General features: G+C 32.9%; 1 protein-coding gene across 1 annotated transcript in view; it reads right to left on the reverse strand.

Moving 5' to 3' along the window:
- Window positions 1-70,715: 70,715 nt before the first annotated feature.
- The window catches only part of vvl (ventral veins lacking), a 5,404-nt gene continuing 4,030 nt past the window's right edge, over window positions 70,716-72,089 (reverse strand). The window contains exon 1 of the mRNA XM_075303564.1: window positions 70,716-72,089. This exon is cut by the window's right edge and continues 4,030 nt beyond it. The gene's annotated coding sequence lies outside the window, so the exon portion shown is untranslated.

Raw genomic sequence — 72,089 nt, forward strand, 5'->3', positions numbered from 1 at the left:
AACAACAAAAATATAAAAGACCACCATCTCCTATAACAACAATACTAAAGCGGTCAAATTGTTGGTCTATGAACATTACAGTCATCAGCTGCAGGGGCAGCTATCATCTCAACCATACCATCCCAGTAACATAGCCCTTTTGTTGTTAGTCGATCTCTTTGTCTCTCTAAGCCAAGCAATTCTATCCTATCCCTGAACAAACCATCCCCGCCAATATATCTTTCAGTCCATTTAGTCATAGCCATCGATTGAAATGGAACCTCATATGAGTGAGTCTGGATAAGGTGTATTAAGATGAAGGTGTAGTTGTTGTTGTTGTTGTTCGATGATTAGATTGGTGTGTTTCTAAGCAAGTTGTTTTGTGATTGAGTTTATTTTTGTATATCCAGAGTTTTATACGAGGCTCAATCCAAAGGAATGAGGAATAATTTAAAAAATTGTCCTCAAAAATTAAATTTGCAATTCCTAATCAAGACCAGCCTCAACGGATAACAATTTGATTGATTCTAAAGCAAAGAAGAGGAAAAATTCATGAAATACACTTTTAACATGCAATTATATTTTAAACTTTTAGTTTGACGGTCTTAACACAATTTTGAATTTATCACAATAATGCATGAACAAATTTTAGGTCACACAATTTGCACAATGTTAAGAACACATTTCTCTATAAAATAGCGAAATATGAATGAAAAGTAAGATAAAATTTGTTGCTTTAAACAATTGCTTAAAATTTGTGTTCCAAACATATAATGTTTATAGCCAAACATATGAAAAACAGTCTTTTTCAACCGTGTAGCAGGTTTCTCGGGGTGCAAAGCCATTTAAATTTTTGAGTCGAAAATTTTTCAAGAATAAGAAAAAAATAATTAAAAACTTGCATTTAGATAATATTTTTTATAGAAAAATCTTTAGTTTTTATTACAAAATAATTACACTGAAAAAAATATTGCCGTGAGGTCAAAGATTTCGTGTCTTTAAAAAACGAATGCAAATTTTGCTTAGCAGAGAAGACGCATTTCTCTAATATAAAGTTTTTTTCCTTGTCCAAAAGTCGATAAACTTTCCAATGAAGTCGTATTGTCCTTATAATTAAGTGATTTGACTTAAAAATGGGTATCATAACATGAAAGAAAAAATTATAGGCTAAGGTCAACATGACTTTAATAATTCAGAAAAATTCTTTAAATTTAATGAAATTGTCTTTAAATTTGTTGTCTTTTTGCATCTTGGCTACAAAGCAAAAAATCATTCAAATATAGGACATGTTTTTCAAAACTTTATTTTAAAGAAGTTTTTTACTTCAAACATAGCATAATTTCTACTGGAAGTCGAGTCCTAATTTGGAAAATAAAGTTGCCGTTAACTCGTTTTTAAAGGACTTTTATAGCATATGAAGAAAAAAAAGCTGAGAAAGCGAAAAATTTAAATTTGCAAGCAAGTACACAAAACCCAAATTTAAAAGAGAATTTTGTCTTAAAAGTATCCTTACTTGTATTCTCCGCTTCTTTGGCTCGGAATCAATACCAAATTTTTTAAAGTAAAGACAAAATCTTTGGAACCGAATATGTTTTTTTTTTTCAGTGTACTTGTTTGTAATTAAAATGTATTATTACTTTTATACCCACCACCATAGAATGGTGACGGGGGTATAATAAGTTTGTCATTCCGTTTGTAATACATCGAAATATCGATTTCCGCCTATATAACGTATATATATTCTTGATCAGGGAGAAATTCTAAGACAATATAGCCATGTCCGTCTGTCCGTTTGTTTGTCTGTCTGTCTGGCTGTATGTCTGGCTGTCTGTTGTAATCACGCTACAGTCTTCAATAATAAGCAATCGTGCTGAAATTTCGCACAAACTCGTCTTTTGTCTGCAGGCAGGTCAAGTTCGAAGATGCGCTATATCGGTACAAGTTTTAATATAGCCCCCATATAAATCGACCTCCCGATTTGGGGTCTTGGGCTTATAAAGTCCTTAGTTTTTGTCCAATTTGCATGAAATTAGAAATCTAAAGGTATTTTATGACCACAAAGAGGTGTGCCAAAAATGGTGAGTATCGGTCCATGTTTTGGTATAGTCCCCATATAGACCGATCTCCCGATTATATTTCTAGGGCTTCTAGAATCGCCTGAAATTGGAAATCTAGAAGTATTTTAGCACAATAAAAAGGTGTGCCAAAAATGGTGACTATCGGTTGATGTTTAGGTATAGCCCCCATATAGACCGATTTCCCGATTTTACTTCTTGGGCTTCTAAAATCCGTAGTTTTTATCCAATTTGCCTGAAATTGGAAATCTAGAGGTATTTTAGAACAATAAGGAGGTGTGCCGAAAATGGTGAGCATCGGTCCATGTTTTGGTATAGCCCCCATATAGACCGATCTCCAGCTTTTACTTCTTGGGCGTCTAAAATTTGTAGTTTTTATCCAATTTGCCTGAAATTAGAAATCAAGAGGTATTTTAAAACCCTAAAGAGGTGTGCTGAAAATTATGAGTATCGGACCATGTTTTTATATAGCCATCATATAGACCGATCTCCAGATTTTATTCTTGGGCTTATAGAAACCGTAGTTTTTATCCAAAGAGGTATTTTAGGACCGTAAAAAGGTATGCCGAAAATGGTGAGTATAGGTCCATGTTTTGATATAGCCATCAGATAGACCAATCTCCAGATATTACTTTTTGGTAGTTTTTATCTAATATGCCTGAAATGTGAAATCTAGAGGTATTTTGGGACCTTAAATTTGCATGAAATTTTAAATCTAGAAGTATTTTAGGAACATATAGAGGTGTGCCGAAAATGGTGAATATCGGTCCATGTGCACTGATAATGAAAATTGCTTGAAACTGAATTATAGTTTCCAGATTTTACTTCTGGTAACCATTTAAATAATGGGGGAAAAATCTACAGATGTTAGATTTTAAATCAAGGCGTTATTTCATCGTTTTCTTGCACACTTGCACACGATGTTTATGATTCCTCTAAAACTCAAACAAATATGGTTCTTATAAATCCAGAATCTGATCTAGTCTTCATAGGTAAAATCTTTGAATTTATCTTCGGGAAGTGTACTGGTTGAACTGATCTGCTTGTCATCAAATCCCCCTGAAATTTTCACAGGAAACTATAATATTTGATTCATGGTGGTGGGTATTTAAGATTCGGCCCGGCCGAACTTACTGCTTTATATACCTGTTTTTTGTTTTTTTTTTTTAATTTTCCACAGCTCATTGAAATTTTCGTTATCCCAAATATGTCTCAAACATTTTATGAATTAAACGTGGGTATAAAGTTCAATGACCATACACATAAGATCACTATGAACTAAAGCAGAAGAAAATTTTCGTATGACTCCCAAAAAAAAGGAAAAAACTACTGAATGGTTAAAATGGTCATGATTTTTTATATTTACTTTCAATTAATTTTTTTCTCTGAGACAGGGTATAATTTCATGAATTGTAGTTAAAAAGTACACCAAGGCATTCAATCTTCCTGGATTTAACGACGCTTTGTTGAATTCTCAAAATGTGAGTACAATTTAGTTCATTTTACACACTTCGTAGTTCATTGTTCCTATAAAACAGTTTATTTTTTTTCTGTGTAGAAGTGGCAAGTGATTCCTAGTAGATAAATGTATTTATTTTTTATGTGATGTCTTTTCTACTTCCAAGAATTTGTACATATTGCTAACCTCATATTACCCTCCTCGTATCAATAAAATCAAAATATTTTACAACAATAACCGAACAACAGCAGACTTAAACAATACGTCCAATAAACTATTTTGACAAAATTTATAGTTCATCTCTACTTGCTTTGAGTTTCGCTATTTTGGAAAGTTACGATTTAGTTTCTATGGCCACATTTAATGTGAAACGACCAAGGGTTCAATCTTCTTTTGCCACCTCTTTAAGGCGAGTCTACTTCCTCACCCAAACGTAAATGCTCTTGAAATTTGTCTTTGACAACGATTTGAAAACACATCAATTTTTATAGAGACGACTTGGTCTCGTTGGTCGGTCAACTTTGCCGATTGTGTTGAAAAGAAGTTGATGTCGGTCATTTCTTTATGGTTTTGCCTAATACGATTTATTAACAAAAACATCAAGAGGGAAAAAAACATAAAAGAATTTCTGCTTAAAATGGTTTCATTTTAATGAACTCAACAAAGTGATTTTTTTTTGTGCGTTTGCTTCTATTTCTGAGCAGAATAGAATCAAATCGATGTGAGTAGAGTTGAATAGAAACGGCCGACCAGCAAAAAAAAACAACATCAAACTCAATTTGCATAAATTTGATTTTGTCAAAGAATTAAAAAGAGCATTTTATATGATAATTATACAAAATTTCTATGTATGTTTATACAAATGAAGCTAGCAAAAAAAAAAAAAAAAAAACATAACAGAAACATCTTTGATGATATACGAAAAACTGTCCATGTTTAGTATGTTTGTCGGATACAAATTATGTCTCTATATTATCTTTGCTATTATTGTCATTATTCGGCGACTTAATATGTTTCGTTTTTTTTTTCTTCTCTTTGCCAATTTGGTAAAGTCCATCACTATTAGTAAAGGGAATTTGGAAACTATTTTACAAAAATATAAAAGAAACCCCGATATGGTGTTCATAGGGTGAAAACCCTGCATTCATCAATGAGTTCGTTGATATTGTCTTTGTGTCATAAATTACATAGATTTATATGAAAATTCTACGAGTATAATAATATACAGTGGGCTATTTTATAAATATTTTTTTTTATTTTATTATATTATAGTGTTATAAACTATAACCCATAAAATTTACCGGGGTCATAATATGACAACCGCATTGAGAAAAACTATTGTCGTGAGTACAAAGATTTCTGGTCCTTAAAATTTGAATGCAAGTTTTGGTTTAGCATAGAAGACACATTTATCTTCTTGACCAAAGGAGTTTTGTGCTTCGATTTACAAGATTCGACTTAAAAATGAGAATCTTTACATAAAAGAAAATTCTTTAGAAATGAGATTAATTTGTCTTGCAAAATTGGAAATAAATTGTCAACATTATTGAAATCGCCCTTGTACAGCAAAAAAACATTTTTTTTTATTTCAATCACAAAATTAATTATTCCAATTTATTATACTCTCCACTATAGGATAGGTGGTATACTAACTTTAACATACCGCTTATAACACATCGATATATTGAACTTAGGCCCTTATAGTACAGATATATTAAAAGTTGTGGTAAATTTCTGAGTCGATCCATCCATTGGTCAGTTGAAATCATGCTAACTTCCGAACGGAATAAACTATCGGTTTAAAACTATTGCAAGTAGTTATTATTGATGCAGGTCGGGCCACAGATTCCCTACCTCCTGGAAGAGCAAATTTCCTCCGATCCGTTGGAATTTTTGTATACAGACTCCCCCAAATAAGCCAATCAAGAAGAATGAATGTGCCTTATATAAATATTCAATCTGCCTTATTATCCGACTTTTGTATATACCAACTAACTTAATTTCGACGACAATGTTAAGAAGTTTTAAGATTTCATGCCATCGGCAAATGTTACCACACTGAACAAAAAAGCATGCCCGGTTCCAAAGATTTTGTCTTTACTTTAACAATATTGGTATTGATTCCGAGCCAAAGAAGCGGAGAATTCAAGTAAGGAAATTTTTAAGACACAATTCTCTTTTAGAATTAGGTTTTGTGTACTTGACTCTAGGAAGCAAATTTTAATTTGTCGATTTTTCAGCTTTTTTCTTCATATGCTATCAAAGTCCTTTAAAAAGAAGTTAACGACAACTTTATTTTCCAAATTCATACACGACTTCCAGTAGAAATTATGTTATGTTTCAAGTAAAAAACGTCTTTAAAATAAAGTGTTGAAAAACATATCCTGTACTTGAACGATTTTTTGCTTTGTAGCCAAGATGCAAAAAGACAACGAATTTAAAGACAATTTTGTTAAATTTAAAGATATTTGCTGAATTATTAAAGTCAAGTTGACCTTAGCCCAAAAAAAAATTTCTTTCATGTTATGATACCCATTTTTAAGTCCAATCACTTAATTATAAGGATAATACGACTTCATTGAAAAATATATCGACTTTTGGACAAGGAAAAAAACTTTATATTAGAGAAATGCGTCATCTACGCTAAGCAAAATGAGCATTCGTATTTTGAAGACATGAAATCTTTGGCCTCACGACAATATTTTTTTTTTTTTTTCAGTGCACACTCCAAGTAATTCGATTGTGGATAAAAGTATTTCAGTCAACACTTTGTACTCAATCCATAGTGGAGTATACATAAGATTCGGCCTGGCCGAACTTTTGGTCGTATATTCTTGCAAATTCAATTAAAATTTTAATTAAAAAATGTTCATATTTTTTCTATAGCAATACTACAAAGCTAAAACGTAACATATTCAGAATGTCTCTTACGACTTTTTTATGCTTTTTTCATGAAACATGGTATAATCTGTACTTGAACCCGAGTTTAAAATTGGAATATTAATTTTTGAAGAACTTTTATATTACATCCATAAAACATACACAGAAAGGAATAAATAAAAATTGTGTCCTAGTGTATAGTATGCTAAACCTACTTTTAAAAGTGGAAGGTTAAAAACCAAAAGCAAAATCGGTTAATTTTTTTTAGTGTAGAGAGCAGTTTATCCGATATAACAAATTTTTTGGTGGCAAAGCAAAATCGGGTCAATTGTTTTTAGTATAAAGAGCATTTTATTCGATATACAATTTTGACTAGTTACTATGAGTTTATTAAAAAATCATTAAATATCAAAGTCCACCATTTGCGTTTCACTTTAGCTCTTCCCTACTTGCCTTTTTTTACCTTTATTTCCACAATTTAAAAATTTGCTACGTATTTTTCATGCGGTTCACTGTACATGTGAAAGCCTTCTCATTTGCCCCTTTAAACCTCCAATAAAAAAAAAACATGTGAATTTTAAACTAAATTTTTACCAAATACCGCATTCATTTGAATATTTAACAAATTAGACTCCTGAAATCCAAAACTAAATGAAATAGAAACAAAGTTCAATATTTTTTTGATAGAGAATACAAAAAAAAAAAGAAATAAAAAATAAATAAATTGATTTAAAGCTATTACTGATTATGGCCGATGCGATGGTGGTTGTGGTATTAGAACTGATTATGCAAAGATCATTTACATACGATTCGTTTTGTTTTTTGTTTGTCCACGTTCAGTGGCTTCCTGGTTATTCCAGGTCAAATCGGACTTTATGGAATAGCTAAGAATAAAGACTTTGTCATTTGTCAAGTATTTTTGGTTTCATAATCAGGGCTCGTGTTAGGCAGGTGACTATACCATTCACTAAGTCAATGAAATTGTTTTCCTGATTCTTGGATGTACAATTATTGGAAATTTTGTATAATTCGAAGAACAACAATTAACTCAGAAAGGTACTGGGAATTTTGCTAAACTTCATTAATAACTCGAATGTTGGGAATATATAAATCACTATGGGGTTTTATTATATCCATTACCAATGCCCACAAAATAAAATACATCCTCCCACTCCACCCTATATCACATTGTATAGTTCAACATATCTCTACTAATACAATGAATTCATGCTGTGCATTATGGCATTTTCATGTTGGCTAAAATACGTGTAATTTTTCGGATCGTAGGTTTTACAGTCTCAAGATTTCTTTGTTCTTTTTTTTTTCTCAATTGCATTTCAATGTGGCAAACCTAATCAGAAAATCAAACAAAGACTAATGATTTCGTTTAATAGAAATCCATCAAATCATAAAAGCCACAATTATCTACATTAAGCTGATCGAGTGAATGACTAGTTATGAATAGAATCTACACACAAAAAAATTTTTTTCTGATTCAATCACGAAATTAATTGATCCAATTAATTTTTTAATTGAAATGTCTTCAATCACAGAATTGATAGTATCAATTAAAAAATTAATTGACAGTCAATTAAAAAATTAATTGATCCAATTAAATATTTCATTGATACTATTAATTTGTGTGATTGATTTTTATTTCAATTAAAAAATTTGTTGAATCAATTAAATTTTTAATTGAATATTTTTTAAAACTCAATTAAGATTTTAATTGGAAAAATTTTCGTGAAATTTTTTTCTGTGTATTTACAGAATATGTTATTAAATGCCTTTTAACAATTACACCAGCATTAGAGGAAAATGCATTACCAACAACATCAGGCTGAATGGTATTTGAAAAAAAAAACATTTTTTTGCAATCATGCCATTGTTTTCGTGCGAGAAATATTTTCTATATGAAATAGTAGCTCGTTTCATTGTCTCCATCAACTATTAGCAATGTTGAAGAGAAAAATCTTCAAAATGTATCTTACAGCAGCCAGCATTGAATAATTGCATAGCTATACACAGAAAAAATTCTCCTAAATGGAGGGAAGATATAGAAAATTAAAAAAAATCAGGATTGAAATAACAAATCTCAAATTACAAATAAATCTTATTAAAACTAGGAGGTGTTTGCATAGAAATTTTGATTTGATTCATAGAATTTTGATTCGCGTGATCGTATACGAAGAACAAAATAACAAAAAATACCTTTTTTCCAAAAAGAAATTAGCAATTACTTTTCTTTCAAGTATACACGACCGTAAGGTCGGCCAGGCCGAAGCTTATGTAACCTCCACCATGGATTGCTTAGAAACTTCTACTGAAGACTGTCATCCACAATCGAATTAGTTGGGTTGCGGTAACACTTATCTTAAAACTTCCTAACACCGTAATATATACCACATAGTCCATACGTGATATATATTAAACTACAAAAGGCCGATTAAATACGTATATACTTAAGTTTAAAATTTCTATAGAAATAAATTTTTGACATTTTCTATAGAAGTAAAAATTGGAAAAAAATTTTCTATAGAAGTAAAATTTTGAAAAAAAATTCTACAGAAATAAAATTTGGAAAAAATTTTCTATAGAAATAAAAATTTGACAAAATTTTTTATAGAAATAAAATTTTGACAAAATTTTCAATAGAAATAACATTTTGACAATGTTTTCTGTAAAAATAAAATTTTGGTAGATTATTTTTGGCTCGAGTGGCAACCATGGTTATGAACCGATATGGACCAATTTTTGTGTGATTGGGGATCGGCTTATATATAACTATAGACCGATATGGACCAATTTTGGAATGGTTATTAGTGGTCTTATACTAACACCACGTTGTAAATTTCAACCGGATCGGATGAATTTTGCTCTTCTAAGAGGCTCCGGAGGACAAATCTGGGAATCGATTTATATGGGGGATATATATAATTATGGACCGATACGGACCAATTCTTGTGTGTTTGTTAGAGACCACATTCTAACACCATGTTCCAAATTTCAACCGGATCGGATGAATTTTGCTCCACCAAGAGGCTCTGGAGGTCAAACCTGGGGATCGGTTTATATGGAGGCTATATATAATTATGCACCGATGTGGACTTTTTTGCATGATCATTAGAGACCATATACTAACACCATGTACCAAATTTCAGCCTGATCGGATGAAATTTGCTTCTCTTAGAGGCTCCGCAAGCCAAATCGGGGGATCGGTTTATATGGGGGCTATATATAATTATTGACCGATGTGGACCAATTTTTGCATAGTTGTTAGAGACCATATACTAACACCATGTACCAAATTTCAGCCGGATCGGATGGAATTTTCTTCTCTTAGAGGCTCCGCAAGCCAAATCCGGGGATCGGTTTATATAGGGGAATTTCATAGCAGAATTTCACCACGACCCAGAATATATATATATACTTTATGGGGTCTTAGAGCAAAATTTCTATGTGTTACAAACGGAATGACAAAGTTAATATACCCCCATCCTATGGTGGAGGGTTTAAAAAAAAGCTGGTTGTTTAGACCCAATTTCTACTGAACTAAGAGTTAAAGAATTAAAGAAAGTCCAATACATCTAACACTAAAATATGAACAACGATACATTACTGAAGAATCAATGTCTTTGAAAAAAAACATTCTGCATCGAATAATTTGGCTAATACACTTTTTGATTAGTAGATAATAGTTTCTCAATTAAGTTGCAGTGCATTCTTGTATTTCCAACAGAGTACAGCCATAAGTCCAGTGGATACGAAGGGTTCTAAATTAGCCGATTAGCCTATAAATGACACTGTATTCTGTATTCCATGGCAATATATGTTCAATGAAATCTCTTAAGTTTCCTCAATGGGCACTGTTTTAATTCCTTTAATAAAGAATGACTTTATCAAGTCTTGTTTTGAAAAATATCAGGTATTTTATATTGCATTTTAAGCGGGACTATATTTCTAGTTATCCATTTTTTGTATTTTTTTGCAATTTTCAATTACATTATTTAACATTTAATTAACTCAACGTGCAATTATTTCAATTAAAAATTGCTTCCCATGAGCGTATGAGTAACCACAAACCAGCAAATAAGTGAGTATGCTGACGGATGGGCGTACCAAATAACAAACATTAGTTCGTTATATAGATGGACGGACGACGCAATGTAACAAATTACAAACAAAAAAACAACAAAAACTAAAATAAATAATAGTTATAAATTTCAAAATTGAATGCTTTTTAAACTTCTAATTTGTGAGTCGATCATAAACCAGAAACAGTGAATTCATTAAAACAACGGCATTTTTCCTTTAATAATACACTTGTAAAAATTCAGTCAATATAAAACAAAATATTATTTTTTTTTATGAATTAAAAAACTACAACAAAATGTTCCATCCCCATAATGTTCTATGAGACTAAAAGGAGATACTAAACTTATGAAATTTGAATTAATAAAAAAATCAAGTATATGAATCAATTTATACCCATAAGATGTGATATCACCATTGGTGAACTTCTTTCTTATCAATGACAAGGAAATAAATGTCACCAGCATTGCTGAGATGGGATAATCTACCGCTGATATTTCAGTCGAAATTGGAATTGAACCCATGACCCATGACAAATAGATTTTATAAAAGTTATAACTTTTTATTCCACAGAGAATAATTTAATTGCGTGGGTGTACTTAAAACTTTTTCCCTCACTGTAGGTAGATAGGTGTATCCTATAGGTATATCGCATAGATACAAGGGAGCCACCGTGGGGCAATGGTTAGGCATACCCGTTTTGCTTACAAAGTGTCGTGGGTTCAATCCCAGTATTGTTCTGACCGAAAAGTTAATCGGGGATACTTTACACCTTTCAGCAATGCACATGTCATTTTTGAATGCATCAGAGATCTCAAAGTGGTTGCTCCATACTGTAAAACGTCGTTAGGACTCGGCTATAAAAAGGAAGTCCCATGTCATTGATCTACAAGCGGTTCACCATTTGTTGAATAATCTAAGTTAGCATAAAATATCGAGATGCCACTATAACTAACCCAAAATAAAGTCCGAATTTTACAATGATTTTTGTGAGGCCTCAGACCAATATTTCAATGTGACAGACATAGTTAGTATATCTCCAATCCTATGGTGGAGGGTATAAACAAATGGGTTTCTAATACATAAATATACAACCCCAGACGTTATTTTCATTAAATTCCAGTCCAAGAAACAAAAAAACATATGATTTATGTAATGAAATCATTTCTAATTCTGCCAAAAACACAAGTTTTCGTAAAAAAACACAACATAAAAGCAAAAGCAATATATTATATATAATAATTTCTAAACTAATAGTATACCAAATGACATTAAGCCTTGCCCACATTAGACCCCACAATATGAGCGAATGATTGTTTTTTATTGAAATAAAATTTATTGAGCCGCTAAAATTTAAATTTCTGTTTGATTTTCGAGTTGAGTGTTTAGTGTTTGGTGTTGTTGTTGTGTCTCTAACTTCATTACCAGATAGATCCTCTTGTCATTATTTTATTGCCTCTACTAACTAGCGAACCAATCGATGATACAACAACTACCGTTCGTAACTAACATAAAGGTAACAATAACAACGACAACAACAAAACCAATCGAACTAACGAAACGAAAACGTCACCAAAGTTCATAATTAATTTCATCGTTTTATTATTGGGTTCGGGGGGATTTTAATGCGAAATATAAGAGCGTAGTTGTTTTTGTTGTCTTAACTTGAACATAATTAAAGAGACCCATAAATTTCCATATTTTAGCGAAGGTCGTCAACACTTGTGCAGTATTTAGCTCTCTCACTCTTCTCTCTCCACTAAGGCCCCATTATAGTTAGTGGGTGTGCATGTGTGTGAATATTTTGTCAACTTCATGTGTAGACATTAAGCATTCCCAAAGACCATTAGTTTCGTTTTTTTTTTTTTTTTTGAAGTTTAACAACACAATAAAAAAACAATCGAAACTCGATTAAATAGGGCTATAAACCAATTAGGAGATATTGTCATATTGAAACCCCTTCTGCGATTCCGAATTACAAATAAAATTTGGAATATTAACTCGTACCATTTAAAGTTAACTTTTGAGAGGAACCATTACGTTTTAGTATATCCTACGTTACTTAGTGCGCCCATATTCGCCGAAACATTGATTTCTAAATTCATAAAATATATAAAATATACCAAAGGAATCACCACTGACCACAAGTATTTATCTAATACAGACGATTAGAAGGCATATGCTTCAAGAACATTAATTTTCCTTTTTCGCAGGGAACATGTGACATGTTTGGCCTTTTTAGTTCAGCACTGCTGTAGTCGTTTTGTCATTCTTCAGATAGTGCATGTAAATCGCTGTTTATGAATTCCAGAAAATGTTGGCCGTAACCATTCTAAAACTAAATGAAATATGGCTCTGAGATCGGGTCGATATTTTTCAACATCTGTTTTCATAACCATCCATACCCACCAAAAAATAATGTTTCCAAAAAGTTTTTTGGATCCGAAATTTTGATCCCGAACTAGTGTAAATTTCAATTATCTCCAATGAATTTTACTTGTCATAGGGCGGAGGTACTACGTTTTCAGATCCTTTGTATTGCTTTAGAAGGTGTGCCTTAGATCTTTATTTGAATCAAGAAAATTAAAACACAAATGAAAACAAGTATATATAGCAGTAAGTTCGGCCGGGCCGAATCTTAAATACCCGCCACCATGAACCAAATATTAGGGTTTCCTTTGAAATTTCAGGAGGGCTTGAGGACTTGAGGACACTTCCCGAAAATAAATTTAAAAATTTCACCTATGAGGACTATATCAGATTCTGGATTTATAAGAACCATTTTTGTTTGAGTTTTAGAGGAATCATTAACATCTCTTGTAAGTGTGCAAGAAAATTATAAAATAACGTCTTGATTTGAAATCTTAAATCCGTAGAAGTAAAATCTGGAAATTTTACATTGAGTTTCAAGCAATTTTCATGATCAGTGCGCCTTCTATACCCTCAAGAAATGAAGTCGGTCTATATGGAGGCATTACCAAAAGGACCGATAAAAACTTAATCCGATACACGTTTTTATGAGCCTAAAATACCAGAATATTTACAATTTCAGGCAAATCGGATAAAAACTACGGTTTCTAGAAACCCAAGGAGTTAAATCGGGAGATAATTCTTATGGGGGCTATACTAAAATATGGACCGATACTCACCGTTTTCGGCACACCTTTTTATGACCCGAAAATACTTCTAGATTTCCAATTTCAGGCAAATAGAAAATAGAAAAAACTTCGGATTCTAGAAGCCCAAGAAGTAAAATCGGGAAATCGATCTATATGAGAGCAATACCAAAATATGGACCGATACTCACCATTTTCGGCACACCTCTTTATGGTCCTAAAATATCTCTAGATTTCCAATTTCAGACAAACTGGATAAAAACTATGGTTTCTATAACCCCAAGACCCCAAATCGGGAGGTCGTTTTATATGGGGACCATACCAAAACATAGACCGATACTCACAATTTTTGGCACACGTATTTGTGGTCCTACAATACCTCTAGATTTCCAATTTCGGGTAAATTGAATAAAAACTGGGGTTTCTATAAGCCAAAGAAGTAAAATCGGGAGATCGGTCTATATGGGGGCTATACCAAAATATGGACCGATACTCACCATTTTTGGCACACCTCTTTATAGTCATAGTCCGTATTTTGGCTATACCAAAATATGGACCGATACTCACCATTTTCGACACACCTCTTTGTGGTCTTAAAATACCTCTAGATTTCTAATTTCAGACAAATTGGATAAAAACTACGATTTCTATAAGCCCAAGACCCCAAATCGTGAAGTCGGTTTATATGGGAACTATATCAAAACCTAGACCGATATAGCCCATCTTCGAACTTGACCTGCCTGCAGACAAAAGACGAGTTTGTGCAAAATTTCAGCACGATTGGTCATTATTGAAGATTGTAGCGTGATTACAACAGACAGACAGACAGACAGACATCGTTATATCGTCTTTCTCCCTGATTAAGAATATATATACTTTATATAGTCGGAAATCGATATTTCGATGTGTTACAAACGGAATGACAAACTTATTATACCCCCGTCACCATTCTATGGTGGTGGGTATAAAAAAAATGGAGCTCTATCCTCCATAATCGAATTGCTTGGGTTGAAGTTATGGTTATTGCAAGCTATCTTAAACCCTCTTAACTTGTCCTCTAAATGTAAGTTAGGCCAGACGGAGTTAATGTTATATAAAACGGGGCCTGAATTGCAAGCGGTTCGGACGCTTCAAAAGTCAAATTTGGGGTCTGGGGCCATATATAATTATGAAGCGACATGAACCAATTTCGCATGATTGTTATAAAATATATATTGACATCAGGTATCAAATATCAACCGGATCAGATAAAATTTGCTCCTCGAAGAAATCTGGAGATCGGTTTATATAGGGCTATATATAATTACGAACCAATATTGAGTTTTTATGGTAGTTAGAGGGTACACACAAAGAAAATTAAGCCAACGAAAATTTTTCATTGATATAACGAAAAATGTTCATTAATGCAATGAAATAAATCGTTAATACTACGAAATGTTACCTTGACTAACAGAAAATTCGTTGTAATAACGAAAAATTTCATTGTATTAACAAATTTGTTTCATTGGCTCACTTTTAATGAAACATTTCGTTAATATAACGAAACTTTTTCTATCAGTGTATTACGTTATGACCGATATGGCCCATTTGCAATACAACTACTTGTTCCATGTTTAAAGTCGATAGCTTGTTTCGTTCGGAAGTTAGCGCAATTTCAACGACAACTTTTTTAACCTGTTTAGCTTTTAAGCTAGGATAATTAAAATTAGGATACAGATCTTATTTATAAATAATATTTATAGTGTTTTCGCGGTTTATTTATAAAGCTATTCACGTAAAACCAAATGCCAATTTAAAAATCCAAATTTTAACGGATACTTCAATAAAAATATTTTCTTAATTCCAAAATAACTTTAAACCAATGATGCTAAATCCTCAAACTAAATCTTAGCATATATTTGAAGCATTTTTATCTTAAATCAAAACATTCAATATTACAGTTAATTTGAGGACGATTTCTTTAAATCAAAAATGTGTTTTCTTACTTTATGGAAAATTTGCCTTAGTTCAACTACAAGCGACTTAAACCGAGGGACGCAAGGTAATAAATTTAAAAAACAAAACTTTGAAGCAAAGATTATAAATTTTATTTTAATTTAAATTTTATTATTTTAAAGAAATTTGTCCTTAATGGTGTGTATATTGTGATCCTAAAATTTAGATTGCGTAATCTTTAATATCAATAAAATATCGTAAAATTGTTTGCAGCGTATGTTTGGATTAATGACAAGGGACCTCGTTTTTATAGCAGAGTACTAACGGCGTTCTACAATGTCGTGAAACTACTTAGAGAAGCTTTGAAACACTCAGTTTTACTAAGAGGGCTGATAAACTTTTTGGTGTTTGGTTGAAACTGGGGTTGAACCCACGATTCTTTTGATGTTTTACTATTATATTCTGCGACATTTAATTGTCCGAAATTTACATGTTCACTTAAATAACGAATTAGCGTATTTTCTAAGATTCATCCAAATGAACTGTATCGGAATTGGGCTACATTGATAGAGAATCCCGAAAGCGCTTAAATGAATTGGAACAATTTTCAAGTCTTTTTGCTGGATAGTAAAAAATAGAATTTCTCCCCACACCATTCACACCTATGCCATTTCCACACAATTTGAAATGTGAAGTGTAACTAATTTCTGCCCTAAATAAGCCATAGCTTTAATCCAAGGTAAAGTGAAAAAGATTCTCACAAGGCGGTAACTAACATAGGTTTAAAATAGTTGACCTTTTTTCTAAGTGGAACTAATGTCATATTAATACCAATTGTCTTTCGTGATTGTATTGTATTGTATCGTCAATACAAAAACAAAATTTACATTACAAAACTTTCTTTGAAAACGATCAAAAATTCCCATCATTTAAGCATTTTAAATTTTGTCACCACTTTGCAATCAAGCAAATGCCTAAACCGACTGAGAATTTTTGAAGAGGCCAACAATATCAAAGTATAACTGAAACTTCAATCGTCATAAAACGTAGAAAACGTACTCCAATCAACAAGGAAAATCGAGCATAATATTGGGCCTCACCCATCCAACAAAAACACGAAGCCAAACTAATCTAGGCATTCATCTAGCGAACCAGCCAACCAACTACACCATCCATAGATCGATCTATAACACACCACTGACCAAATGAGTGACCGACCATGCGTTGTACAATTTGTACTTACGACCAATCCATTTCATTTCATGCAATCTAAAATTCAATCTAATCCGATCTGAATCCAAATCCACTTGTTGTTCAGGTCTGCCATAGAAACATTGCAGCACCTAACTTTCTCTTATGGGCAAAAGCAGAAAACAAAACACAAAGAGCAAAGCTAGAAGCTGATAAAAGAAGTACAAGCAACAATGTAGAAGAAAGACAAATACAACTTTATCATGGAAAACTGTAAACAGTGGCTGTAAAAAGTGGAAATCACTAGAAAAGTGTAAAGGAATCAAAGGAAACTCCCTGGAGGACATTTTGCTTCAAGGAGTGTGGAATATACCCGTAAAAATGTCCAATTACACGCATTTCTCTATGAAGATGTTTGAAATTTTTAGAATTTTAATTCTTCAAACCACTGTGCTTTCCCTTGGTAGATACCTAGCGTATTTCTCGATGTTTAGAAGACACAGTGCAACAACCTCTTACACGAATTTCTTTCTAAACTTGGCTTAAAGGTGGTGCTATGACGACTGGATAGCCAGGGCTAGTTTCTAATTATGGCCTTTGGGAAATGGCCATGTGAAATGCAAAGCCAACAAACAAAAGTGGTGGCAGTAGCAGCAGTATTTCCAGAAATAATGGAGTGTCAAGGGAAGAGATAGATAAGTAGCCAGCTAGCTGGATAAATGGTGCTCGCTAACTTCTCACTTGGTGTGGCAACCAAAGTGACGTCGGAGTTTGGTGGAACGCTAATGCGTCCGTCTTATTTGTTTTAGCTTAGCTTTGGGCCCTGAGCTTTATATGGCCGTTGCTTGGCTGATGTACAACTGATTGACTCGTTCGTTGGGGTCTTTGGGGCTGTTTTCGTTTTATTTCTTTGTGCTTTGGTATTTTGGCTAAATGGCTAAAGTTTGGCTGGGTTCGATGGCAAGAATGACCATTAATGTCTGTTTTTATGGCCAATTTATTGCGTTTTTATTGATTTGACTTTGACTATCGTTTGTTTAATGTTTTTGTCTTGTTTTCTTCTTCACCTTCTTTTTCAATTCAGCTTTGTCAAGTTCTTTGCCGTATTCGTTTGCTACTCAAGGTGTTTGATTTTGAAATCGAGTTTACGCACTCCCCAAAATCCCCTCGTATAGCCTTAGAGCTAAACTGATCCCTCAGATACACGGCAAAAAGATTATGTAAAAGAAAACGAAGAATTTGTGACTATGAGAAAACCTTCATAAAGTTTTCTGTCAGTAAAATAGCCTAAAAGGGTTGTCCGTTAAGTAAGTAACCTTAACGACGAATGCAAGACTAAAATTCTACTGCAGAAATGCCAGCAATAGTATTTTTCGCCTTCGAAGTGTCCTATATTTTTAGTATCACAGAAAAGATTGCATTTGTAAAAATCTTCAAGACCTTTCTTTTGCATAGTGCAAGGTCATAGATAAATAAATAGATAAATAAAACAAATTGAAAAATAAAACGGCGCCGTTTGTCCCATTTCATTATCGCTTCAGATTTAGGCATAGCTCTATATCCAAGTACATACCCACTTATTTTTATATGCAAGTCCATCAACTGATGTTAAGCGGTCGCCTATGATTCTTAGAAAACAAATCGCCTGAATTGATGTTGGATAGCGCAGTGGATTGAAATTAAAATAGCATATAAATCCACTCCCTCTCATTTTTCGCCCTTACTTTCTAATGAATTTAAATCCACAAAATGTTTTTACACAGCGATTTTTTTCAGTGTACCCAAAATTTGTACCTTTGCCAGACTTTGTTGATTCTTTAATTTTGTGGAAAACAAGGAATGCTGATTAATTTTTATAGCCAATATTAAAGATTTCATTTTGTGATCTGATCTGAAGTGACGGTGTACGATATGATGGGTGGGTTGAGGTTTTTGTTTTTGCGCTGTTTTCTTCTTTTCGCCTAGATTTTGGACATCATCATTAATGGGATTCGACAAGGAAGCGCTTAGTACAAGATCTGGGTAAATTAAGTTACGTTCGGAACATAAAAACTTGTGGGCTAATAGAGAGGCGAATATATTTTGAGATAAATAAAAAAAAATCCGATAGCAGATAAAATGTTATCATGCTAAATACAATTTGCAATTAAACGCCATTAGGAAACCGATAAAAAAAACACACACACGAATAGAAAATAAAAATTCAACCTCAAGTTTGGCAAATGGTCGTATGAGAAAAAAAATTGCTTCTTTGGTGTCTTTTCGTTAATGTTTAGTGATGTTTTCATCATTTTTGTCTTGGTCAATTTTGTTCAACAGCTTCAGCTTAAAGCCAAGCATTGTAAAGTGAATATGGGCAAAATGATTTCAACATTTTAATCTGTTAAGCACGTGTATTGTCAACGCCATTAGTAATGCCCAAAAGCTTTATTAACGAAAATATTATTAAGTATTGTGCCCTTAAATTGCAATTTCAAGAATATCTCCGTATTAATAATGAAAACAAAGTGATTCTGTGGACAGTTTTAAAAGAGCGTAATTTTCACAAAGTCCCTATATGCTAAATTTTTTAAAAAGTTCATCGTATCTTTTCACTATGTATGGCATTTGGTTATTTAATAATCAATTTAGAGGGTACACGGGTACACAGAATTTCTTAAAGCACAAAAATGATAGCTTCTATTAAAAAATTAATTGGTAATATTAATTAATGGGATTAATTTTTGTTTTAATTAAAAAATTTTTTGAACTAATTAAATTTTTAATTGAAAGTTTTTTATAACCTCCACCATAGGATGGGGGGTATTTTAACTTTGTCATTCCGTTTATAACACATCGAAATATTGCTCTAAGACCCCATAAAGTATATATATTCTGGCTCGTGATGCAATTCTGAGTCTTCCGTTCGTCTGTTGAAATCACGCTAACTTCCGAACGAAACAAGCTATCGACTTGAATCTTGGCACAAGTAATTGTTATTGATGTATGTCGGATGGTATTGCAAATTTCATCCGATCCGCTGGAAATTTGGTACGTGGTGTTAGTATGGGGTCTCTAACAACCATGCAAAAATTGGTCTATATCGGTCCATAAATAAATATAGCCCCCCTATAAACCGATCTCCAGATTTGACCTCCGGACCATTTTGGAGGAGGAAAATTCATACGATCCGGTTCAAATTTGGTATGTGGTGTTAGTATATGGTCTCTAACAACCATGCACAAATTGGTCTATATCGGTCAATAAAAATATATATATCCCCCATATAAACCAATCCCCAGATTTGACCTCGGGAACCTCTTGGAGGAGCAAAACACATCCGATCCGGTTGAAATTTGGCACGTGTTCTAAGTCTAAGGTCTCTAACAACCATGCAAAAATTTATCCATATCGGCGCATAATTATATAGAGTCTCCGCAGCTTCTTTTAAGAGCAAATTTCATCCGATCCGATTGAAATTTGGTACGTGGTGTAAGTATATAAAAAATTAGTCCATACCGGTCCATATTGGCCGCTAACAACCCTACCAAACGTCGTCCAAATCGGTCTGTAGATATATATATAGCTCCAGATAATCCGATCCTCAATCACACAAAAATTGGTCCATATCGGTTCATTAGTATATATAGCCCCCGTATAAAGCAATCCCAATATTTCAATTCTGGCTCTCTATACCCAAAAAAAAGTTTACTTGGATCCAAAGATTTTGACCTTCCTTTAAAGATGTTGGTATTGATGAGGGATGAGTTCGCACTTTTTGAGTATCTTTATGGTAAAGCTATAATTTTTGGTGAGCTGGTATGCTTGCCAAGAAGTACTTATTTTTCGACTGCTGGTATGCTTGCACCGAAGTACTTTCCTTCAATGAACAATTATTACTGCTGATATATGTACAAGGAAGTTGTTACCAATTTGGCATACTTGTACTCATACCTGGTAATAGGAGTTTTTGCTGGGGCCGTATATACTTCTTTAGAATTCAATTAAAATTTTAATTGGAAATTTTTTGGATAATTTTTTTTGTGTATAGGAAAAGCTTTGTAATGTTTACAAAAGTTATCATTAAAATTAAACCAACGTAAAATGTCGTTATTCAATCACAAAATCAATTGATCCAATTATCCTTTTAACTGAAATTGCTTCAATTAGAAATAAAAAAAAATATTATTGAATAACAAATTCATCGATTTCTTTGGCACTTTCAATGACATTTTTAATCGGGGTTTTAATTGGTCGCAAAATTCAATGAAAATAATATTTGAGGCAATTAACTATTTGTTGTATTATTTATGCACATATGTTACATACGAATTATACGATTATTATTAAAGATGGATTTTTCTTTGGATTTTAGACAAAATTTAATGAACCAATGAACAGTATATACACCTCTCAAAAGTGGACACACACGATCGCTTAAATGTTGTCTACATTTGAGAGTTGTTCGGGTTTCTGTTTGAGAACTTTCACCGTTCCGATTTAGAAAAAGTTTCTTACTTTAATTATTTTTTGCTCACTTGAATGACGTGAACTAAAACTGAGAAAAAAATTTATACAAGGGAAGTTCACGATTTTACTAAATTTGAAAGTAGTTCATATTTTTCTAAAATGGGTGCAATTTACTTAAGTTGATTGTGGACATAGCAGTCACCTATATTTCCTATATGCTACGTAGGAACTTAACTTCAGACAAATTTCAGTTAAAGTTAACCGGAGAGAAGATATTTGCAAATTACTTTCTCTTAACTCGCAGTTAAAGCCTTACGGAGCTACATGAAATGGCCGTAAGTTTTCTTAAAACTTTAAAAAAAAAACGAAGTACATATGTAATGTACACAATTTCGCACAGTTTAGTTCGTAATTTTCTAACATGAATATATTTTAATTTGTATTTTACTAGAATAAATCATCATTTCCTCCATGACGTTTTCACTTTTTTAGGTATGTGCCAATAGACTTTGAATTATTTTATTTAGTAGGGTAACTTTCGGACCTTCTTACTATTTTAGAGTATATTGTGTGACCTACAATTTAGGTTACATAAAGGGCATATTTGTTTTCTAGTTTAAGTGTACATGTTTCTAAATCGTTTTAGGCAACTGATTCACACTTTCTTGTTTACTTCATCTCTATTGGTATTGGATAATCACCCGTTGCTTTGGATCATTTTACCAATCTCCTCAAGAATTTATTTTCCTAAGTCCAACAACTCATCCTTGCCAAAGAATGTAAATGAAATTGGACAACTTCATTAGGGAATGAAGAACAAATAAAATTTCATTTTACTGCAAACCACAATGTCAGCAGCACAAAGTCCTACTTGGCCATAACCAGAGGGAATGCCAGAAAAAATGCATCGAAATGAAATGGAATTGAAAATTACAGACATGAATGCCACTGGCACTCACCAGAGTATGGTAGCCGTCCTCTGTCTCCCTTGTTGTGGGTACGTAGCTTTGGTAGCATTGCTATGCTTGCATGTCATGTCCATTGAGTGTCTGATGATGCTGTGCCTGGTCCATGGCCTATGGTCTATGGTATGGCATGATGGCATGTTTGCCATGATGATATGGACTGAAAACTCATTACCAAGTGCAACCACAAATCATGCATTTAACGCCTTCATAGTGTGGCATTAAAAACGCCTGCTGCTTAAAGTCCCAAATAAAACGCACATAATCATAAATACTTGAAAGGCTTCCCCACTTCTTCATTTCGTTTGTGTTGTAGTTGTCGTCATCGCCTGATCATCAGTGATCAGAGACAATCCAGCAGAAGCAGCACCACCAAAGCCCTTTACGAACTAAGTAATTGCCAGAGAATTATTTACTCCAATGCAATCATGGTATTACGTGAGCTTTTGAGGATCATCGGCAAAAAAAAAAAAATCCCAACTAAGAAGAAAATAATGGGAAAAGATCCTCAGAACTAAGGAGTAAGCATGGCCTCCCAGACGGACAAAATGGACCACTCACCTCTATAAAGATGTTAGTGAAATGATACTTAAATCTTAATCATCTTCATCAAGCAAGATCGGATATCAGCCCGGACTATTCTTGATTGTCATATGAACAGCAGTAATAAAAGTCCACTTGGTATGCCCAAGATTAAATGCGACAGAAAATATGCAGCACACCCAGATCTCTTACTCCTGGCATTCGATGTCATAACAAGTGATCAGCAGCAGCAGCGCCATCAAATACTACAACTTGACTCATACTCTCAATCAAGTGGGTGGTTTTGGGGTGAGGCATGGGAAGTAGTTGTTCAATGGAAAAATTTATATCGAAAATTCGGGCAATTACCAAAGAATTGTTAACTTAACATCGTTCGTCCAATGTCTTCGCTTTGTTTTGCTTCAGCATCCTGGTCATATGAATATAAAAAAATATCATAATGAACCAAAGGCATTGTACAACAAAACGAGGAAATAGTAACTGAACTTATGAAAGTGGTTATTTGAATTAACAAATCCATCGATCTTCCAGGGCATTGAGACGTTAAAATCATCTGAAGAGAAGGTTATCCTTGGCTAGTTACGATCATTGATGAGTATTTGAATTATATCACTTTAATCCTGCTTCCGTTGATGGACTTGACCGTAAAAAGGTGATCACTTCTTATAAAGTTAAACATTATACTGAGCAGCACTCATTGATAAGAGAGAAGTTAACCACCTATGATATGATCCAAGTCCAAGAGAACCTGAAATAACGGGAGGTGAGGTTTCATAATACTTTAGATTAGGTTAGGTGGCAGCCCGATGTATCTATTCAGTCCAATGTGATACCACATTGGTGAACTTCTCTCTTATCACTGAGTGCTGCCCGATTCCATGTTAAGCTCAATGAGAAGGGACTTCCTTTTTATAGCCGAGTCTGAACAGCGTACCACATTGCAGTGAAACCACTTAGAGAAGCTTTGAAACACTCAGAAATGCCACAAGCATTACAGAGGTGGGGTAAAACTGCGATCAATGTGAAATTGAGGAAGCTGCAGATGCCAACTAATGCGTTATCATTGTGAAAGATAATTTTTTCTTTGGCGACTGTCTCAGTCTTGACCAACTCTTGTTCGCATTAATGTATTCATATCCTGCGCCACACTGTGGAACAGGGTATTATAAGTTAGTGCATATGTTTGCACACCCAGAAGGAGACGAGATAGACACATGGTGTCTTTGGCAAAAATGCTCAGGGTGGGCTCCTGAGTCGATATAGCCATGTCCGTGAACACATTTTTGTAATTAAAGTCTAGGTCGCAGTTTTAGTCCAATCGTCTTCAAATTTGGCACAAGTTGTGTTTTGGCTCAGAATAGAACCCTATTGATTTTAATACATATACATCGAGTGATAAATCATAAATTAACTTTTGCTAACATTGTGTTCCACCCTAGTGCATTAGCCGACTTAAAGTTTGGATCTATAGATTTTGTAGAAGTCTATCGAATTCTGTCCAGATCGAGTGATATTTAAATGTATGTATTAGGGACAAACCTTTATATAGCCCCCAACACATTTGACGGATGTGATATGGATCTACAAAGTGGTGCAGGGTATGATATAGTCGGCCCCGCCCGACTTTAGACTTTCCTTACTTGTTTTAGGATACAAAATATCAGACGATATGTTCGAAGTTTTGTCCGCCTATCTGGTTATATAGCCGGGTGTATTTTTCCGTGGTCTTTGATGGTGAGGAAACCCCTCTGGGTCAAAAATCGATGGTCCGTTACAAGAATTTATACTATACACTTGTTGGTGAATATATCTTTGATTTGTTTTTGTTTTTTTTTCGATTGGCCTCTAACGATCGTGAAGGATCCTGCTGGTTTTGCTTTTGTTTGTACTTGTCAGAGCACTTTGGCAGGTTTAGTCAACTGTTTCTTGAAACAGTCGCCTAACAATTGCAAACGTACAATTTTTTTTTATTTTCATATTTTCTAATTTATAAAATCTCTCTGAAACAAATAGATCCCATTTCTCTGCAGCCGTTTGTATGAAAATCACTTCAATAACCAAAGGGAATTTTACAGATTTCCTATAAAGCAATTTGATTTTTATAACAACAAAAGCTGTGGAGCCTCAGCCAACAATAACCAAGACAACGCCTAATAATCCTTGTTAAACAATGCAAAGAAAAATGTCTGTCCTATGAAACAACCTTCCACTGTCTCAACACACCTCACAGATATTCCGCATGCTACCAACAAAAAAAGCGATCAATTAAATATTTTCCTCTTTCCAGAGAAATCTCAGTTTGCCAAGTGCAAGGGATCTTGACATGATTAAATTGACAAACTAAAGGACCCTGGTGTTAAATTTGCTTATCTCAATCACACTAAGAGCCCATTCAAATTAAAGGCCAGCGAAGTTTCTCATGTTGCTGTTGGCCATTTGATTTTATGTCCTACATGGAGTAATCGTAAAAATGTTATCGTAAACTATACGATCTCTCTATAACTTAATTATCGCCCAGAATGGAGACTTTGAATTGCTTTGAAATGTTACCAAATTGTCATTATCCGAAAGCTATTAAGGGAAACTATGCTTTCGTATTGCTTTCATCGATCGTTTTTGCGAGGGATGGAGCTTTTATGTCACACCTTCCATTTAGTGGATTTGAGTATCTTTTCTATGGCCATCCTAATGGATTTTGGGTGGAGTCCGTTAAATTTAATGATGTGTAATTGAAGTCTATTTACGTTGCTAGTTTACTTCACTATTCCAAGAATTTGTCTCGTTGACTTGTTCTTGGTTATTTGGAAGTTGGTATAGAGCGCATGCGTGACCGCCAAATTACCATTCAGCTTGCAAATGAAAACAAATAAATTACTTTGGGGTATAAATTAACTCAACTCAATTCAATTTCTTTTATTTTTTGTGTATTATGGTAAAGATGGAAGTGTTGAGAGCAAGGTGTTTAATTCCACAAGTCGTTTGTTTCTTTTTGGCAAGAAATAACATGAATAAATTTTCGATTTACTGGCCAAGGCATTATCAATAGGTCTTTAAAGTAAATTTATTAGGCTTTACTAATTGAAAATCTTTTCATTTCCGCACATAATTTACGACACATATTTTGTGGGTCCCATCTGAAATAAACATAATGTCCTCATCTATAAACCGATGCTATTCTATTTTGTTATAAAATATAAACCATTATAAGGTAGGCATGCTAACTATTACACTTAGAACCCACATTATAGGAAGGTGGTCCATTTATGTATTTAGCCTATATAAAAAAATACATACTTGGATCCAGCTCCAATTGAAATATACGTTTTCCCAAGCCCTACAAATTAGGCCGGCGTGGAGGTGATGACCTCCTCTATGTAACTGATATTTGTACACAGCGAGTGATTTATATTTAATTTGGAGAAGAGAAGAGGTTGGTGGAATCGAACACTATAGTTGGGGTATCAGTTCGTACCATAGTTCGATCAATGTGACAGTGACAAAGAGGGAGGTTAATCTAGGTTAGGTGGCAGCCCTCACTTAGACCATTCAGTCCATTGTGATACCACATTGGTGAACTTCTCTCTTATCACTGAGTGCTGCCCGATTCCATGTTAAGCTCAGTGACAAGGGACCTCCTTTTTATAGCCGAGTCCGAACGGCGTTCCCCATTGCAGTGAAACCACTTAGAGAAGCTCAGAAATGTCACCAGCATTACTGAGGTGGGATAATCCACCGCTGAAAAAAATTTTGGTGTTCGGTCGAAGCAGGAATCGAACCCACGACCTTGTGTATGCAAGGCGGGCATGCTAACCATTGCACCACGGTGACTCCCAATGAAGGTTAATCTAGGACGTAATGATGGTGAAAGTTTTCCGATTTTTCCTCATTAATTTAATATCCAATACACCTCATAATCTGGTGCAGCACAAGCCTGTGATCGTTTTACCATATGCCAGCAATTGTGGCCATCACCTTTCTCGATTGCTCTGCAAGTCGAAACCCTTCTTTCAGTGCAACTCAATCCGGAAAATAAAGGAAGCGCTAATTTTTCCATAAAAGCGCTATTTTTAAAAAGCCGAAAGGTTGACAATTCTCACTATTTAGTATTATCACAAAAAATTATCACAATGATTTGAAAAGGGACCTTTAGCGAAACACAATCTCATTCTTCAATCTCATCTTAACAAAAAGCTGTAAATGAAGTGCAACTTTGGTAAGATAAGCAAACAGAAATCTCAAAATAAAAAATCCAACACCAAACATTCAATAAAAAAAAAACGAAGATAAGGGAAGATGGAGATGAAATCCGTATGGGGATATTACTTCTTCACCTTGTACATTCAGTCGTTCCAATAACAATAAAACTTCAATAAATTTTATTTGTGTTGCCATAAATTCGCATAATGGGCCATAATCAATATTTACTCCTTTACAACTGAAACATGTTGGAGGTGCAAATACAACGCACATCCATCTATTCGTCCAGCAATTCCTTGCAAGTTAAAACAACATCTCCAAAGCATATTAAACACAACCTGCTCGCATTTGCTAAACAATTCGCAATCCTGAATAACGTAAGGCGAAAAAAAAAACAAAGACGAGAACACATGTTTTAATAACATGTGCAGTTTATTTTCTGAATTTTTGTTCCATTCGACTTTGGGGAAGATTTTAGAGGTAGGGTTCTTCTGACACTTCATTCACTCGTTCAACTCAAAATTAAGACAAGTGAGTACGGCGGCAAAACGGACAGCACCGACTTTATTATACCCTTTACTGTAATTCATGCCAAAATCGTTTTTGTCAATTAAAAGGGCTCAAATTTATATGAAATCGGTTAAACGAGTTACATTGCACTCTCGATCGATTTGGTTGATGTTTCGCAAGTTTAAAAGCCATCATGTGAAATATGAGAGCAATATTGCCGTATTTTGAAAAATCGACAGAAACATATATGCTGAAATTTAAAACACTTTAAGAGGTTCATAAAATATATAAATAATAATGGTTCGAAAATACGCCAGATGTAAGCAGATCGATAAAAAATATATAAGATTCTATGCCAAATTTGAAGACGATCAGTCTTAAACTTTAACATAAAAAAATACATGGAAAGACAGCTGACCAGAGGGATAAACTGACGGGCATCTTTCATAATACCATGTTTTGATAGAGTTCGCTGTTTTTTCTTCAGATTGATGTGAATTGCGTCCTGTCAAAAGTTGGAATTTATTGGACATTTCTATCAAAAGTTATGGTTAATATTGTACTTAGCCTGTGATTACAGTTAAAAAAAATGTCCAATCCAAAAAGGGCAAAAAGCTTTGTTCGGTCTAAAGCGGTCTAAGTTATTTTAAGCCATGTTCTATTATCACTATTTTGAGTTCGTAAATACTAAAACAAATTATAAAAAATATGATTTTAAGACCGAAAATAGGGGAATTTCTACCTTATACGGTTTTTGAGAAAAAAAAAAAAACTTTGAATTTGTTTCCTGTAAAATTCACTTTTTAAACTTAGCATACTTTGGAATGTAGACATCGATATGCCACATTTGAAGACGTTCGAGCTTAAATTGCGAGGTCTGCTTTGAACACAAAAATACATGGAAAGATAGACAGACAGCCAGTCCGAGGGACATCTCTCAGAAATTGATTATAAATATATGACTGCTATATCCAAGTCTAAATGACCTTCTCCAAAATCCATAGAGATTGCCTTTGGGCCAAAGTAAGATTCCTATGCGAAATTTGAAAAAAACAGGGTATAAATTGCGAGCTATTCTTCAAAGACAAAAATACATCTAAAGACACACTGCCGAGCGGAAGAACACACAGGCAGATAAACATCACTCAGAAATTGATTGAGACCACGATTGGTATACTTTCCGATGGATCTCAGACCATTCATTCTTTTCGTTACATTCAAATGCACAAACTTATTATACCCTATACCACAGTAGTGGTGAAGGCTATGAAAAGGCCAATCGCTGGAGCAACGAGAATGGAATGAAAACAAATCTTTCAATTGCAACAAAAAAATCCATCTTCTTCCATAATGTATTTGAATGGCTTCATAGTTAGTGGGGGATGTGTTGTGGACATAGGCCAAGCCAGTAGTTATGGCGTGAATCTTGAAGTACTTCAAACACGATTTTCGCAAATGTTGGCAATTATTTATCAAACACAACCAACAAACAAAAAAAACAAAACTAAGGTCCTAACTCAATGAGCCTGTGAAAGATGTGCCAATGGACAAATGCACAAATTGCTGAATGGTCATGGTATTGAAGAGATTCTGGTTGGACGATACCCTACATAAGTTTAAGTTTCAGATGGGAATGGAAATCTTTTTGTTTGTTTTACTCTTGTAGTTTAGTCAACGCATGATTTTAAGCTGAAATCAAAACAACAAAAATGATTGCAGAATAAACCAACAATAACTAATAGAAAATGCTGCCACAATTAAATTGGACACAAAATATTGGGGGGATTTAATGCAATATTTCAAAATCGTGACTACAGCAAAAAACCAAAGAAAATTGCAGATCTTGGCTTTATACAAATAAAAAATTTCAGCGGTGAATTATCCTCTTGCTCAGTAATGCTGATGACATTTCTGAGTGTTTCAAAGCTGCTCTAAGTGGTTTCACGGTAGTGCGTAAAGCCGTTCAGACTTGGCTATTAAAAGGAGGTCCCCCGTCAGTGATCACAATGGACTGAATAGCCTAAGTGACCCGGAAATATCTGACTGCCACGAAACTAACATAATCCCATACAAATAAATATGCAACCTTTATTTTATGACATTCATTAATATTAAGGATTTTTTGTATAAATAAAAAATTCTAATTAAAATATCTCATAATTTTTGCTACATTTATTTTCATCAAATTTAGGAAACGCATCTTTGAAATGTGCATTCATCAATTTAAGTCGTATAACTTTGAAATGGGGATAATTTCCTTGCTGTAAAGAAAAACACTTTTGATTAAACAAAAATCCTTAAATTGTTTAAGATATTGAGTCTTTGGATTAAAGATAAAAAGGCTTCAAATATAAGATTTTGCATCTTTATATTAGTTTTTTTATGAGCGTCAAAATCTTTGAATCCACACGGATGAAAAAGACTGTTTTTCATATGTTTGGCTATAAACATTATATGTTTGGAACACAAATTTTTAAACACAATATTTTTGAGTGCAAGCATATAATGTTCATAAACTAGCATAACATGTTTGGGACATATATGTTAATATGTTAGAACATATTATGTTTGGGACATAAAATGTTTGTAAATATAATATGCTTGGATGCAAACATATATTAATTTAGAAATAACCTATAAACATATATGTGTTTAGTAGCTTGGAGCGTTATTTAACAGGGAGCGATATTGAATTAAGTTGGTGGTTGTTGCTTGTTATTACAAAATTAACATTTTATTTTTCCTTGGGCAATTGATCAGCTACTTCTTTGATCCTTACAAACTGTGTGGTCCGCTGTTCGAGTCCCCGTCCGGCAAAAGGTAAAATTAAAATAAATAAAAAAATCATACAATTGAATAATTTCTTCTACAATGTTTGTATTACAGAAAAAGGTGCTAAGAACTAAAAAATCTCGTGGAAGTGAGAAAGATGTGGGGGAATATACAATTGGGCAGAAACAAAATTTTGAGCATTCAGGTCGAAAACCTATGTTGTTAGCACCTATATTACCTGTTTATTTTCATAATTCATTATGATTGTAAATATATAAATAAATAAATAAAATTTTGAGCACAATATTGTTTGGGAGAATTTTTCTTTAAGCATATAATATTTTTGGGTGCAAAATGCTTCCAAACATATTATATGTTCAGATAATAACATATTGTTTTTTGGAAGACAACATTATTGAATTTGGATGCAAAAATACAAAATGTTTGGAACTTAGACTACCCAAACATATATTGTTTAGACCAATATGCTTTCAAACATATTATATATTGGAAGAGATCAAACATATAAATGTTTGGGCAATAGCCAAAAATGTATATGCTTGAAGTAAAATGTGTTTGGGAGTATATGTTACAGAAGCGATTTTTTGTGAGCGTGCAAGTAGAGTTTTTTTCCCCAATTTTTGGCCTTCTTGTAGGGATCACTATCATCCAATAATTTACAAAAATTGTAGTTTACTTTTAGGAATCCATTTCATTCCCATTATCTATACAGACTCCTCATTATATCTACAAATTTAATTTAATTCACCTTTCTCAAAAACTTAGTGCTCTTTAGATTCGTCTTTGATCGCTACGGATTTTCTTCGCCTGTTGCTGATATTCCTGTTACTTGGATAGTAGATTTATTTACTTCTTTGATGTCATTTGTTTAATTTTTTTTGTACATTGAAGTTTTTGCCCTTACATACATCGTTCTATACGCCCCAATGGAATGTCAAAAATTATAGGAAAAAGAGAAGGGGCATACACTCATGGCGAAGTTAAGACAATTATTTGGTGAACAATTGAGCGGTAAATGCTGAGATTTATGAGTCATGTTTAGACATTTGATGTAAGCCAACTTTAACCAAAGTGTTGAGCCATAACTCTTTGAAACAAGCTCCAGTTTGTGATTTCCTAAAAAATTTGTTCTACAACACTTTGGCTATGAAGCGTTCAGTGTATCCTAGGCAAGGAGTAAATGTAAAAAACCCTTTACCACTGGTGTAGACTTCATACCTGGAGTTTGCCTAGAAATGTTGAATGCTTTTAAAAATATTTTCAAATTTCTTTATGGGAAATATTATTGGTATTTTCAAATCTAAGATGTGAATAAATTGGACAGCTTTTATAGTTTCTAAAGAGAAGGAATTTAAAATTTCTCTCATGGCCAGCCATATTTCATTATAGGATTATTTGTCCGCAAATTTAGTTGTTGGGATTGGCATTTCCTGCCGCAAGTAACGGTAGTAGTTAAACTATTTGCCTTAAAAATGTTAATTCTGTTTTAAATTTATTCTCATAGGAAAAATTAGCCTGCACAAATATGACGAAAAAACACAAATCAGTCCAGAGTTCCATATTTCTCTAAGCAGTAGCTGTCATAAATTTTTTCTTGAGTAGTTTTCTCTCCCACTTTTTTCACATTTGAAAGCCTTTGGATTTTCTGGCTTTTGGTTCGTTAGGCTTTCTGCCGAATTCTAAGAGTTTTTTTGTTCAATGGTCTCACAAAATATTCATCATCAAACTGTTTGCCTTGGTGACCCACTAAAGGCCATAATTCAAATGGAAATGACATGTAACTACACCAACATTCAGCGAAAGAGCCACAAAACGAACATTGTCGAGCATTGAAATGGTACTGGCTTAACATGGTCTGTAACTGTGACGACAATACATCCAATTGACACTGTGCGCATGCGTAGTACCTTTTTGCCACCATAGCATTGCTCAGCATTCACTGCACAAAGGCAAATAATGGCGAAATGTTCTACCATCCGACTAGAGAACAACGCCTTCTGTTGTTGAAATATAAAAATTTATTCTGTTACAAGAATTATGTATTTCGATTTGCAAATAAGTAAAACAAAATAAATTCTCCCATTTCCAATTGGTAGTAAAGACCGAATGCTGTGGTAGCTCTACAACTTCAGAGACTGAAGAAATCAAATGTTTTATTCAAATCTAAATAGCTTTGGTGACCTACAAAATGTTGTTCTTTTTTTGAAATTTTTTTTACCACTAGGGTACAAAAAATAATCCGTAAATAAAAACATGTATATAAATCGCTGTTCTTTTCTGGAGATTGAATGGTTTTAAGCGGCAAATACAGTCGAAGCTCGGTTTAACGAACGATATATTCTCAGGCCCTTTCGTTATTTAGAAAAATTCTTTAAATCGAACGGGAATATAAAATGTTAACATTTATTGAATATAGTAGTTCTCTTTACCAGATGAGTAAAAATTCATAACTATTTTGCAAAATTAAACTACAGAGGCACTGGGGGCCTATATACACCCATGTCAACATTTGTGTGTACAGGTAGTGTTCATAGTAACATCTTCCTAAAGCGTCCTACATACACCATTACTCTGCTGCTCCTGTCGGCATAGATGTACTCTCAACGCTAGATTACCGTTTCGACCGAGCGCCAAAAAAGTTTTTCAGCGGAAGATTATCCCTCTCACTAAATATAGAATCGGGTAGCACTCAATAATAAGAGAAAAATCCCCCACCTGTCCAACTGGCGATCCTACGAAAATTTGGTGCATAATGCCACTAACGGACCTATCACAGGACTAGTACCAGTGACCCAGTTTGTCGCAGTAGTTTAATTTTCATATAATTTATTGATTGATCTATACTCTCTTGATTTTAAAATTTTATTGGATCTAGACATTTACCTATGGGTCAACATAATACCGGTTCCTAAGGATTTGTCCCAGACTGGTTCATGAGGCCCTTTTTAGTCCAACTAATTTCTCCCGGGTCATGTACTTTGGAATGAGTTCAAGCCATGTCATGCAGTGTATTTAAATTTACCCCCGTCAATGACAAACACGTGTTAAAGTGACCGGTCCCTTCCATACGTTTCGACAAGAACTGGGACTGGTCTATACACCCCAGGGCGTAGTCCTGTACCGGCTCTGGGGTAGATCCATTTCTTGTAGCGGAAATATCTAACCTAACCCGGCCATTGAATATGTCTTTGTAAACATTTGATTGGGAATGCCTTACTTTGTGAAAATTTCCTAAGGACATAAGCCATTCTCACAACCGTCAAATATTGCTGATTTTTTGGTGTTTTTTTTTTTTTTTCTTAAGATTAAAAGCATTTTCGTTAAATCGAACGTAAATTTTGTTCTACCGTTCGTTATTTAGGATACTCAATGTTAAGAATTTGGACGTTCGTTAAATTGAAACCATCCGCATCCATATCTTCCAATTCGGGCCATAAAAAGTTCGTTATCATCTCACGATAGCGAACACCATTCACAGTAACTGCCTGACCGGCCTCATTTTGGAAAAACTACGGCCCGATGATGCCGTCAGCCCATAAACCGCACCAAACAGTCACTCTTTGTGGGTGCATTGGTTTTTCGACAATCACTCTTGGATTCTCATTCGTCCAAATGCGGCAATTGTGTTTATTGACGAATCCACTGTGGTGAAAATGTGCCTCATCACTGAAGATGATTTTCTTCGAAAATTGATCATCCACTGTTGCCATTTCTTGGAACCATTCTGCCCATTTACTACGTCCATGGTTCAATAGAAATAGCGAAATGTCAAATAAAATTCGAAAAAAAAACTTGGCGTTTAGGTGTGGTTCACATTCAACATCGGCCGTTACAATTTAACCACCCTTTAATATTTACCAGAGATGAAAGTAATGTTGAAAAAAAGATTTTTAGTGTAAACATATCTCTATTAACTATTCTCTACTAAAATAAAACTGTTTATTTGTAATTAAAAGCTTAGATTAATTCGCACCATAATTTTTAACCACAACCACTATTTTAACCACGACCACTATTAAAAAAAAAACAATTTTTTTGAAAAAAAAATGTGATATGCAGATAATCTTTATTTACCATTTTGCATATTTTTTGGAGGAATCAGCGACCTTGTGCATTTTACGAAATAAGCTATTGGCTTGAAACTTGACACACACAGAAATTCATATTTTTTCTTCCAAATATAAATATTCATTTACAGAAATGATAGTATCAATCACACATTATTACAATTTTGATACGAGCTTAATGGACATGAAGATTAAGGAATTGGTATTATTAAATTGCTGAGAAAACATGCCAACTATCTACCTAAACAAGCCTGACTATACAGAAATTTCATCGCCAGCTAATTCGAATTTCCATAGCCTTTAGTATGAATTTTCTAATTGTCCTCTTTTTTTAAATACAGTTAAAATTTTAATTGGGAAAGTATTGGTGATATTTTTTCTGTCCAAGTAGTTGGTCGAATGCTATTGCAAATGGGCCACATTGAACCAGTTTTAGATATAGGCCTTTCATAAACCGACCGCCAGAATTTATTTCATGAGGAACAAATTTCACCCTATGCCGTTGGAATTTGAAATGTTTTGTCGTTAAACGCTCTCATACAAAATCGTAAAAAAGTTGGTCCATAGCAGTCCATTATTATATATTAGACTTCTGAAACTTCCTGGAGAAGTTTATACGATCTAGTTGAAATTTGGTATGTGATGCCAGAAGATAACCTTTAATATACTTTCGTCGCATTATAAACCGGTACCAAGATTTGTCTTCTAACAATCATGAATTTCTACTAATCGGTCCATAATCACTCCACTTTTGCATGGTTCTTTAGTTTTGTAGTCAATATACAAAAAATTATCGAGATTGGAGATGATTTCATAGATATAACCATTAAGTTGTCCTCAGTCCAATATTTTTTTTTTTACTGAAGATGCCCATTTTAAAATCGAAACACCTACTCTAATGACAAAACTTCTGTGAAAATTTAATCGTTTAGTCAAGTAAACTTTTAGTCCAGTAAAAATCTTTGTATCAAACAAAGGCGCGTTCTATCCCATAGTGAAAAGTTTCTTTTTGGATCCGGAAGTGTTGCAAAATTAACGCTGAAGCGATGAATTGAACATGGGCCTATCACGGTTTCAGCATCCGTTGCACAAAGTTTGCATCACTTCTTAAGGTGTGATACGAATTCAGTGTTTTGGATGTGAATTAAAAAATTTTGTGATATTTTGCCAAATATTTCAATTGTACAATTTTTATGGCGCTTGTCTCGCCTCAAATATTTTCAAAAATTCGCAATTTTTCTAGAATTAATTTAGCATTTTTTTTCCAAATTTAAATAATTTGCACCATTTTATAATTTTTTTTACTGTTTTCAACCTATTTGAAACAAAACAAGTATATCCACGCAAAAAAATAATTCTTTCCTCCCAAACGAAATTTTAGATAAACAAAAATCGTTTCTCATTTGCTTTTCGCTGTAAGGAAGTGTATTTGGGAGAAAAGTATATACTTTTTGTGATAAACGTTTATTCTTTTCCAGGATGTAAAAACAATTTCATAAGGACAAACTCAAAAAAAAATTGCATTTCCCTCTAATTGCATTTTCCCTCACATCTTTCTCACATCCACGATGTTTTTTAGTTCTTAACACTTTTTCCTGTAATACCAACAATGTAGAAGAAATTATACGATTTTATAAATTTTAAAATTTGTTTTTACCTTTCGCCTGGACGGAGAATCGAACCGCGGACCATGCACTTTGTAAGCCAACACACTAACCACTGAGCTATGTACTACCTGTTATGGTCATCAATAGATAAATATCCATATAAGTTATATTTATATAGCATAGCTTGCGGCGCCCACGAACCGAATAAACAAAGTTTATTTAACAGAAACAAACATTTAGTTTGGCACCGTGGTGCAGTGGTTGCTACGTCCGACTTGCATGCCAAGGGTCGTGGGTTCGATCCCTGCTACGACCAGAGTTTTTTTTTTTACATATATTCCAGATATGTTCGGAAGATTCCGAAAAAATGTTCAACATTACATTGTAGTATATTAAATGTTGAACTGTAAAATGTGTCTTATTAAAACCCTAAAGTCAGAAAAGAACAGTGTTTGATATAAACGAAATGGACTGTGTTGTTGTTTCAAAAATAACTTTTTTTATTGAAAAAATAAAAATTTTGTAACAAGCGAATTTTTTAGTGATAAAAGTTTAAAATTTTCGAAGCAATTCAAAAAACTCTAACAAAAGAAAAACGTTTTCGGTACACGTTTTCCAAACGTTTTTTTTCTTTGCGTGTACAGTAGTAAGTTCGTCCGGGCCGAATCTTAAATACACACCACCATGAATCCAAATATAATAGTTTCCTTTGAAAATTCTTCGGCGTAGCGGGTTACTTGATAAGAACCAATTTCGTGTCAATGATGAAAAAAGCCTTGATTTGAAATCTTAAATTTGTAGATTTTTAACCTATTATTTAAATGATTACGAGGGTTCAAATCTGGAACTTTTTCTCTCAGTTTCATGAAATTTTTATGATCAGTGCACCCAGAGAAGCAATATGATCACCTCAAACATGTTTTAAGGAGCAAAATGTTATTTTTGGGTGGTGACCATTTACCATGGTTTTCGCAACCATGTTATTTTCTCGCAAATCATGCCCAGCAAAAAAGTGTAGCCAAAAAAGTAATGAAAATGTTCTTTTTGGATCCGGAAATGGTGCAAAATTGACGCAGAAGCGATGAATATAACATGGCTTGTCATAGGACGGATGTCCTCCTTTTCAACAGCCGTTGCACTGAATTTGCATCACTTCTTTAGGTGTGATCCGAAGTCAATGTTTTGGATGTAAATAAACAAATTCTGTTATATTTTGTCAAATAAATAATTTTTATATTTTTTTTATAATTTTTAACGGATACTAACGCTTGTGTGAAACGTTTGACCTCAAATATTTTTAAAAATTCAAAATTTTTTTAGATTGGATTTAGAATTTTTTTCAACAAAATGTAAATGATTTGTACCATTTTATGAATTCTTACCTACTTGAAACAAAAAAGGTTTAAATTAACCATTAAAAGTATGAAAAAACCAAGATATAAAATTGAATTAAAAGAACTTCCTGGGTAGTTAAAATAAAGAACATCATTGGGAGTGTATCTTCTGGAAGTGCTTTTAAAGTTGCGCGTTTGGAAGAACTTCCAAATTTTTTTGCTGGGTGTATCTGATTTCGGTTATATTTGAAACATGTTACATTGTCACCATACAAAAATAACATTTTGCTCTTGAAACATGTTTGAGGTGATCATATTCCTTCTCTGAGTGTGCGCCTGCTATACCCAACATGGACCAATACTCACCATTTTCGACACACCTCTTAATGGTTCTAAAATACCTCTAGAATTCCAATTTCAGACAAATTGGTTAAAAACTACGTACTCTAGAAGCCCAAGAAATATAATCGGGAGATCGGTCTATACGGGGGCTATACCAAAAACATGGACCAATACTCACCATTTTCGACACACCCCTTTATGGTCCTCAAATACCCCCAGATTTCCAATTTCAGGCAAATCGGATTGTAAATACAGTTTATAGACGCCCAAGAACATCCCAGCAAAAAAAGCGTCGCCAAAAAAGTAGTGAAAATGTTCTTTTTGGATCCGGAAGTGGTGAAAAATTGGCGCAGAAGCGTTGAATTTAACACGGGCTTGTCATAGGACGGATGTCCACCATTTCAAATGCCGTTGCACTGAATTTGCAGTACTTCTTAAAGTGTGATCCGAATTCAGTGTTTGGATGTATATTAAAAAATGTTGCAATAATTTGCCAAATAAATAATTCTTATAAATTTTTATGATTTTTAAAGCATTGTACCGCTAGTCTGAAACGTTTGACATCAAATATTTTCAAAAATAGGCAATTTTTTAACAATGGATTTTGCATTTTTTTTCGAAAAAAAAATTTAATAATTTGTACCATTTTATTAATCTTTATTCTGTTTTTAACCTATCTGAAACAGAAAAAGTTAAAATTTCCTTTCAAAAATATGAAAAAAGCGAGTTACAAAAAATTAAATTCAAAGAGCTTCCTGAGTAGTTAAAATAAAGAACATCTTTGGGAGAACATTATTGGAAGTGCTTTTAAAGTTGTGCCTTTAGAAGCACTTCCAATTTTTTTGCTGGGGTACGTTATAAAAAATGAATCTTGTGTAATAAAAGAACTTCTTGTATAATAAAAATAAATAAAGAACATCTTTCGGAGGACATTTTTGGAAGTGTTTCTAAAACTTCCAATATTTTTGCTGGGATGCCACTGAAAAGTGCCATCCGTATTCAGAGGACATTAACTTAGTTGTGCTTTCGACAATATTTTTTTTCAGTCTATATGTACTTGTTCGTCTTTATATAAGAGATCACGCAAGTACCATTGGTAAATATTTATCAAATAATTCTGAATGTCTTTTGATTTTAATCTTAAGACGTTTAATTTCAAATCCACATTACCTTATATACAATGTAGGGTATATCAATCGCTGCAAAAATATGACGGCGCCTAAACAGCCATCAAGACTTGAACTAATTGTTGGACATTTTGTTGCATTGTTATAAACATTTGTAGCTGTACAACAAACTTTTGCAGTACAACATTCGCATAAATGTGTCATGAAATGTAGGCGTTCTTTTCTTTTGTTAAAGTCATTCCAAGACAAGAAACAATCCCAGCACAAAGCACACTTCAGATCAAAAATATAAAAAACAAACACCACTTGGAACAAACCCTAAACAACATCAACCTTGAAAGTTAACAACAAACAGTTCATATGAATTAAAAAATAAAAAAAAAAAACAAAATATACAAATTACTCCAGCCGAACAATCTGGAATCGAATAAAAATCAAATATCTCTCTTAGGATAAAGCGAGAAATCAAACCGAAAAAATTAGAAAAAAACATGCCCTTAAACTATGACTACCGTATGGAGTAAAACCTTTGAAGTTCTTTCCAACACATCATCATTACAACACCGTTTGTCCCCCTTCCCACCCGACATCAAAAGATTTATGATCAGTCTAAAATTAAGGCGGTAACTAAAAATGAAAGCGAAAGGCAATAAGACTTACAAAGAAGACTTAAGGGCAAATTATCGTATGGCACCCTTATCCCTCCTTATGTGATCATGCACAAATCTTAAATTGATCATTATAATTAATAGGTAGCTACTGCACCTTAAGCCACTATCGAAACATGGTCCAATGAAGAAAAAAAGCAAATTGTTTACCAGCGTAATTTTTAGGTTTCTTATTTCATCTTTTATTCACATTAATGTCATTTGGAGCTGTTTTATTTGCTGTGAATCCCAGTCAGCCGTAAGTGTTTAATAATCATAAAAATTATATTTAAAACTTATTAAAGTTATTTTGCGTTTTTTATTGATTGTTTACGCTGATTGGATGCACATGTTGGCTGCGCTTAAATTTTATGGTCTCCGATCGCGTGAATTCAATTTTTACTTTATTTATTTTTTTTGTGACATTGTGGTCCAAATCGATTCTTGTAATGAAACAAAACCTAATGAAAATATTACTTAGTAAGAAATGTGCAGAATTAATTTTAGAAGAAAAAGAAAACATTCAAACGTTGAACTTTTACTACACAGTCATCGCACCTGTCTTAACATACTTTTACATTTTTGTGCTACCTTTTTAACATGTTTGCCACCATTTAATTACTTCCTTTTTTATGAACAAGTATTTGTAAGTTTTGATTCCGGATTCAAATAAGTTTAAATATTTTAATTTTACAAGTAATTTTAATTTTACGAGTAAAATTTTAATTGAGTTTTAAAACATATTCAATTAAATATTTAATTGGTTCAACAATGTTTATACCCTCCACCATAGGATGGGGGTATATTAACTTTGTCATTCCATTTGTAACCCATCGAAATATTGCTCTAAGACCCCATAAAGTATTATACGATTGCTCTAAGAGAAGCAAATTTCATCCGATCCGGCTGAAATTTGGTTCATGATGTTAGTATATGGTCTCTAACAACCATGCAGAAACTGGTCCATATCGGTATATAATTACATATAGCCCCCATATAAACCGATGCCCCGATTTGGCTTGCGGAGCCTCTAAGAGAACCAAATTTCATCCGATCCGGCTGAAATTTGGTACATGATGTTAATATATGTTCTCCAACAACCATGCAAAAATTGGTCCACATCGGTCCATAATTATATATAGCCCCCATATAAACCGATCCCCCGATTTGGCTTGCGGAGCCTCTAAGAGAAGTAAAAGTCATCCGATCCGATTGAAATTTGGTACGTGGTGTTAGTATATTGTCTCTAACAACCATGCCAAAATTGGTCCATATCGGTCCATAATTATATATAGCCCCTATATAAGCCGATCCCCAGATTTGACCTCCGGAGCCTCCTAAAGGAGCACAATTCATCCGATCCGGTTGAAATTTGGTACGTGGTGTTAGTATATGGTCTTTAACAACCATGTAAGAATTGGTCCATAATTATATATAGCCCCCATATAAATCGATCCCCAGATTTGTCTTCCGGAGCCTCTTGGAGGAGCAAAATTCATCCGATCCGGTTGAAATTTGGAACATGGTGGTAGAATGTGGTCCCTAACAAACACGCAAGAATTGGTCCATATCGGTCCATAATTATATATAGCCCCCATATAAACCGTTCCCCAGATTTGATCTCCGGAGCCTCTTGGAGGAGCAAAATTCATCCGATCCGTTTGAAATTTGCAACGTGGTGTTAGTATACGGCCGCTAATAACCATGCCAAAATTGGTCCGTATCGGTCTATAGTTATATATAGCCGATCCCCAATCACACAAAAATTGGTCCATATCGGTTCATAATCATGGTTGCCACTCGATCCAAAAATAATCTACCAATATTTTATTTTTATAGAAAACATTGTCAAAATTTTATTTCTATAGAAAATGTTGTCAAAATTTTATTTCTATAGAAAATTTTGTCAAAATGTTATTTCTATATAAAAATTTTTCCAAATTTTATTTCTATAGAAAATTTTGTCAAAATTTTATTTCTATAGAAAATTTTTTCCAAATTTTATTTCTATAGAAAATTTTTTCCAAACTTTACTTCTATAGAAAATGTTGTCAAAATTTTATTCGAAATTTTATTTCTATAGAAACTTTAAACTTAATTATATACGTATTTAATCGGCCTTTTTTAGTTTAATATATACCACGTATGGACTATGTGGTATATATTACGGTGTTAGGAAGTTTTAAGATACCCTGCCATCGGCAAGTGTTACCGCAACCCAAGTATTCGATTATGGATGACAGTCTTCCGTAGAAGTTTCTACGCAATCCATGGTTGAGGGTATATAAGCTTTGGCTCGGCCGAACTTACGGCCGTATATACTTTTTTTAAATTGAAACAAAAGTCAATCACAATAATTAATAGTATCAATTAATTTTTTAATTGACTTTCAATTAATTTTTTTAATTGATACAATCATTTCTGTGATTGAAGTCATTTCAATTAAAAATTAATTGGATGAATTAATTTCGTGATTTAAGACAAAAAATATTGTTTTGTGTGAGTGCATCAAGTTAACGCTAGGTATTGTTGAGATTGGAAGAATGCACTGTGCAAAACTCTTAATAATTCCAGTTCAATCACATGGAAAAAGGTTACTTAAATTTCTACACAAATCTCCCAAAAATGATCATTTCCACCATTTGGTCAAACAAACCTTGAAGTAATGAGTAACCTGAGTGGCCATCCAGAGATACTGGATGGACATATGCACACGGAGCTTATTTCTTTCTTTCAAGCACCATGATCTCACTATGATACTGGTACGGGGTCTATACACCTATTTTAGACCAAAAGAGCATGCAATGGCATTCAGGCTCACACATATATATATAATACGCAGGCGTACATGAGACGGGCGTGCAGACGTCTACAATTCCTTCGGCGTTGTCAAATTGTCCTTGTGGGTTGGAGGTGTGCATTCGTCCACCCAGTATCTTCAATACTCGCCAACCACGTTTATGTTATCACCTTGCACAGATTACCATACCAGGGCCTAAAAATTTTCATTAAAGGAAGTCGACAAATCCATCCTCTTCATCTCAACAGCAGTTCTACTTCGAAAGCAGTGGTCTACCAAATCCCTTCGCTATATATAGGAGATTTTGCCGGCCACAGTTACCTTAGTTGTTGTCAACAATACACATGCAACAGCTGACAAGGCAGTTATTTGTCAAAAATATCGTAAAGAGATACTGTTGCTATCATCGATATATCATTGTCCATGAATTGCATACGATTTTATTGATTTTGCTATGGCAAAGTGGCTAGATGACTTTAAGCTGGAATGTAGTTTTGTTCAATAGTTGCTCGATTTATATGTAAGTCTAAAATATGTTCTCTTACTCTTGCTTGTTTTTTATTACTGGCCACTGATTGTTTTGCTCCGTACCTATGGCATATTGCTTTGATATTCACTTTTAAGTTTTGTTTGATTTTCGTTGATTTGTGGAAACGTTGGCATTTGGCAAAGACGAGAAGGTCGACTCGAATGTATTCCATTTTTCATTCTACTCGTAGTCCTCTTCAGATTTGTTGTGTACTACGATGAACAAGTGTTCATATAAGATCACTAATCGAGGAAATATTTCCAATAACAGTGGGACTTACAGATGGTTTAACTGATACTCTGATTGATAGTCGATGGATTTAGCATTGAACACGGATAAAACCTAAAAAATGTTTAACATTTCTCGGTAGTTAAATCTTATTAAGATATTTTGTAAGATAGAAAAACTTAGTAATATTACAGGAATTTCTTATTACACTCAAATTTCCTATTTCACTAAAGCCAATTTAACTTTATTAATTTAATTTTCCTTTACTCCGACAATTTTTTGCGTATGATAGTTAAATGAACTAAACAAGAGGAAAAAATTATACACGAATTAAGCATAAAGATTTACTAAATTCGTATTTCTCACAAAATAGTTCATTATTTCTTTAAATTTGTAAATTTTACTAGAAATGCGTCCATCATGAACTTCATATGTCACTAAAGACATTCTTGCAATTTTAAACTCCAATTTTATCCTTCAAACTACAAAATTTTCTTTAACAAGTGAAAAAAAAATTAATTATGTCTAATAAATTTTCTTGAATTTGTCGAAAAATATTTACTTATTTTTATGATATCGGCGTGATGTCAGAGTTTGTAGTACTGTTTAAAATTTTATAAACATTTTCAAAATTTTCTAAAATTAACCAAAAGTATTCTAAACCACCAGGGGTTCACTGTTTTTTCACTGTACCATTGATTCAGCAACATAATTTCATAAATACAATGAAACTTTTCGCAAATGTAATGGTTTTCTATAAAATAAAGAAAGATTTCATTCTATTAATGAAAATGTTCATTTTACGTTTTACTAATAAAAAAATGTCATTGGCTCAAGTTTATGAAAATTTCATTCTGTGAGAGGTCCCCTATCATTGTGTAGCAGGCTGCACTTTCTAATTTGAATGAAGTTACCCTAATAACTTTTAGAATGTTTTATGATTTTTAATGCATTCTGGGAGCCACCGTAGTGCTATGGTTAGCATGCCCGCCTTGCATACACAAGGTCGTGGGTTCAATTCCTGCTTCGACCGAACACCAACAGTTTTTCAGCGGTGGATTATCCTACCTCAGTAATGCTGGTGACATTTCTGAGGGTTACAAAGCTTCTCTAAGTGATTTCACTGCAATGTGGAACGCCGTTCGGACTCGGCTATAAAAAGGGGGTCCCTTGTCATTGAGCTTAACATAGAATCGGGCAGCACTCAGTGATAAGAGAGAAGTTCACCAATGTGGTATCACAATGGACTGAATAGTCTAAGTGAGACTGATACATCGGGCTGCCACCTAACCTAACCTAACCTAATGCATTCTAACGCTTGTATGAAACGTTTGCCCTAAAATATTTTCAAAATTTCGAAATTTTTCTAGAATGGATATTTTCATTTTTTTCGACAAAAATGAACTGAAATGAAAAATTAAATGTACCACTTTATTAATACTTACTCTTTTTTTCACCAAAAAAGTTAAAATTGCCCATTAAAAATATGAGTTAAGTGAGTAATAGAACAATTGAATCAATAGATTTTCCAGTGCACACACAAAAAAATTTTTCTCTGATTCAATCACCAAATTAATTGATCCAATTAATTTTTTAATTGAAATGTCTTCAATCACGAAAATGATAGTATCAATCACAGTTTTAATTGGGCATAGAAAAAATTCTTGATTAAAAAATTAATTGATTTTTTCAGCAAAATTCAATTAATTTTTTAATTGATTCAATTAAAAATGTAATTGATGTTGATTGCAGAACGCAATTAATTTATTAATTAAAAAAGGTAACTATTTTTAATTACTTAGTTAGATTGGCTTAGAGTTTTTATTTGGATTAACAAATGATTGTTTGAAATACATTTTTAATTAAAAAAGTAAAAAAAAAAATCAGCACTTTTTTTAACTGAATTAGTCTTCCGAATTTGATTAAAAAGTTAATTGTATCAATTAATTTTTTAATTAAACATTTTAAAAATTTCAATCATTGACTTAATTAACTTAATGTTTCTATCATGATTAAAAAGTTAATTGTATCAATTAATTTATTAATTGAAAAAATTTTCAACTTCAATTAACTTTTTAATTGGAAATATTTTGGTGATATTTTTTTCTGTGCAGTTAAAATAAAGAGCATCTTTGGGAGAACATTTTTAGAAGAGCTTTTAAAGTTGTGCCTTTAGAAGAACTTCCAAATGTTTTTGTTGGGTGTATAAAGAAGTTGTATTCGCAGACACTACTTACCTAGAATTTCTCCTTGTTACAATTAAATACTTACCATTAATATCATATCAGGAATAAAGAAGTAAACTTCTGCCATTTTAAATAATTTATTTGATTATTTTTCATGTTAGAAAACAAAACCGATTTACATCCACATACAAAAAGTTTTTTTCTCATTCAATCACGAAATTAATTGATCCAATTTATTTTTAATTGAAATGTCTTCAATCACAGAAATGATATTATCAATTAAAAAATTAATTGAAGGTCAATTAAAAAGTTAATTGATCCAATTAAAAAATTAATTGATACTATTATTTTTATGATTGATTTTTGTTTCAATTAAAAAATTTGTTGAATGAATTAAATATTTAATTGAATATTTTTTAAAACTCAATTAAAATTTTAATTGGAAAAATGTTCGTGAAATTTTTTGGTGTGCATGAAATGCATGATTTTATTTCTAACTATTACTGAGTCATCTCCCCCTCTCGTCGGTTGAACAACCGCTACTTACCCGTTTTATTAGTTTTTTTATTATTTTTATAAAATTCTCTGATTCAAAACTGATCATCACCTGATAATAAATTACTTGGTTATTCAATCCCTTAAGGTGATTTTTACAAAAATGTTCAAAGTGACCAGATCCAGGACGTAAACCTATCTAGGGTCAAAACCTCGTATGGCATATTCACATCTGTGACGTCGTACCGCATGTGAAAGTGAGGATGTCCCTTGAAAATGGCAATATCAGCAGTTGATTTTATTCTTGATCTTGGAAGTTAACTATTGATGTGGAAAATGTTTACCTTGTCCTCATATGGTGTTTTTGGGGATAGCCTGCAGAAAAAAATCGTAAGAAAATTTCTGGATACTCTTTCCAGTTTGTTTTAAAAATAAACCATCTCATGCGAAAATTAAACTAAATTCAAGAAGTGTGCTATATATAACGGATTGTATTCCTATACACATACTCCTCTGAGTTACCAAATTTGTTGTTTATAGTAAGAATGTTCATTCTACTCTCTGTGACCATAACCATATTTGTGGCATATTTGAAGTCGATTGGACTAAATCTGCGACCTAGACTTTGATCAGAAAACTACCCAGCAAAAACTCCCATTACCAGGTATGAGTACCAGTATGCCTGCGCCAAATTGGTAACAACTTCCTCCTACATATATCAGTAATAATACTTTTACACGGGCATGACATTGGAGGAAAGTACTTCCGTGCAAGCATACCAGCAGTCGAAAAATAAGTACTTCTTCGCAAGCATACCAGCTTCCCAAAAATAATATCTTTACCATAAAAATACCCAAAAAGTGCGAACTCACCCCTGTTGTTTTGTAATCCAACACACTATACCACGCACCACGACTTGGAACTATTCAATGATATTATTTTGTAATATAAATTACGTACTATACAACTTTAGAAAGCAAAGGTATATTTTATAGGCAATTTTTTTCTGAAATGTAATTTGGCATTACTTATCGCTACTATTAACGGTGCCCACTGTAGAGCCGAACCCGGACCTCAAGATATGATTTTGATTACCGGTATTAATAGAAAGAATTACTTTTTGCCTACACAGGTAAGTTATTATTTTTAAATCCCAGGTAATACTACAAGTAGTAACTTTTTGATTACCGGTATTACTGAAAGAATCACTAGTGCTTACCCAGTTTTTGCTGGGTATGTTCACAGATGGCTAGATCGACTCAGGTGCCGGCCATGAGAATTACTGCCAAAGACACAATGCATCTATGCCATCTGCTTCTGGGTGTGCTCGTAGATCTTTCGAGTAACCCGAAATATTTATCCAAAATCAATTCTTCCCAAATTTCTATAATCATTACAGGTACCACTGTGGTACTACAACACAGTGGTTGTCAAGTTTTCTATACAAAAAAAAAATCTAATGCGACTGCTGGTAGGTGACGTTCATGCACATGTGTCGTCGCGATATGAATTATACCGGTGATATTGGTGGCGATGGTGGTGGTACTGGTAACAAACTCCAATGGTAAATGCATGGTCGTCCGTCTGTCCGTTCGTTCGTTTGTCTCTCTAAGTGCCTATGTACAATAAACAAGGCTCGATATGAATATCGTCAATTGACTGTTAAAATAAATGTTAGTCTGTTTGTTGTTCATTTGTTTATTTATTTTGATAAGTCAGTTTAGTTTTTATTGCTGGTAGTGGTATTTTGGTTGTTTCAGTTATTGTTGTTGTTGTTGGTGTTCCGCAGTTGTTTTGAATATCTTGTCGATACAAGTATGGATGCATGTGAAATTGTTGCTGTTGTTGTTGTCAAATCAACTACTTGTTGTAATTGCAATCTCTATGTCAACCAGGTAAATAAGGTGGAAAATGGAGGATGAGGCCTCTGGTTGTCTACGCCTATAATAATCACGAATCAATTAAATTAAAAAAAAATAATTGCTGAAAATATGTAATAACTTCAAAGAATACCCGTTTTTTTAATTCCAAAGAACTTAAAAACAAAGATGCAAAATCCTCAAAATAAATTGAAGTTTTTTTTTATCTTAAATCTAAAAATACATCAGCTAACTTAAAGACGATTTATTTAAATCAAAAATATTTTTTTTATTATTTTTCATGTTAGCCTGGTACTGAAACAGGCGATTAACGTCCAAATGCATTATATCTTAATTTACAATTATTATTAAATTGTAAATTAAGGTATTTTTCTTTATTTTAAGGAAAGTTTTCTTCCTGTCAAAGACATACGACTTCAACAGAGGAACACTAATTACAAAGATTTGTGTCCTAAATTTAATGAAAATTTAATGTTGTGTAATTGTGTATCTTAAAATTAAAGTTGCATAATCTTTCATATTAGGTCTATATATGTTTTTTTTTCAGTGTAATGAATAACTCCTGCAATACTCTTGGGTAAGGCAGTGATGTTAAGTATCTATCTCCCTACAGAAATCTGTATTTAGGACCGAGACCGGTTTAACATTTTCATTCCTTTTGTGAGGCCCAACGCGAGCATCTACTGGGTTGGAAATTTTTTGTTATTCAAAGTTTGCGCAGACTTTGTAAGCTTGTTTGGCGAGAATTTTTGTAAAAATATGCCATTAGGAAATTGTTGTTGTTGTTGCTGTTCGAAAATGTTGTATATTTTATCAGCTACCAAATACTGCCTGGGCGATGCAACCAGTCAACGTCAATAGCAGCAGTCGCAGTAGTAGTAGTAGTAGCAGCAACAATAAAACCAACATCAAAAAAATATCAGCAACAACTAATCACGGTCAAGTGCAATGCATGCGACACCATAAAATAAAATGATTGCGACTTAGTCCAATGACTACAAAAGGACAGCCCGTCTGACTGTCATACGGGCGAGTATAAAAAAGCTGAGCCGCTGAACGCTAAGCGAACACAAACTATTTTTTTTTGTCCACATCGCTTACAATTAAATCTGTTGCGATTAGCACTATATTTCAAATGTCCAGCCACTCAGCCAGCCAATCTACCTACTACCTACCATTTAATTCTTTTGATTAATTACAACTGCCAATTGTGACTCTCGAGAGAGAGAGAGGGCGGCCTGTGAACAAACACCCAGGCCTTTGGCAAAACAGCTGCTGAGCTGTTAAACTAGCTGACTTAAGGCTTAAGCGTATTACGGTAGGTTTTTCGTTTTAACTGTAGCCGTTTTTTTGATTTGTATTTCGTGGCGGCTCGATTATTAACAATTATGAATAATCATAAGGCGATTATTCACAATAATCAGCTAATGTCTGTATCTGAACAAAAATAAATGAATATACTCTAGAATGTATTTCCTACAAAAGCTTATCTCGGCTTGGTAACATTGTTGTGTAAATACCATCAGAATTTTCATCCGAAATGCAGACAACACAATTCAACGTAAGATGGCACCTAAGTGTAGATACAAAAAAAAATCGACTTTAATGCCAAAAAAGTGGTGATTTATCATTAAACTTTGGACTAATCAACTTGAATTAAGGATTTTGATATTGAGTCCGAGCCAAAAAGATATACCGCTTCTTGAAACTAAAAATATTTTTAGGAAGCTATTAAATCTAGGCTCTAAGAAATAAAAATTCGGACACCAATCTCGTTTATCGAGCTTTCATTATCTTTCTGCGACAAAGTTATTCAGATACAAGTGCATGTTCGGGGCGTCTCATATGCAATGAAACAAAGTAAAGCGTTATATTTTTATTCGATTTTTAATTTATTGTTCAAAAAATATTGTGCAAAAAATATCGGAAATCAAATTAAAGAATCAGTTTACACCCGGAAAAGGAATATGATCACCTAAAACATGTTTCAAGAGAAAAATGTTATTGTTTGTCTGTCGAAAAAAATTTTATGTGCCCGAAAATTATGTATCTGATTTCGGCATATAGTATACGATAAAAGAACATTTTTACGACAAAAACACCCAAAACATGTTTGGGCTTATCATATTACTTCTCTTCGTGTAGATTTGTTCGATTGGCGGCTACCTCTGGTACGAATTATGGCCTTAACGACCCAAAAAGCCCTCATATGCTGAAAGGAGTTCTTCAGCAGTTTGGTCCATTCCCAGCGAAGCATTGGCTTGAAATAATCGACACTTTGGTTGTTTTTAATGCAAACCCCTTCAAAATGACCCATGCTCAAAAGTCCTCCTTTTTAAGCCATTTTGGTTGACGCGTGGGTATATTGTTAAGTCCTATTAAAATGTCCATAGTCTGCAGCCGAAATATTTGTCTTCCGAGGGCTTCAATACTGTCTTTAGGACATTTTCCCCGATAGCATTCGGGATTTACGAGTACGAGCTTAGAGCAACCATCGACAGTTACGGCGACCCAGACCATTACCATTGACGGTGTTTGAGTGCTGGTGCCACATCGAAGGTGTAAATTTTCATTTTTTTTCGTTACTTCACTTGCACCAAAGTTCCTCCATGACCCTTTTCAGTCTAGTCTTTCTAGTCAGTATGATAGTCTTTCTCTTATGTTATAATTTTTGTAATAATAACGTACATTGCCGTGAGGCCAAAGATTTCATGTCCTTAATATACGAATACGAATTTTGATTAGCATAGTAGACGCATTTCTCTGATATAAATTTTTTTCCTTGTCCAAAAATCAATAAACTTTCCAATGAAGTCGTTTTATCCTTATAGTTAAGTGAAATGAGTATATTTAGATGAAAGAAATTTTTGTTTTACTACGCTCAACTTGACTGTAATAATTCTGAAAAATTCTTCAAAATGAATGAAATCGTCTTTAAATTTGTTGACTTTTTGTATCTTGACTACACAGAAAGAAAAAAAAACATTTAAAAATAGTAGATTTTTTCAACGCTTTATGTTTTTTTACTTGAAACCTAGCATAATTCTACTGGAAGTCAAGTCTGAATTTGGAAATTTAAGTTTGCAAGGACTCTGGTAGCACATGAAACAAAAAGCTGAAAAAACGGATTGTTTAGATTTTGGTCCCTAGTGTCAAGTATGCAAACCTCAAATTTGAAAAAGTATTGTGTCTTAAATGTATCCTTATGTCAATTACGAGGGCGGTTCGGAAACTTCTTAGCCTATCAATGAAAGAGAATAGTTAGTTTTTCAAAAATATTTTTATTATACCCTGCGCCACACTGTGGAACAGGGTATTATAAGTTAGTGCATATGTTTGTAACACCCAGAAGGAGACGAGGTAGACATATGGTGTCTTTGGCAATCATGCTCAGGGTGGTTCCCTGAGTCGATATAACCATGTCCGTCTGTCCGTTCGTTTGTCGTCAACACATTTTTGTGATCAAAGTCTAGGTCGCAATATAAGTCCAATCGCCTTCAAATTTGGCACGTGTTCCTTTTTTGGGTCAAAATAGGACCCTATTAATTTTGGAAGAAATCGGTTCAGATTTAGATATAGATCCCAAATATATATTTCGCCCGATATACACTTATATGGACCCAGAAGCCAGAGTTTTATCCCGATTAGCAGAAATTTTGCACAAGGAGTACAATTAGTAGTATAGTCATGTGTGCCAAATTTGATTGAAATCGGTTCAGATTTAGATATAGATTCCATATATGTCTTTCGCCCGATATGGACTTATATGGTCCTAGAAGCCAGAGTTTTGGTTCAATTTGGTTCAAATTTTGCACACGAAGTACAATTCGTAGTATAGACGTGTGAGCCAAATTTGGTTGAAATCGGTTCAGATTTAGATATAGCTCCCATATATATCTTTCGCCCGATATGGACTATTATGGTCCTAGAAGCCAGAGTTTTGGCCCAATTTGGCTGAAATTTTGCACGAGGAGTACAATTAGCAGTATAGTAGAGTGTGCCAAATTTGATTGAAATCGGTTCAGATTTAGATATAGCTCCCATATATAGCTTTCGCCCGATTTACACTCATATGACCACAGAGGCCAATTTTTTACTCCGATTTAGTTGAAATTTTGCACAGGGAGTATAATTAGCATTGTAGCTGTGCGTGCCAAATTTGGTTGGAATCGGTTCAGATTTAGATATAGCTCCCATATATATGTTTTTCTGATTTCGACAAAAATGGTCAAAATACCAACATTTTTGTAAAAATGACTCTAATTTTCCTAAACTTCTAATACATATATATCGAGCGATAAATCATAAATAAACTTTTGCGAAGTTTCCTTAAAATTGCTTCAGATTTAAATGCTTCTCATATTTTTTTACTAAAATTGTGTTCCACCCTAGTGCATTAGCCGACTTAAATTTTGAGTCTATAGATTTTGTAGAAGTCTATCAAATTCTGTCCAGATTGAGTGATATTTAAATGTATGTATTTAGGACAAACCTTTATATATAGGCCCCAACACATTTGACGGATGTGATATGGTATCGAAAATTTAGATCTACAAAGTGGTGCAGGGTATAATATAGTCGGCCCCGCCTGACTTTAGACTTTCCTTACTTGTTTTTCAATATAATCTCCTGAAACTTCAATACACTTAGTCCAACGCTTTTCTAGCAATTCTGTCCCTTGATTAAAATAGTTTTCCTAGTAGCTTACAACTGTAATTACATCTTCATTTGAGGTAAAACGCTTGCCAGCAAGGAATTTTTTTAGATTTGGCAACAACGGTCTTAATTATATATAACCCCTATTTAAACCGATCCCTAAATTTGACCTCTGGAGCTCATGGAGGAGCAAAATTCATGCGATCCGGTTGAATTTTGGTACATTACGCTAGTATATGGCCGCTAACAACCATGCCAAAATTGGTCCATATCGGTCTATAGTTATATATAGCCGATCCCCAAAAATAATCTACCAAAATTTTATTTCTATAGAAAATTTTGTCAAAATTTTATTACTATACAAAAAATGTGTCAAGATTTTATTACTATAGAAAATTTTGTCAAAATTTTATTACTATACAAAACTTTCCCAAGATTTTATTTCTAAAGAAAATTTTGGCAAAATTTTATTTCTAAAGAAAATTTTGTCAAAATTTTATTACTATAGAAAATTTTGTCAAAATTTTATTTCTATAGAAAATTTTGTCAAAATTTTATTTCTATAGAAAATGTTGTCACATTGAATTATATACGTATTTAATCGGTCTTTTTTTGTTTCATATATACCCCGTATGGACTAACTTACAATTGAGAAGACGGTGTAAAGAAATTTTAAGAAACCTTGCCATCGACAAGTGTTACCGAAACCCAAGTAATTCGATTGTGGATGACAGTCTTTAGTACAAGTTTCTATGCAATTCATGGTGGAGGGTACATAAGATTCGGCCTGGCCGAACTTACGGCCGTATATACTTGTTTTTTATAATGTATTCAATTGTGTAGAGTATCGTATAGTCGAATATGATAGGAAAAAAAACAACATCAAAAACCCATATCACAGCCACCCTCCCACCAAACTCGTCCACCGTTTAAAATGACTCTACGAAATTAGTACATTAACGAAGCGTAGTAATTAACAGGCCTTAGGGATTTCCATAGAAAAAACAGCAACAACAACGGGAAATAGTTTCCTTAGCAATTTTCCATTTCCTAATAACAGTAATGCGCACAGACACACACCCATCAGATAGGACGTGTTGCAGTACAACAGTTTTAAGATTAGTCCTTCGCCCTCGTTATAGGAAAATGCAAACACATGGCCAAGGAATTCAAAATTAAAAGAAATATGTTTACAATTTGAACAATTTTGTCGTTCTGTTAAAGGGTTAAATGAGTGGATTAAAGGATGTGAAATCTGTTTTAAATTCACAGGCTGAGGTCAATCAATCACTTAAGTTATCAATATATCAGCGAAATCTAAGAAATGTTTGTTCAGCATGTGTTTACGTTAAGTATAGTAGGTTAGGTTAGGTTAGGTGACAGCCCGATGTATCAGGCTCACTTAGACTATTCAGTCCATTGTGTTACCACATTGGTGAACTCCTCTCTTATCACTGAGTGCTGCCCGATTCCATGTTAAGATCAATGACAAGGGACCTCCTTTTTATAGCCGAGTCCGGACGGCGTTCCACATTACAGTGAAACCTCTTAGAGAAGCTTTGAAACTCTCAGAAATGTCACCAGCATTACTGAGGTGGGATAATCCACCGCTGAAAAACTTTTTGGTGTTCCGATACATAAAATTCATTAAGCATGCATGCAAACTTTCCTTCAGTGTAGGGCAATTTTCTTTAAAAATTTTGCACGATTTTATAAGACTTTAACATAATTTTGTGCAATTATTTATTGCATGAAATATAGTTTTAAACTGGGGCAAAGATGTATTTGTTGAGCATCCACTTTACTACCGATTGGCGGTTGAGTATTCTCATTCGACGAAGATCGGGGCAATATCTTTGGGGAATACCTTCAGTAGAATTTGTATACGAGGACAAGACGTAAATCCTATGGACTGTTTTCCTATTCCTATATTTATATACATAGCTAAGCAACAAGAAAAACAAATCAAGCATCACAATAAGCACAAAGATTTGATATCCTTAAACTACCAATTTCTCGGTTACAATTTTGTTTTTGTTACTCGATCTGAATTGATAAACTTATCATTGAAGGCGTTTTTTATTAGAGTCAGATGATTCGACTTTAAAATGGGAATCTCTGCATAAATTGAGCACAACTTGGTTTCAATAAAACATGAAAGACTTCAAAATGACGATATCGTTCAAGACTTTACTTTCCTTTTACTTGAAAAATTGCATAATTCTATTTTTAATTTTAAGTTGCCGGTAGCACCTTTATGATTGACTTTGACTTTACATAACGAAAATAAACTTAAAACTCAATGAAGATTTGTGTCTTACTATTAAGTATGCAAAAACTAAAGTCAACAAGAATATATGGCCGCAAGTTCGGCCAGGCCGAACCTTATGTACCCTCCACCATGGTTTGCGTAGAAACTTCTACGAAAGACGGTCATCCACAATCGAATTACTTGGTTTGTGGTATCTTAAATCGTTTTCTAAATTGTGAGTTAGTCCATACGTGGTATATATTAGACAAAAAAAGGTATGTGTAGGTAAGTCTATGTTACAAATAATTACGAATCGATACGGACTTTTGCACGGTACGTAGGGAGCCAGAATTGAAAAATGGGGGTCGCTTATATGGGGGCTATATACAATTATGAACTTGATATGGACCAATTTTTGTGTGATTGGGGATCGATTTATCTGAGGGACCTAGTTAGGCATGGTTGTTAACGGCCATATAAAGGGTGATACGGTCAAAATTTGGTCAATATAAACTTGACGTATTTCTTTCAATTTTGCATTTAAAAAACCTGAACACCCCTCATTTTGAAGATGTGTGTGTGTAGAATGTTGCTCCTGGTTTGATTTTGGAATTCACTCTTCAGTTCAAAATTTTCGTATCACAATTTTGCTCGCGCATCGCGAAAATCCGAGCTACTCTCACGCTAAAAGTTGCCAAATTAACCGTTACAAATATAATTAAAATGTTTGGGGAACGTTTGTCGACAGCCAGGAAGTCTGGATCGGGGGGAAATCGAAAACCGGAAGCCGCTGAGACGACAAAGAGAGCCGGTAGTTTCAAGCGAAACTCTAGCCTCTCTCTCCGAGATGCCGCAAACAAGATGGGTGTATCGTCTACAACCGTGCATCGAGCCAAAAAACGAGCCGGACTATCGACTTACAAGAAGGTAGTGACTCCAAGTCGTGATGATAAACAAAATACGACGGCCAAAGCGCGATCCCGGAGGCTGTACACGACGATGCTGACGAAGTTTGACTGCGTGGTAATGGACGACGAAACCTACGTCAAAGCCGACTACAAGCAGCTTCCGGGACAGGAGTTTTATACGCCAAAAGGGAGGGGAAAGGTAGCAGATATTTTCAAGCACATAAAACTGTCAAAGTTCGCAAAGAAATATCTGGTTTGGCAAGCCATCTGTACCTGGGGCTTGAAAAGCACCATTTTCATAGCTTCCGGGACTGTCAACCAAGAAATTTACGTGAAAGAGTGTTTGAATAAACGTCTGCTGCCTTTTCTGAAGAAACACGGTTGTTCCGTACTGTTTTGGCCGGATTTGGCATCTTGCCATTGCGGTAAAAAGGCCATGGAGTGGTACGCCGCCAACAACGTGCAGGTGGTTCCCAAGGACAGGAACCCTCCCAACACGCTAGAGCTCCGCCCAATTGATAAATACTGGGCTATTGTCAAGCGGAACCTAAAGAAGACCAAAAAAACTGCTAACGATGAGCAGCAGTTCAAGGCAAACTGGCTTTCTGCGGCGAAGAAGGTGGACAAGGTGGCTGTACAAAATCTGATAGCAGGTGTCAAGCGTAAGGCCCGGCAATTCGGATTTGGAAAAGCGAAAGCCTAACTGAATATTTTTCCTGAATTTTATACTAATTGAACTTGACAAAGAAATTTAATTTGATTTTTTAAATAAACGATTTCACCGATTTACCCTTTACTAGCACAATGTACCAAATTTCAACTGACTCGGATGAACCAAAACCAAGTCACGGGATCGGTTTATATGGGGGTTAGATATGATTATGGACTTATATGGACCACTTTTGGCATGGTTGTTAAATATCATATACTACCACCACGTACCAAATTTCAACCAGATCGGTTAAATTTTGCTTCTCCAAAAGGCACCGGAAGTCAAATCTGGCGATCGGTTTATATGGGGGCTATATATAATTATGGACCGATTTCGACCAATTTTTGCATGGGTTTTTGAGCCCATATGTTAACACCACGTACCAAATATCAACTGAATCAGATGAATTTTGGTCTTCCAAGAGGCTCCGGAGGTCAAATCTGGGGATCGGTTTATATGGGGGCTATATATAATTATGGACCGATTTCGACCAATTTTTGCATGGGTTTTTGAGCCCATATGTTAACACCACGTACCAAATATCAACTGAATCAGATGAATTTTGGTCTTCCAAGAGGCTCCGGAGGTCAAATCTGGTAATCGGATATGGACCAATTTTTGCATGGTCATTAGAGACCATATACTAACACCATATACCAAATTTCAGCCGGGTCGAATGAAATTAGCTTCTCTTAGAGGGTTTGCAAGCCAAATTTGGGGGTCCGTTTATATGGGGGCTATACGTAAAAGTGGACCGATATGGCCCATTTGCAATACCATCCGACCTACATCAATAACAACTATTTGTGTCAATTTTCACGTAGATAGCTTGTTTCGTTCGGAAGTTAGCATGCTCAGTTCGACTCAGAAGTTCACCACGACCCAGAATATATATATACTTTATGGGGTCTTAGAGCAATAATTCGATGTGTTACAAACGGAATGACAAAGTTAACATACCCCTATCCTATGGTGGAGGGTATAAAAATGTATTGCGTCTTAAATGCATCCTTAGCCAACTTCTTGGTTCTTTGGCTCGAAATCAATACCAAAACAAAATTATAATAAAGAAAAAATCATCGGAACTGGGTAAGGGTTTTTTCAGTGCAGCAAACAAAATTGAAAGTCATCTTTCAATCACATGTTTTTGAGTACTTCCCTATACTGAAAAAAGCATGTCCGGTTCCAAAGATTTTGTCTTTACTTTAAAAATTTTTGTATTGATTCCGAGCCAAAGAAGCGGAGAAATGAAGTAAGGATACTTTTAAGACAGAATTCTCTTTTAAATTTAAGTTGTGCATACTTGATCCTAGGCAGTAAATTTTAATTTAAACTTTTTTTTTTTTGTTTTTTATTTCATGTGCAATTAAAGTCCTTTAAAAACGTGTTAACGGCAACATAAATTTTCAAATTCAGACTCCACTTCAAGTAGAAATTATGCTATGTCTCAAGTAAAAATCGTCTTTAAAATAAAGTGTTGAAAAACGTCTCCTATTTTTAAACGCTTATTTGCTTTGCAAAAAGACAAAAAATTAAAGACAATTTCTTTAATTTTTTCACAATTATTAAAGACAAGTTGACCTTAGCCAAACAAAATTTTCTTTCATTTTAAGATAACCATTTTTAATTTGAATTACTTAATTATAAGGAAAAAACCGACTTCATAGAAAACTCCATCAATATCCATAAAAATTAAAAATAAACATTTAAATACATCTTCTTTCGCGAGGATATAGCTCGAACCTAAGTCCTTATATATTCATAGTTATAGAGATTGTTTTTAGATTGTTTTTTTGTTTTAACTTAAACAACTAACTCTGAAAGGGCAAAAATGTTCACAGATCTGTAGTGTGCCAAATTATTCGCCCGATTTGACACTTAATTGAGGAAAACATGTCAAACTGCTGTAATTGAGTTATAGAAAGCCGCCTCATCCATCGTTTGCTCCTGGATTCGTGAGACTTCCTTTTGATTTCAAACTTAAAAAAAAGCACATTCTTCCCAAAAACAAAATGTTTAGTTGGTCTCAAAATTTTTAGATTTTGGTATTGATTCCGAGCACAATAGACATGTTTTTAGGAAACCACCCGGTTTTAAATCAAGGTTCATTACAAGTTTAATTATGATACTTAACAAAACTATTAACGAACAAATAAATGTCAATTTAAAAGTCCAAATTATTGCACTTTAAAATAAAAATTAATTTCAAGAAATTTAAAATCAATTATAGAATATCTTAACAGTAAATCTTATATTTTAGGCTCTCCTTTAATCCAAAAATTTAACATTTCAGTCAAAGATTATGTATCTTACTTTAGAGATAAACGATTTTTACAGGAGCTCAAAAAAACGATTAAAACAAAGATTAGGAATATTGTTCTAATATTTGTTTTTTTTTTTTCATAGAAATTCGTTCTTAATATTTATCAAACTTTCATATTATGTCAATATATTTGTCGCTGTGAATGAAGAGGCCCTATCCACCACAGAGGCATATCTTCCAAGCCTCTTGATAAAAATTAGACACAAAATATTTTTTAAAAATTTTCTAGACTTAAGCTAAATTTTTTTCTGTGGGAGTACACTGTTGTCGATGTTGTGCAAATTTATTATTTTGTCAGTTGTTATTTTGAGAGTGTATTTCTGTTTGGAACATTTTCAATTTTCAGTTACTGCTTTTCGGTTGGCATTGTAATCTGGATGTAATGACTGCCTGATGGTTGCCTGCTGTTACCCTAGACTCGAAAGCTTTTTCCCTCCCATGTTCTACTTGGTGTTTTTTCTTTCCCATTCTCCATTATCATTTGGAGGTCTTAGTAGTAACTAGCCAAGTGGTTAGCTCGCCTGATGGAACATGGCTTTGGGGGTCTGGTCCCACGGGTAATTATTGACACGGTTGTATGCACGCAAAAACACACGCAAACCCTCTGTTATATTGAAGCAAAAATACAAACACAATTCACTGACGCCATAGTGGTGGGGAAAATTACAACGTCAAAAGGCGACAATGGGAACACAAAATTAAATTCTCAAATTACAGATATAAAATTTTTGATATAAAAAATGCATTTATCTCACCAAGAATTGCTTGAATTTGTTTCTAAAATTTATAAATAACTTACTAAAATCATAATTTATATGATCAATAATTTGTTGTAAAAATAAGTCTTAAAATTTTGATTTACAATTAATAATTGATAATTTGTATCCTTTGCACCACACAAATAAAAAATTTTAAAAAATGTTTTTATTTCAAAACCAAACAAATAATTTGAACAATTAATCTGATTATTTGTGATAAATTCATATAAAATGTACTTTTACCTAATGACTTTGACATTTTCGAGAAATGAAATATTTAATTGAATACATCAAATTAAGCCTCAAGGTGTAATATTTATCGATGTTGTTATTCGTTTGATAAAAGTCAATGAATTTTCGAGAGAAAATTGTGAGTGTTTTATGTTTGTTTTTGATCAACAATAATGTCAAGTGTTTTAGATTAAAACCGGATCAATTGAATTAAATTAATTTTATTATAAAAATTTGATTTTTATTTGTACATCCCCCTTTTTATACAAGAAATTTTCAAAAATACGACAATTTTCATTGGACTTTACACACTCGCATGAAAACAAAAGGGATGATGCAATATAGAATTGGAATTTCATCATTTGAACGAAATACAAATTTTGGCAATAAAAAATAAAATTAAAACGAAAAAAATTGGAAAGATTTTAGATCCTCCATCTTTCCCAGGGGCTATAGTAACTTTCATTATCCATAAAAAGATATTTTTAATTCGGCCTACATTCTATAACAATAACCGAAGGTTTGTGGACACATTTCATAGTTTATCAAAAATTGTGAATTGACTTTTAATTATATTATTATTTAATGGATTATAAATTAAAGTTTTTTCTTTACCTTTTGAATTTTTCATGGACCATGGATCCATTCTGAATTGCCTTTATTTTCTTTATTAAACTTTGCACACTAAACTATCTAATTTCAAGATACTATTCGAAAAATACGAAAACTTCCATAAGCTTCCTTGAGAGCCAAAAAAAAAAAGGAATTTTGCAATAATATACTTCAATTTCAAGAAAATTATTTACTTTTTTATCATGTCGGCGTTAGTAATGCCACTTTTTTTTTTGAGTGCTTCTCAAAAAATTTTGGAATTTGAATTTTGAACCCACTTCACTTCAATTAACGCAATGAGTCAAAACTTCCGCTTATATAGTTCACAGATATTCTACAGGAGTATTTCAATGCACCGTTCAATCTCCCGCTGTTCTAAATTGGGAATATCCAATTGCTGTGTTCAGTCAGTTTGTCCTTGTCATTATACTGGAATCTTCAATAAACTTCTTTTTACGCCTTCTGCAAGTCTATAAATTGCATGTTATGGTATAGCCGTCGGTAAAGTGAAAGAAGAATTTTCTTAATATTTTTTTATTTCAAATATATTCAATTGAAAATTTAATTAATTCAAGAAATTCTTTAGTTAGAACAAAAAATCAACTATAAACAAGTATATACGGCCGTAAGTTCGGCCAGGCCGAATCTTATGTACCCTCCACCATGGATTGCATAGAAACTTCTACGAAAGACTGTCATCCACAATCGAATTACTTGGGTTGTGGTATCTTAAAACTTCTTAACATCGTTTTCTACATTGTGAATTAGTCCATACATGGTATATATTAGACAAAAAAGTTATGTATATGTAAATCTACAAATAATTACGAATAGATCTGGACTTTTGCACGGTACGTAGGGAGTCGGAATTGAAATATGGGGGTCGCTTATATGGGGGCTATATAGAATTATGAACTTGATACACCCAAAAAAAAGTGAACCCACCGTGGAAGAAAATGTAGGTTTATTTTAGAAAATTTTAACTAAAATAGTTTTCTAATTTCAACATGTTACAAATAAGTTAATAATTTTTGTCATATTGAAGAAAATTTATTAAAAATAATTATGTTTTTTTTTCTTGTTTAAGAAAATTTCATATGTTGAAAGAAAAAATTGGATTTAAAAATTGCTAAAATGTCCTTAGCGCTATACGAAGTTCATGACTGACAATTTTAGTAAAATTTACTCATTTGAGAGACTTATGAACTCAATTTAAGAAAACTTCTGCCATTTTAGGAAAATATGAACTATTTTATATTTTAGTAAAATTGTGCACTATATTTGTATACAACTTTTTTTCTTATTTTTAGTTCACGTCATTAAAGTTAGCAAAACATTATTCAAGTAAGGAACATTTACTCATATTGTGCAAAATTTAACTAAAATCAACTAATCTTCATGAACTAAAATAAAGTTCAGTTGGCATCAGAGCCCCTTTTTTCTGGGTGTATAGACCAATTTTTGTGTGATTGGGGATCGATTTATCTGAGGGCTATGTATAGGTTAGGTTAGGTTAGGCATGGTTGTTAACGGCCATATACTAGCACAATGTACCAAATTTCAACTGACTCGGATATAATTTGCTCCTCCAACCAAATCTCGGGATCGGTTTATATGGGGGCTATATATGATTATGGACTGATATGGCATGGTTGTTAAATATCATATACTACCACCACGTACCAAATTTCAACCAGATCGGATGAATTTTGCTTCTCCAAAAGGAACCGGAGGTCAAATCTGGCGATCGGTTCATATGGGGGCTATATATAATTATGGACTGATAGGAACCAATTCCTGCATGGTTGCTGGATACCATATACTAACATCACGTACCAAGATTCAACTGAATCAGATGAATTTTGGTCTTCCAAGAGGTTCCGGAGGTCAAATCTGGTGATCGGTTTATATGGGGGCTATATATAATTATCAACCGATGTGGACCAATTTTTGCATGGTTGTTAGAGACCATATACTAACACCATGTACGAAATTTCAGCCGGATCGGATAAAATTTACTTCTCTTAGAGGCCTCGCAAGCCAAATTTGGGGGTCCGTTTATATGGGAGCTATACGTAAAAGTGGACCGATATGGCCCATTTGCAATACCATCCGACCTACATCAATAACAACTATTTGTGCCAAGTTTCAAGTCGATAGCTTGTTTCGTTCGGAAGTTAGCGTGATTTCAACAGATGGACGGACGGACGGACATGCTCAGATCGACTCAGAATTTCACCACGACCCAGAATATATATACTTTATGGGGTCTTAGATCAATATTTCGATGTGTTACAAACGGAATGACAAAGTTAATATACCCCCATCCTATGGTGGAGGGTATAAAAAATTACGATTTTAGCGGCTAATCTCGAACTTAATACCCACCTTTAAAAAGCAGATAAACTTTTTAAAAAGTTTTTACTGATTTATTTTCGATTTTAGTGGCTAAATTCGTTAATATAAAATTTAATTTTCACATTATATGTACATTAAAACACTGTTCAGTTGAGTATAAAATTTGTGATCTTCAACTAAAAAATGTTGGCTTCATTAAATCGGAAATAATTTGAGATATCAAGCAAATTTTACATCAAGATCTAATGAAATAATTAAGATTTTTTTCCTTTTTTTATTTGAGAAATATTAAGAAAGCTCCTTACCAACACATAAATATGCACAATTATACTTTTAAAAATAAAATTCATAAATTTAAATTTATCAATAATTCAAGCAATCCTTGGTTTATAGAAAAATTATTGACCTAGTATGAAATATTATGCAAGCTAAATTTTAAACAAGGCAAATTCTACAATATTATGAAAAAAATACTTTTTTAAAATCAATCCCAAAATCCTTAAGGAAAGTTCACATTCTTTGGATCCAAGTAAACATTTTTTGAGTGCAAAGATAAATTCAACTCCAACTGGTAGAATCAATTTGTTTTTTTAGTTTTGAATGAAAGAACGAAAATTTCACATTTTACAAAATTACACATTAAAAATCGATTGAAAACAAGTATATACAGCACTAAGTTCGGCCGGGCCTAATCTTAAATACCCACCACCATGAACCAAATATTAGGGTTTCCTTTGAAATTTCAGGAGGGCTTGAGGACACTTCCCGAAGATAAATTTAAAGATTTCACCTATGAGGACTATATCAGATTCTGGATTTATAAGAACCATTTTTGTTTAAGTTTTAGATGAATCATTAACATCTCTTGTAAGTGTGCAAGAAAATTATAAAATAACGTCTTGACTTGAAATCTTAAATCTGTAGATTTTCACCCGAGAAGTAAAATCTGGAAATTTTACATTAAGTTTCAAGCAATTTTCATGATTTTCATGATACTCACCATTTTCGGCACATCTCTTTATGGTCCTAAAATACCTCTAGATTTCCAATTTCAGACAAATTGGATAAAAACTACGGTTTCTATAAGTCCAAGACCCCAAATCGGGAGGTCGTTTTATATGGGGACCATACCAAAACATGGACCGATACTCACAATTTTTGGCACACGTATTTGTGGTCCTACAATACCTCTAGATTTCCAATTTCAGGTAAATTGAATAAAAACTGCGGTTTCTATAAGCCCAAGAAGTAAAATCGGGAGATCAGTCTATATGGGGGCTATACCAAAACATGGACCGATACTCACCATTTTCGACACACCTCTTTAAGGTCCTAAAATACCTCTAGATTTCCAATTTCAGACAAATTGGATAAAAACTACGACTTCTATAAGCCCAAGACCCCAAATCGGGAGGTCGTTTTATATAGGGACCATACCAAAACATGGACCGATACTCACAATTTTTGGCACACGTATTTGTGGTCATACAATACCTCTAGATTTCCAATTTCAGGTAAATTGAATAAAAACTGCGATTTCTATAAGCCCAAGAAGTAAAATCGCGAGATCGGTCTATATGGGGGCTACACCAAAACATGGACCGATACTCACCATTTTTGGCACACCTCTTTATGGTCATAAAGTACCTCTAGATTTCATATATCAGGCAAATTGGATAAAAACTACGATTTCTATAAGCCCAAGACCCCAAATCGGGAGGTCGGTTTATATGGGGACTATATCAAAACCTGGACCGATATAGCCCATCTTCGAACTTGACCTGCCTGCAGACAAAAGACGAGTTTGTGCAAAATTTCAGCACGATTGCTTCATTGTTGAAGACTGTAGCGTGATTACAACAGACAGACAGACAGACGGACATCGTTATATCGTCTTAGAATTTCTCCCTGATCAAGAATATATATACTTTATATAGTCGGAAATCGATATTTCGATGTGTTACAAACGGAATGACAAACTTATTATACCCCCGTCACCATTCTATGGTGGTGGGTATAAAAATTGGGTGACAAAATGGGAAAAAATACTTATCCATTTGGTTTGAATGATTCAGAACCACCCTTGTATGTTATTTGTTTTTCTTGATTCTTTTTTATGGTTTTTCAATTTCATCTAATTACAAATTAAAATTCTAATATTATTTTGCCAAACAGATTTGCATTAAAAATATCTCCAATTTTAATCTAATTATCCTACAAACTATTTCAGACTACTAATCACATCTCATAAAAGTGTAAATAATTCTATAATACAGTGGCCCAAAGATATAATTCAACAATATGATTAATACATGAAATACTAAATACATTGTTACTGTGACGAATAAGATAAATGATGGTGATGATTGCATATGAATGATTTTTAATGAACGTATCAAAATGTTTTAGTTCCAAATGTTTCTAACAACATAAACGTGAATATTTATTATTTTTTTGTATTTAGTTATCTTCTTTACAGTTGTTTAAAACAATTAAAACATTTTTTTTAACAAATATGCATTCTAAACAAAAAATAACAAAATAACAACAAACAACTGCTAAATGTGTTGGAATGAATGATTGAGCCGTGCGCCAAGATTAGCGAACATGTTTGTCTCAAAATAAATTCATTTTTAATGATGTTTAATGGATGATTTAATAAATATTTATTATTAATATGTATATATGAATAATGAATGAAACTGAGTTGTAAAATAAACTGTTTTTTATGATTTAGTGTAATTTTTAACTGTTTTCAAATAGATCCCCCCCAGAGGCCAGATGGAAAGAGGTAAAGATTGATTTAATTTGTTTAAATGCTTTTGAAAAGTGACTATTTAAATTATTTTGTAATACGATATATATATGTCTATATAAATTTTGAATATAAAGTGAGTATTAAGTAGTATAGCAATGCGTTTTTAAAAATATTGTATTTTATTTAATATTTAGATTTTTTAATTAAATTTTCTAATAGCCGAGTAGGATTAGGTTAATGCAAAGTGAAACAAATTTATTTTTTAATAAATGAATTTTTCTTCGGCCATCAAAACAAACTATTTATCAACATATATAAAAGTTAACTAATCAGCAAGGATTAGTTAGCTTTTTGGTAGGGTACACAGAGAAAAAAGTAAACTGTTTTATAGGAAGAATGAACACCTCGCCCGAAAATTGAACTAAATTCTACTCCACATGTCCACAAATCATTGCTAAAACCATGAAAATTTAATGCCCTATTGTACTTTTGAACTGCAGTTCACGAAATTATATCCTTTCATAGAAGAAAAAATTAATTAAAAGTAAAGAAGAAAATCATTGGCGCCAATTCATGACCATTTTAACCATACAGTAGTTCATTCTTATTATTTTTGGGAATCGTACGAAAATCCTCTTTTGCTTTAGTTCACATTGATCTTATGTGAACGGTCATTAAACTTTTTACTCACGTTTAGTTTATAAAATTTTTGAGACATACTAACAAAATGTAAAACTTCATTAAACTGTGGAAAATTTCGAAAAAGATAATAAAATTCAACTACTAGTAAATAAATTTTTTCCAATAAAAATAAGTTAAATTAACCGTTAGTTTAAATAAGGAATTTTTTTCTGTGTAATTTTAGAAAATTTGAATTAAACTATTATACAAATGCCGATCCCACACACATAAGTAAATATTTTACGACAAATTAGACATAATTAATTAATTTCGTAGTCTGGAGTTAAAAACTACAAAACTGCCCAGCACAACTTTAAAAGCACTTCCAAAAAGTGTCCTCCATGTTCATTATTTTAACTACTCTGGAAGTTATTTTAATTCAATTTTTTATAACTCGCTTTTTTCATATTTTTAAAGGGCAATTTAAACTTTTTTTGTTTCAAATATGTTAAAAACAGAGTAAGGATTAATAAAATGGTACAAATTATTTAAATTTTGTCAAAAAAAACATGCTGAATCCATTCTAGAAAAATTGCGATTTTTTAGAAATATTTGAGATCAAAAGTTTCGAACAAAGGTTAGAATGCATTAAAAATCATAAAAAAATTATAAAAAATTATATATATATATATTTTTGGCAAAATATCACAAATTTTTCTTTAATTTACATTCAAAACACTGAATTCGCATCACACCTTAAAAAGTGCAGCAAATTCAGTGCAACAGCTGTGGAAAAGGTTGACTTCCGTCCTATGACAAACCCATGTTAAATTCATCGCTTCTGCGCCAATTTTGCACCACTTCCGGATCCAAAAAGCACTTTCCCACTACTTTTTTGGCGACACTTGTTTTGCTGCCCAGCAAAAAAAGCGTCGCCAAAAAAGTAATGAAAATGTTCTTTTTGGATCCGGAAGTGGTGCAAAATTGACGCAGAAGCTATGAATTTAACATGGGCTTGTCATAGGACGGAAGTCCTCCATTTCAACAGCCGTTGCACTGAATTTGCGTCACTTCTTTAGGTGTGATCCGAATTCAATGTTTTGGATGTAAATTAAAAAATTCTGTGATATTTTGTCAAATAAATAATTTTTATAATTTTTAATCGATTCTAACGCTTGTCGGAAACGTTTTTTTCAGATTCGATTTAGCATTTTTTTCGACAAAATTTAAATTATTTGTACCATTATATGAATTCTTACTCTGTTTTTAACCTATTTGAAACAAAAAAAGTAAAAATTACACATTAAAAGTATGAAAAAAACAAGTTATAAAAATTTGAATTAAACGAACTTCCTGGGTAGTTAAAATAAAGAACATCATTGGGAGTGCATCTTCTGGAAGTGCTTTTAAAGTTGTGCCTTTGGAAGAACTTCCAATTTTTTTTTTTTTGCTGGGTGGGTGTCTTCAACGCATTCCATAAGAAGTTCAAATAACTTTTTTTGCATTTAAAAAAAAATTAAATATTTTACTAAAAAATATCCAACTGTTTTTATTGTTACTATGTCGATCTTGAATATTTGAAAATGAAGAAGGGCTCATTGATTGTCTTTTTATGGCATTAAAACTCTACACCCTCAAAAAAAATCGCTTCTTTAACATATGTTCCAAACATATTTTGCAGGAAGCACATATATTATTGCATACTGCCGAAACATTAATATGTTTGTTTTATGTGAACATATTATATGTTTGGAAGCATTTTGAGCCAAAAATATTATATGCTTGGAAGAATTTTCCCAAACACGATTGTGCTCATTCCCTAACATACTCGTAATTTTCACTTCCACGAAATTTTTTAGTTCTTGGCACCTTTCTCTGTAATACAAATAATGTTGAAGAAATTATTCACTTTTATAAATTTTTTAAATTTTACCTTTCGCCTGCACGGAGAATCGAACCGAGGACCGTACAGTTTGTAAGCCAACACACTATCCACTGGGCTACGTAGCTGTTATAGTCACCAGTAGATAATTATCGTTTTAAGTTACATTTATATAGCATAGTTTGCAGCGCCCACGAGCCCATGCAAACATAACATTATTTAACAGAAACATACATTTGTTTGCCACGTGGAGCAGTGGTTAGCATGTCTGCCTTGCATGCAAAGGGTCGTGGGTTCAATCCCTGCTCCGACCGAACATTTTTTTTGTTTTTTTTTTTTTTTTTTTTAATTTACACATTTATATTTATACTATATTATTTTTTTAAATGAAACATCGAAATGTGCGTTATTTAAGATTTATAGTCAGTAACAGTGCTTGATATAAACGAAATTGAATGATTTTTGGATAAAATATTATTTTTTATTGCAAAAATAACAATCTTGTAATAAAAAACTGTTTTTGTACAAAACTTTAAAATTTGGAAGGAATTCAAAAACTAACAAAAGAAGAACGTGGAGTCGAGTATAAACATACATACATAATTTTATAATATAAACATAAATTTATTTAGGAGTGAACAGTTTTTTACTAGCATTTAACACCATCGCTCTAAAATTCCTTTTATTTTTCTTTAATAATTCATTTTAAAGAAAATAAACTTTTTAAATTGTTTTAGCTGTAAAAGTCGAACTTAATGCCCGCTTTTATATTTGATGGTATCCGTCAACTCCTCGTGGACTACTTTTTAATAAAGAGAAACTAAACTTTGTTTTTTTACATTTTACTGTGTAATTTTTCACTATTTCCTCCTTATTTCATTTTACCGTCCCAACTCTAAAAAGAGTATAGTGCCCTTTCGTTATTTTTATGAAGACCCCTGATTTCTTTTAACGAACCAAGAAAAAAATTATGCCAAAATGATAAACAAAACACATGTCCACACATACATAAAATGCTGCTCTCAAGGCGAAAACATAAGCTGTTTGTTTTTCAAATGTCTATTCTCTTGGTTCAGAATGTATATTCTCTTTATTCAAATTAAATAATATTTAGACTTAAACATATCAAATTTTTGGCCTTATCATAAAACAGTTTTCCGAAACAACATACAAGCGGTTTCACAGAAATTGTTCTCTTTTGACTCTTTTGCTGTGTTATATTGATATCTTTCGTCAACTCTCCCGGTTTCCATCTCTATTTCTCTCTATACTCTCTCTGTCGCTTTGAATAAAATATCACAACATATGTATGTTTAGTTGAAATTTGTAAATTTATATATGTTTGTATTCACACATATGATTTTTACGAAACATTCATGCCCCAAACATAATATATTCTAACATATTAACATAGATGTCCCAAACATTTAGTGTTAGTTTAGGAACATTACATGTTTGCACTTAAATATATTGTGTTTTAAAATTGTGCCCGAAACACATTTTGTTTATATCGGAACATATGAAAAACATATTTTTCTAAGAGTGTAGTAAATCGATTTCCAACGGCACTACTGGAGTAAAGAAAAACTAAATAAAAGAAACTATACAAATATATCTGAAGGCAAAATATTGTTATATATAGAATAAAACATTACAAAATTTATTTATTTTATATATTTTTTTTATATGCATGTAGTTGATTATACATCATTTGTAAGCCAGTAAGTAACTTATTATTAAAAATTCCCCAAATATTGTCAGGAATTATTTTATTCTTCTACCAATTCCAGCAGACAAAATACATAAAATACTTGCATGTTAAATATCGACGATTTTTTCATCTAATCTTAAATATTTTGATTATACCATAATTCAAAAACGCGATGCTTCGACTAGCCTACTTTCTTTGTTAAAAAAAAATCGAAAATTCACAATAGACTTACTAATGAATAATTTCAAAATCGACCCAATTGACCAGAATCGATTAATGCAATTAATAGGCTTATTTATTTGCAAATCATTAATGTTGTTTTGGAAGTTTTTTTTTCTATTTTTGTCCCCCGGTTAGGCAAATAATTAAGGCCTATTATTATTTTTTTTTTTTTGAGAATGTAGTCGCATCCACGATTATTTATTGCAAACACGAAAAAACTCGAATATAATACCAACGCCGTTTGTGTGACCACAGTGCTATATGGAATTATGGATTTTTTGTAATCGACTTTGGATACTTCAAAACAAAATCGACTAATCTACTTTTAGAGCCATAAAAATATTATTCAGGCTAGAGGAACATTTTAAAAGACAAGTCACTCTTCAGTCAAAGAATAATAAACCCTTCAGGGCACTAAAGCCAATTTTGCTTTATTTTAGTGCATGGTTATTATTATGATTTAATTAAAATTTCCCCACTATGAGAAAGTTTACTTTACTTTATTATTTTTTTCTGTTCATAGGTTAAATTAAATAAAAAGATAACAAAAAAGTATACACAATTGAAGCAGCAAGATTACTTTTTTTAAACTCGGGAAACTCTGAACCCTTTTTTGGGAATATAATTCAGAATTTCCTAAAAGTTGTAAATTTTACCAAAAATGCGCAAAAGATATTTTTACAATTTCTAAACCCATTTTATTTCACGAAATTTTCTTTAACCAGTGAAAATATTAATTATTATTATTAATAAATTTCTATCAATTTGCAGAAAAATATTTATATAGGCATTTGAAATATAGTTAAGTTAAAATTTTCTCAAAAGTAATCCTGGTGTGGTTCACTTGTCTTTAATATGGATACAAGGGTATTATCGTTTTGACTTCTTCATAAAAAAATTGTAGTAACGAATTCAGCAAAAGTACGAAAGGACGAAAAAATTCAAAAATTATACCTCTCAACTCTGATTGTAAACTTCTAGTAGGCCTCATCAATTGATTGCAAGACGAATACTTTTTTATAACTAAGAATCAAAATTTCTTCAACTATTTGCCTTGTTTTGCAAAAATATATATATTTTAAAATCGTCATTAATGATCACAGGAAAAATGATACCAAGTTTAATTAGTAGGTTGACACAATAGAATATCCATCTTTGAATGTGATTTCCAATCAATCTGAAAGCCATTTCAATCAAATCCCAATTTGCCCAAATCCCACCATATCTTTAGCAACGACTCTTGCTAGATTTTTTTTTTTCAAATCTCAAATAAAAAGATGCTTAGGTTTTTTTTTTGTAATTTTTTAATATTATTTATTTTTTGTGTTTTTTTTTCTTGGTTTTTGTTTTGTATAGAATGGTGGTAAGAACCTTTGACTTGTTTTTTGTGTTTTTTCTTGTTTTATCCTTCTTTCCATTTAATTATTTAATATTACAGTTAAATCGTATGATTGGGTTGTTTTTTTCTTTTTACAATTTCATTGAAGGAATGTTGCTTTTACTATGGAATTATATTTCTGTTTAATTTTTAAATACATATTTAATAAATTGTATTTTTGTGTAGCCATTAAATTACCATTAATTTGTTTGTTTATGTTTCGTATGTATTTCGATTAAAGTTTTAGCTTACAATTTCTTACAAATGTTCAACACTTAAAAATTGGAATTTTTTTCTCACATATTTATTTTAAATTTTGTATATATATATAGGAATTTTTGTGGTGTGTGTGTGTGGAAAAATTATAAAAAAAAAAATAATTTTATAAATTTTTTATACAATAAAAAATGAGAAATATACAAACTAAAATTTATTTAAAAATATTTATATATATAAACCTATTACATAAAAAATATTACACTTCACATTGAATAAAAGAAGAAAAAAAAAACATTTTTTATACACTTAACAAAAAGAGTCCTAAAGTGGACAAGGGGTACCCACAAACATTTTTTCTTTTTAGCGAAATTAAATTTTAGACAAACAAAATCGGAAATATATATTGGTTTACCCTTAAAGAAAACTCTTTTGTTTGTCTAAAAATTTCCTTTCAAAGAAAAGAAAAATATCCTTGCATGTATGAGGGAAAGACAAATAGAGTTCGAGAGAGAGAGAGTTGAATGCAAAATCTTTAAATTGTGTTTTCTTTAAAATAAGAAATTCTTGTACAATGTTGTATTTACTTATGCCTAGAAAATTTCCATAAAATTTTAACTAGTTTAATGTTTTATTTATTTATTTTTTTTTGTATAGCTCTTGCCATATTTTGTATGTAGTTTATTTTGCAATTTTCCCCTCCTCCTTGAAAGATTGTAGGATCATCGATACATTTTTTTTTACAAGTATACTAGGGTTTTTTGGGGAATCCCTTCCTACAATACCTTTTGACTAAGAATAACTAAGAAATATTCTTTTGTGGTTATTTTTCCTCATTTCATTGAAGGTGATTTTTTTTTGTATTTTTAATTTTCTTTCTGTATTTAAGAGATTGTTTTATGTTTTAAAATTAAAAAAAAGTTACCTATTTACTAATGACTTAACTATATACACAAGAGTTTTGGAATGAGGGCCTAAGTTTGTCGAATTGGGGTTCTTTTGGTAAAGAGAGCAAATGAAGTGTCCCGGTCTATACCCAGTCAAATAGTTCCCTTGAGAGGGGACA

Source organism: Haematobia irritans, chromosome 4, assembly GCF_050003625.1.
Source record: "Haematobia irritans isolate KBUSLIRL chromosome 4, ASM5000362v1, whole genome shotgun sequence".
In the NCBI taxonomy this organism is placed as follows: domain Eukaryota; kingdom Metazoa; phylum Arthropoda; class Insecta; order Diptera; family Muscidae; genus Haematobia; species Haematobia irritans.